This window comes from Peromyscus californicus, unplaced genomic scaffold (assembly GCF_007827085.1).
Source record: "Peromyscus californicus insignis strain IS unplaced genomic scaffold, ASM782708v3 Scaffold_13__1_contigs__length_99412109, whole genome shotgun sequence".
Lineage (NCBI taxonomy): Eukaryota > Metazoa > Chordata > Mammalia > Rodentia > Cricetidae > Peromyscus > Peromyscus californicus.
This window is the reverse complement of record NW_026294424.1, coordinates 72,459,488-72,531,576: the sequence shown is the minus strand read 5'-3', so window position 1 is coordinate 72,531,576 and position 72,089 is coordinate 72,459,488.

Below are 72,089 nucleotides of genomic sequence, written 5' to 3'. Positions count from 1 at the left end.
ATCAGTGAAGTGCAATGGAGAGCTCAGCCACAAAAACTGAAGTGCTCCTGCCATGTAGATACCTTGTCACCACTCACTACTACATATCTTTCTATGGTTGATATGCAATTCAGTTCTTGGCTTGGTTCAGGTTCTAAGGATAGCTGGCCATACTGTGAATTGCCACCTTTACCAGAGAATGTAAGGTCCCTGGTTGTGATAGGCTCCAGGGCCTGCACTATGGTACTAAACATTTTCACTGGTCACATCATGCTGCTCATATGCTTCCCAGCTGCACACGTATCTTTTTTCCCTAGTATACTTTCTTGCAGTGGAGAAATGTACACAGAATACCCTTGGGTGATGATTGCCCAGCACTAATAGAAATGGGGAGCCTTTTTCAGTGCTTATTTAAAGCTCTCTCAAATATAAGCAGTGTAAATACAGAATATTCCCTGATTATCTTTTTTTATATTGAATGAATACTAAGATGCCCCAAAGTGTGATTTGTGATTTTATTCCCCCTTTAAAGGCCAAATTTTATGGCTATCGTAACTTTCTACCATTTTTTTTGTTGTTATTAGTGAGTTTTTCTCACTGGTTCTAAATCTTTAGGCTCTCAAGAAAGGCTCTTGAATATAGGTCTCATGTATGATCTCTTATGTTTATATGCTGCCAAGTGTAAGGAATTAAAGACCTCTTTTTTATCCTCCCATTTGTCTCATTTTCCTGCCATATCAAAAGCTAAATTAGAAGTGAACATCTGTGTGCATGTGTTTTATTTATTCTAACCCCCCTCTTATATAGGCAAGTTCTCCCTGGATAGACTGCTTCAACTCAGTTACATGTCTCATTGCTAAGAGCTAAGGCCATGCAAATGCCTTGGCAGCCTGCTCAATATCCCACATACTCACATCTCTTCACAGCACCACTGATGTTCAGACAGAAAACAAAAGAACCAGAGAAGCACTGGGAAGTAATAATTTATCTTTCCTTGCAGTAAGCCTTGAGGAATGCTATTGAGGCTGATCCATATGAGTGCAACTCTTTCCTATGTGGCATGGCATGGTACGCCTACACCCAGTAGTGTTGCTACATGCTAGTAAAGTGCGGAACCAAAGCCAACACATGATTCCACAATGAGTGGAGTTCACCATACGAGCATAGAAATGCTGCCCAGTATTCATGGATGAGAAATCACATTACAGTAACTGAAAGTAGCAAATGTTATGGGACTATAAGTAGGCCATGGTGGGTTGGGATTTGTTTATCTACTAAATAAAGGTCTTTATTTTGTTTTGCTTTTTAATGAAACAAGCTAAGACAGTTGAGAAATGCATCCTGTGTTCTGTCACTTTCTGTTTATAGGTTGTCAACTTTCATTGCAGTATCACATATTTCTTAAGGGATCCATAGCTTGGCATATGTCAGTTCTATGCAAAGAATTTGAATTTTTAAGACAGTAAAGTTTTAAAAAAAATTTTTCTGAAAAATACAATTAATGCTTCTAAAAAAGAAAATCAAACCAAACAAAAGGAAAACCATTAAAAACCTGACAATTATGGACAATCCAGTAATTTTACATGAGTTCAATTATTGCACTGAGCTGCCATCAGAGTTATTTCTCAATATGTAAATGTCTTTTCAGATCCAACCAGGTATGAATCAGTATCTTTAAGCTTCCATTTCGCTATGAAGTTGGAGTTACATATTTCTGGGACATGCAAAAGTATAGCAATCTACCTTTTGAGTTAAATGTGTGCATCAGGACTTAGCTGCATTTCGTGGGGCCTCTATGTTAGTTCAATTCCTGTATGATATCACAAGTTCCTCTGGAAACAGGGAAAAAAGTCTCAAATACTAATCAACCATAGGGAAGAGGCTTTCAGGTTAGATACAGTTCAAATCAGCCAAGTGCTCTATCCTAAATGTGCAGTAGCTTCCACATAGATGACAATCAACACCTGAGAAGCAACACAAGGATCCTTGGATAATCTATATTGTTTTGAGAGTTAGTTGGACTATGCTGGTACACCATTCGAAGATTCTTTATAAAGGCCTCTCACATCCTCAGTTAGGTTTATTCCAAAAATTTTTTATTGACTCTAATGCTATTGTAAATAGGACTGTGTCCATGATCTCTTTATGAAGTGTGTTTGTTATTTGCAAATAGAAAGACTATTTACATTTTTAAGTTGATTTAGTGTTCTATTATTATGTTGAAGTTGTTGCTTGTGGAAAGAAACTTTCTAGTGGAATTTTTCACATCTTTACAGATGATATCTGCTTTTTTATATCAACCATCAGACAAATCTCATTGGCTCTGTTTTTGTTTTCTTAAAAATGATCTTGAGAGTGGAGGCAGACACTCAGGCCTTTCAAAATGGTAACATCTGACTGAAACAAGAGAGTAGGAACTGTGGTAGAGACAACGTGCTTCAATTTGTAGACTTCTTTCTCCAACAAAAGTAGTACTTGGCTCTGGCCTAGAGAAGAGGAAAGATTTCCTAGAGTGAGGAAAGCTTGAGTTTTTAGTTCAGAAAGTACAGGAATGTGATTTGATTGCCTGTGCTTGAAAAACTACAGTAATGTCTTACCTTTGTAAGACAAATTTTCTGTCAGAGCAATGTGTGTGTTTACATATCTGTCATGTTTTGGTAGTAGAAAAGAAGTGAAAATGTGTCATAAGTGGAATTTATAGAATTTATTTAAGTCTCAATAGTTATTGATAATAAATTGATTTAACACAAATTGATTAAATGTTTTCTAAAATTTAAGTAAAATGTAATAAAAGCAAACTTAAAAAAATGGAGATAACTCAGAATTTTGAGGAAATAGAATTATATTCTATACCCAGTATGTGCTTATTTAATGAATTACATTTACTTATAAAAGTCCCTTTATATTTCTAACTTTAATTTCAATGATTTACATATCAACACATACGTGTATCATTATATCAGTTTCTTTTCTTTTTTTTTCCAGAGCTGAGGACTGAACCCAGGGCCTTGTGCTTGCTAGGCAAGCACTCTACCACTGAGCTAAATCCCCAACCCCTCAGTTTCTTTTCTAATGTATTTCTAAACTCTTATGTGAACTCCAAATACCTCATTATTGTTATAGTTGTTATCTAACTATGTACTCTTCTCTGTGTCTACCTTCCTCCCTTGTCAAGTATATAAAACTCCATTTTCATGTTTATTTGCCATAATATTTTTGTTATAACAGAATTCATGAAAAATTCTGTAATTATTTTGAAACTGACCATTTATCACTCTCTCATTTCTTTTCTGTCATTCTGTTTTTCTTTTATTGAAAATAATTTTTTTCATTTAATGTATCCTGATTATGGTTTCCCTTCCCTTTATTCTTCCAGTTCCTCCCTCCCCTCCAATATGACTATATCTCATTTCTATATCAAACAAACAAGCAAGCTTTTGTGGGATAATAATAAAATAAAAAAATATAAAACAAAAACACATCAGAATAGGACAAAACAAATGCACTCAAGGAAAAGAGCCCAAGAAAAGGCACAAGAAACATAGATGGAGAAAACTGTTATTTTGCACATTCAGCAAGCCTATGAAATCACAAAATCTGAAGTCATAATACATACACCAAACACCTGCTGGGGAAATCAAAAGAAATAAAATAAAATAAAAAATATGGGAAAGTAAAAATTATAAAAAAAAGAAAAAAGCATAGATACAACATTATAAGGCAAAGAATATCCAAAGATGGTATTGAGTTTCTTTTCTCGTGGTCATATACTACTAGCCATGCAGCCTACTCTTTAGAGTTTGTTTTCCCGTGAGAGTCCCTTGAAGAAAACTAAATTTTCATTTCAAGAGGTAATCAGTTGGGTGTAGCTTCTTGATTAGGGATAGAGACATTTGTATACTTCTCCTGAAACCTCTAGGATATCATCTGGTGCAGACTAATGTAGCCCCTGCGTGTGCTGCTTCAGTCTGTGAACTCATATGTGCATTGGCCCTGCTGTGTTTAAATGTTGTGTTTCCTTGGTGCCCTCCATTTTCTCCTGTACTCTCTCTGCCTCCTCTTCTCCAGGGTTCCCTGGGCCCTGAAGCAAGAGATATGCTAAAGATATCCCATTTGGCACTGAATGTTGCAAGTTCTCTCACTCTCTGCGTATTGTTTGGCTATGGGTTTCTATACTTCTTCCCATCTGCCTCAGAGGAAAGCTTTTCTCACAATCGCTGAGCCAGGCTCTGATCTATGAGTATAGCAAAATGCCATTTGTTGCCGTTTTTTCCTTAGCAAAACAGTAGTATTTGTTTTTACTCAGTCCCTGGGCTATCTACTCTCAGATTCTTGGTCATCCAAGCAGGGTCAGATATTGGTTCTATCTCAGGGAATGGGACTTAAGTCAAATCACATATTGGTTGGTTACTCCCATGAGCTTTTGTGCCGCCATTGCCCTAGCATATCTTGCAGGTGGGACACCATTAAAGGCTGTGGGGTTGTATCTGACTTGATGTCCTTATTGGTAGTAGAGAGTAGCTTTTGGTACCAAGAATACTAGCCAGTAAAGATGAAGGCTCTAGGAAGGCACCAGCTCAGCTTCTCAATGGTCAGTAAGTTGTATAAAAGTCTTCAGCAATGAAGCTTTGCCATTAGTTGTGGAGAGCAATGGAAAGACTTGTTGACATCCTCGGTTGCTTGGGAGTTTCTACAGTACCTCTTTGGCCAACAAAGTTATATGTAACCCATTCCAGGTACTGGAAACTTTATTTAGTGATACGAGATATCCAGTTAGGGTTGTTTCTTTCTGGCTTTCCAGCTGTGGTCCTGCTGCCTCTGATCCTCAGGGCAGGGGTTGGGTAGATGCAGAGTCAATGACACAGACTCTAGAAGGTTTACAAGCAATCTCTTTTATTAAACAAAGGGCTGAGGTTTATATATGTGGATTTTTGGTGGTCTCTGCTCCTAGATACTGCGGCATTTCTTGGTTGGCTCTGGGGCTGCACGTCATCACCTTCCAATACGAAGAGTATGGGTCAGTTTTCTTTAACCAAAGTGCTCTCTGCACATGTCACAGCTCTTTGTTTGCTTAAGGCATGGTCCAGTGCTTTTGGCCTTACCCGCCTCAGCTGTGTCCCTCACTCCCATTATTTTGTGATTTCACTTATAGCACCTTTATATATTAATATGTTTTAAGAAGCTTCTACTGTATTACTTTTCCATACTACCCTTCAAATAGGCCTTCATTTTGGTTGTCTGTCCCTGTATTCTTTCCCTTGCCCCCCTCTACTTGATCCTCCCATTCTAGTTGCCTCCACATCTATCCATAACTATCTAGTTTATTTCCCTTTCCTAGGAAGATCTATCTGTCATCTCTAGTCCCTTACTCTGTGGTACTATAGATTGTAACTTATCACTGACTTAACAGCTAATGTGTACATATAACAGAATGCATGCCATATTTCTCTTTCTTTGTCTAATTTTCCTCACTCAGGATTTTTTTTGTTCCATCCATTTACCTGTAAATTTCATGATTTTAATTTTTAACGTCTGAATAATACACTATTGTGTAAATATGCTGCATTGTCTTTATCCATTCCTGTTGAGAGACATCTAGAGTGACTGAAATTTGTAGCTTTGATGAATAGAGCATCAATGAACATGATCGGGCAAGTGTCTCTATGTTCCAAGGACAGCATCATTTGAAAAAAAGTGGCAGTCTACAAGATGGGAAAAGATTTTTAACAGTTACACATCCAATAAAGGTCTGATCCAAAATATCTAATTAACTGAGAAACTGAACATTAGAAAAACAAATAACACCATTAAAACATGAGGTACACATAGGCCCCCAAAATCCACAATTTAATCTGTTCCCCCCATACTCTTTCCACACCCCCTCCCTTTTTCTCCCTTCCACATCCCTGCCTGGCTCCAGGTCCACATTCACAATCTATTATATTTCCTCTTCCCAGTGAGATCCATGCTTCCCCTTATAGACCTCCTCTTTACCTAACCACTCTGAGTCTCTGGATTGCCACTTAATTATCCTTTACTTTAGAGCAAATATACATTTATAAGTCAATGCATGTCCTACTTATTTTTTGACTCTGAGTTTCCTCACTCCTGATTTTTTTCTAGTTGCATCCATTTGTCTACAAATTTCATGATGCCCTTTATTTTAACCTCTGAGTAGTACTCCATGTGTAAATATACACATTTTCTTTATCCACTTTCCAATTGAGAGACATCTAGGTTGTTCCCATTTTTTTTTGTGTATTATGAATAAAGCCTCAATGAACATAGTTGAGCAAATGTCCTTGTAGTAGAATGGAGAATCTTTTGAGTATATGCCCAAGAGTGGTATAGCTGGGTCATGAGGTAGATCCATTCCTAAATTTCCCAGGAACTTCCATATTAATTTCCATAGTCATTGTACAAGTTTGTACTCCCATCAGCAATGGAGGAGTGATCCCTCCATTATTTGTCCATATTGTCATGAGCATGAGTAGTCACTTGAGTTAATGATTTCAGCCGTTCTGACAGGTATAAGATGGAATCTCAAATTAGTTTTGGTTTGAATTTCACTTATGGTTAAGGGTGTTGAACATTTCTTTAAAAGTTTTTCAGTCATTGGATATTCCTTTATTGAAAATTCTCTGGTTAGATTTGTACCCTCTTTTTAATTGCATTATTTGAATTTTTTAGTGTTTAGTTTCTTCAGTTTCATTATTTTAGATATTAGATCCTGGTTGAAGGTGGAGTTGGTAAAATATTTTCCCATTCCATAGACTGCTCTTTGTCCAATTGATGGTGTCCTTTGCCTTACAGAAGGCATTCAGTTTCATGAGGCCCCAATTATTAATTGTTTATCTTCATGCTTGTGCTGTCAATGTTCTGTTCAGAAAGATGTCTCCTGTGTGGGTGCATTCAAGGCTGTTTTCCACTTTCTCATCTGTCTGGTTCAGTGTGGTTGGTTTTATGTTGAGGTCTTTGATCCACTTGGATCATTCTGCATTCCTCTACATGCAGATATCCAGTAGGAAAAGAACCATTTGCTGAAAATGCTTTCTTTTTTTCCAGTGTGTATTTGTGGCATCTATATCAAAAATCAGGTGTCCATAAGTGTGTGACATCAGTGTGTAAATTTATGTCAGGAGTCTTCAACTCAATTCTATTGATCATCACGTCAGCTTTTAAGCCAGCTCAATGTGGTTTTTATTACTACACCCAGGTTGTACCACTCAGAATCAGGGATGGAGATACCTTCAGAAGTTCTTTTATTTTTCAGAATTACATTAGCCACCCTGGGCTGAACATTGTCCTTTCAAGGTCTGTAAAGAATTGTATGGGAATTTTAATGGGAATTGAGTTCAATCTGTACATTGCTTTTTGTAAGATGGCCATTTTTTAATATGTTAATCCTGAGTGGAAACTTCCTAGAATCTATGAGGTTGACCCTAGTGAGGACTGCTAGTAATGGAGTATACATAGTCTGAACTAACTATCTTTTGTAGCCAGGTAAGTTTCCAGTGGTGTGACTGGGTTATATTTGGTTGAGTTGTTGGCTGAGGAGGTCCTGTAGTGATCTCTAAACAACCCAGGCTGATGCTAGGACACAAGGTTACCCTCCAAAAACCGACAATGGGAATGAACTGCTGAGGACCTCTTCTCCATCCCTGATTTCTTTCTTAGTCCACTTTTGTTTGTTAAGCCTTGAATTCTATATTTTGGAAATGGAGTTTTCCTGTGCAAACCACCAACTCCCAAATAACTGACACAGAGGCTTAATATTACTTATAAAATTTCAGCTAATAGCTCAGGCTTATTACTAACTAGCTCTTATAACATTAACCCATTTTTATTAATCTATATATTGCCACATGGCTTATGGCTTTACCTGTTCTCCAGCATGTCTTCCTCCCTCTGTCACTCACGGGAACTCCTCTGACTCCACTCTTCTTCCTCCCAGCATTCTTAGTTTGGCTGTCCCATCTATACTTTGTGCCTGGCTACAAGCCAATCAGCTCTTTATTAACTAATGAGAATAATACATATTCATAGTGTACAGGATATTCCACAGCATTTTCCCTTTTTGTCTAATTAGAAAAGAAGTTTTTAACATATTAAAATTATATATAACTGCTGTGGGATGTTCTGTGTGGCAAATGTGTTATAACAGAAAAGTGGTGAAGTGAAAATTACAGTTAACATACCCAGTCTTGTTGTATTTGACAAAAATAGAGAAAATTGCTGGGCGGCGGTGGTGCATGCCTTTAATCCCAGCACTAGAGTGGCAGAGCCAGGTGGATTTCTGTGAGTTTGAGGCCAGCCTGGTCTACAGAGTGAGATCCAGGACAGGCACCAAAACTACATGGAGAATCACTGTCTCAAGAAAGAAAGAAAGAAAGAAAGAAAGAAAGAAAGAAAGAAAGAAAGAAAGAAAGAAAGAAGGAAAGAAAGACAAAATATTTTACTATTTATCTTATCTTTGTGACTCCAAAATATATCTTCTATCATAACTAAGGAAAACTATAATTATCTAGTCTTCAACTCCATCAGAGACCTGAGAAGGATATCATATTACTTGAGTAAACAGAAAATGCAGAGCAAACAACTTCCAAAACTAAGAAATGACAGAAACAGCTGGCTGGGGAAGCAGTCATCTCTGGCTCCTCTCTCTGTAATGTTGGGCACCCATCTTCAGCCTACAGGTCTAGAATATCTGACAGACTTTTCTGTGAAGGAAGATTTTTGTAGTATTGCCCCACCTTTTCTTGGCAAAGTTTGACAGCCCCCTTTCTTATATGCTGCTGGTCCAATTTGGACAGTAGCTGTCAGCAATTGAGGCAAGGTTAGTTTCCTTGCCCATATGGCTAGCTTTTGTCATAAAGAAAGCAAACTCCATCTGAGGTTTTTTTCAATGTCCATCATCCTCTCTAAAGTAGATTGGTATTGCCAGCACCGGATATGTCTTACTGTCATGGAAAGCCTTAAGTTATTAAACATATGAATGCCAAATTGTATAGGCCTTTAAAGTGTTTGCAGACCATCTATTTATCTAAATATATCTGTTTATTATTTTGAAAACTTATCTAACATGACTATAAGTTTCACTATTATTGATGACTATTAATCTGTATTTTTAATTATACATTACATTTTTAAATGAGTTGCAGAAACACAATAAGCCAAACAAGAGTAGCAACATGCATAAATTATAACAGAAATAACTTTAAATTTGTATCAATATAAAAAATTCATACCAATATAATATATTTAAGACTAGTAGTTACTATTTTTGGTTTAAAAGTAGATTCAATAATTTACCCTTTTATCTTGTCATTTCTATAACCTATATCTTTTTTCCTTTAGAAAGAGATCTTTGACTTTCACTCCTTTATTTAGCTTTTTTTCTGACTATGACCAATAACAATTTGTCAATTTGTAACCAATCATCTTTAATGATAATAAACATCCATAACCCATTTTTGGGGCAACTGGTAAAATTTGGACCCTGAGAAAATTTAGGATTATGATCAAGTCCTGACTGGAGTATTCTGTGAGGCTGTACCAATTCATCAAGAAGCCTTGAAGCTATTCTGGATACAGAATTCTGAAGAGACTGTAACAGAAGCATTTGGAGATGTTGTATCACCTGGACCATCTGTCTTCATTGATGTCTAGTCCCCTTGTTCTGAAAATACATAAACTTTTAAAGGTAACATAGACATCTGCATTAATACAAGTATAGACTGCATTGTACATCAATCAGTCAAGGGTGATTTTTTTTGTTTTGTTTTATGCTGGAGCAGGTAAAATATACATCACATGTCTTATAACTTTTTTTCTTTATGTTTGTAGCCAGGATTTTTAGGAGGTCTTCCTCAATCAAACCTGATCATCTTTAACTTTGAATGAATCCACAGTCTTTCATTTCCTGTGGAAATAAAAGCAAGACTTCTCCCCCAAAGTAACACACCTTTTGACTTAAATTTTGAAGTCAAAGTATTTTTAAACTAAGTTGGTTGAAACTAGCAGTTTTCAAAATCCAGTGTCTCTTAGCAGCCAAGAATTCAAAGACAACGTAATAGTATACAGGGTCCAGATTCTCTGTTTATTTCCTATCACTTAATGGCTTTTTAATATTACTTTACTCCCCTTTTAAGGACTTTATTATTTAAAACTGTATTTTTTTAATCTATGACTGTATATGTTTATTTTTTTTCTCTCTCCCAAGCCTATGTCTATATTTAAATACATTGTAAGCTACTTAGAGGTGTTTTTTTTAATCTGAACCTGCTTTATATCTTTTTAATCTATGACTGTATATGTTTTTTTTTTCTTTTCTCTCTTCCAAGCCTATGTCTATATTTAAATATGTTGTAAGCTACTTAGAGGCTTTTTTTAAAAAAATCTGAACCTGCTTTACTGCGTATCTCTTTCCTTTTCTGAACACATGAGCCAAATTTTAAACTGCTAAGTGGCATGTTTAGGAAAAAAGCCTTTGCTTTGGTGGCTGGCTGTGCTCTGCTAGGTTCTCTGAGCACCTAGCTTCATGGCAGAAGTTCCTAACATGAGAGTCATGTTTACTGGTCCAATTCTGGGAAGTTGTTGAGTCCACACTGCCATCAAGTAGCACAATGCTTGCTGCTCATAAACACCATTCCAATGTTTGGTAGCAGGGTCTCTTAAAAGAGCTCTGCAGTTTTTGCAGCTAGCACTGAGTCAGAAAGCCATCTCTTAAAGGTGCACACCTCTGCTCCCCTGCCAGCAAACAGAGAAAATACAGCTACTAAGAAGCCATGCTTGACTCTGTTCTTGTGTGTCTAGCACCCTTTTTTTTAAGATTTTTTGTCAAATTTTACGTGAAAATTTCATCAACATGCTGTATGTGGGCAGATTTTACTGTCCTGACCACCTGCTCCCAAATAACTGACATAGAGGCTTAATATTACTTATAAAAGCTTGGACAATAGGTCAGAGTTATTACTAAGTAGCTCTTACAACTTAAATTAAGCCATTTCTAGTAGTCTATGTATTGCCATGTGGCTCGTGGCTTTACCTGTCTCTAGCATGTTTTGTTCCTTCTCTCTCTCCTGTCAACTCCTCTCACTCCATTCTTCCTCCTGCCAGCATTCTTAGTTAGGCTGCCCTACCTATACTTTCTGCCTAGTTACTGGCCAATCAGATCTTTATTAACCAATGAGGGTAATACAGATTCGCAGTGTACAGCATGATATTCCACAGCAAATTTACGAAATTACTTGGAAAATAATTACAGAATAAATGCTACTCAAGAAATACATGGTCAAACACATGTATATACCTCTAGTTATATCACTTAAAAAAGATATTTGCTGATATCAAAAAATTCAAAAGGGTAATACCAAGGAGATAAAAAGAGACACCTTTAGTACCTGAAAAACCATGTTTATGGATTAAAGGAGCAGCTACTCAGAACTTTTTGTGAGCTCAGGGAAATTTTATAAGGCAGAGTGAAGCTGGAACAAGAACATGATCAATTTTCTGGATTGTCGTTTGCATTTTTTTTTTTTGACAATGGAATCCTGCATTCCGGGTGATTGTCTGAGGTACCAGCACAGCTGCAGGCATATGGGATGTCCACCATAGATACGTCATGGTGACTATTTGATGTTGACGTCAATCCATCTACATTTAGCAATAAAAAGGCATGTCTAATTCTAAGTGAAGCCAAGTCAATAAGTTATCAGGGAAAAAATGGAAAAAAAATCATTTTAAAGCTGGTGTTAAGATATTGGAAAGAAGAAAGGGGCCTAGAAAATTGACCCCTTTCAGTTTACACGTAATGTACCGTTTGGATTTGAAAGCATCTGTAGTGGGTAGTCATTTCAGCTTTGGTCTGGAAGTTCCAACTCCCACTGAAGCTTTGGTAACTATCACGCCTACAAGGTGGGGTGAAGGGAGGGCTCTGAAGACCCGAGATCAGAATGCGCCGAGCTCTCTTTTTGCTTGGAGCCTGGACACTAGAGGTGAACTGAGGAGAGTTCTCCAGAGAACACCGCTGGACTGCGCTGCGTCTTTCCCAGAACCCTCAACCTACCTATCCCTTTATTTGTAAGTTACGCCATTAAATAAATCTCTCTTTTAACTACGTGGAGTGGCCTTAATAATTTCACCAATAAGCATCTGAAAACATTAGTACCTCATAATAAATTGTGAAAAGTGAGGTGACATTTTAAAATTTCAGAATGGCCACTTTACCAACCATTTACAACACGAGCTTGATTTCTAATAATAGTAGTTAATATATATCATACTTTGCAATATCAATGAAAACCAATGAAACATGAAATTAAAGGGGCTGAACATTGATTGATTCATTTAATACCCAATTTAAGCAATTAATCTGAGGTTGTAATTAGATGTATTTCCTGAGGGGACATTTCTCTGAATGAGTTCCCATCTAGTCTTCTGCTTTACATGTCTGTGAAGAAAATAGAAACATTTCTTGCTTATTCACTGGCTCTTCTAGATACAGTGTTTGAATATACACTCTTATATGTGTGTTTCAACTATTTAACTACATGGTGAGCCACCCCTCATGTGTCCTCAACAGTGTAACAATAACTTAAAAACCTAGCTGTCAAGACAATGAAGTGCAATCTTCTTCCCAGAGTGTATTCTCAAAAGCTATCTGAATTTCAAGTATTAACAATTTCCATCTAGATTTTTTTGTGTGGTCTTGAATGAGAATGTGATAATATTATTTACACCAAGCGTGCTTCCTTAGTATTTCAGATGACATTAGATCCTTGAAGAACTCATGATCCTATAAGGCATGGGAAAATATATAGAACTTAACTGTGGGTCACAACGCCATATATGGTACCATAACTAAAAGGGAAGACCAAGAAAAATTTGGCACCAAACTTTATATTTTCCTACCACAATTTTTCTATATGTATAAAATGAGTATATTTTCACTGTATTATGTTATACTGTTTGATTTAACTGTTGCTATTTGAGTTGCTGACTTTAGTTTCACAAAAGAAATCATTAAGCTAATTTTGGTTTTGGTTGAAGATAGAATTCTCAGAGACTTCACAAATTGTTTTTATAATTTTTTATAATTTTTCTGTAGGTTTTTATTTATTTGAAGCATTATTCTCAGCATTAATAATTAAAATAAAATAAAAATTAAAATTAAATCAAAAAGTATTGACAATTTTGTACATTCTACATAATCAAATATTTAACTGATTAAATTATTTATAAAAATAAATCGAGCATACCTATTTCATTATTCTGTAAATTTACCTCATCTTTAACAAATTTGTAATTATAACCCTATCAAATAGATGTTAGAAGTCTAAAACATCTCGATGACTAATTATCACATGTCACTTTGTATTTCTGTCTGATATATAATTGGAAAAATATAAAACCTCCTTAAGTGAAAATGGGTCATGGTTTTAACCTCTAGTTATTACCATGCAGATGATGAATAGAAAATGATATAAAAAGTTTGAATTGTTCTTGGGATGGCAATAGGAGTTTGCCTGCTATGATACAATAAATACTTTAACAGAGAGCTGATATATATATATATATATATATATATATATATATATATATATATATATATATGTGTGTGTGTGTGTGTGTGTGTGTGTGTGTTATGTACGCTAGCTAGACATTTATATTATATGTGCATATAAAACAGTATTATTTATATATTATACGCTTGTAAAAATATGCATGAATGCGAACTTCAAGTTGAAATGTTAATATGTTAATCATAACTGTATTCTGTTTCCAAATCTCCTTTTCCTTGAGTTGTTTTCTTTCCTATTATGTCAGTAAATCTTTTTTTTTTTTTTTAATCAAATCACATTATTTCCAATATTCTCCAGAAACGAGCAAAACGTATCTTGCCTACTTGGGAAATTCCATACCAAAGGTACCATTAATTGAAGAGCAGAGATCTGCCTTCTCAATATTGCATCATATCACTTGTCATTCTTTCTCATGTTTGAGTGACAAACGCAAAAAACACAATCTGCATTGTGTATGAACAAAAGAAATTCGCAGTGCCTTATAAATAGTATTCCTTGCTTTCTCTAAGAAGAGGTGTGTATACATGTGTATAAGTGTGTATGTGTGTGAGGCTCAGTCAAAAACCTATAATTAAAACAACATACATGCATCAAGGATGATTAAGCAAACACTGAAGAGCTCTTAGTTGTAGGAGAAAGGGTAGTGCATATCAAATTAATACCTACTAAGCTGTCAATTTAAAGTCAGGCTTGCTCTGTGAAAGGTAAAGTCGCTCAGTTCAACCGAGAAAGCAAACATTATTTTAAGCATCAGGAATTGAAAGTACCGAACATTAATAACCAGCAATTTCTAGCTTTAATCCATGCAATTAAAAAGGTCAGAAGTGTTAATGTTGATAAAGGTCTTTTAAAAGAGAAGTACTAGATGAGACCCTAATTATTAATCATCATCAAGAAATGCTCTGGCAGCAATTACCACAGCATCATAAGGCAAGTTTCTGAAAAGGTTCACAATAATGAAAGTACATTTTTGAAACCTGAACAAACTTAAAGTACATTAGATTACATGCACAGAGAGAGAGGTGTATTCCCCATAACTAACATAATTGTGTAAAATATGTAAAACTTGCCATATAACCTGACCATATTTGGCTGTAGTTAAATTAATTGACATCTGCATAATTTCTAGAGATAAATGCAAAATATTCTACCAATTGATTGCAACAATGTATTTCATGCTTAAAAACTCATTAGTTATCTCATGTCTTTTTTACTAAAATTATTTTTAAAAGATTAAAGAAAAAGTAGTTAAAATTATCCATAGAAAAGCAGCAAATTTTAAGGTTAAGGAATGTCACTTTAAAAATCATTGTTTATGTCAATATAATAGCTATACACCAATACATACCCTTACATACACATACACAGCATTAAATCATCTTAACATCAATAATTCAATTATATTTATTGATTGAAAATTATGATTATTTGAGAAGAAAATAGTTTTATAGTTGGCAGAGGATAAAGAGGGAAGCATAGTATACTTCAGTATGACAAAAAATATTGAAACTAAATAGATCTGTAAATATACATTGTGAAGTTACTAAACTTTAACTAGTGTTCACTCTCAAAATATCAACAGCAAATTATGTGAATGTGTTCCATTAAAATTATTCAGAACACTGAAATTTTAACACTTAATATAGTTTTTTTAAGTTCTTACATCATCTTTTTTCATCTTTTTACATTGCAAATGTAGCATCCGTTTGAGCATATGGAAAACAGGTAGCTTGCGTTTACTCTATACACAGAGCTTCTGTCTTCTGAAGTAATTTCTTTGAGAAAACCCATAGTTTATTTCAGACTGATGTACTTCATTGCCAGAGTTAAAGGAAATCACAATAGTCCAAAATAAATAAATAAGTAAAAGAAGACATGACTCAAGGAAATTTTAGAATAATTAGAAAACAGGAAATATTTTGCCAAACTGAAAAGGTCAACCAAAATGCTCATGCCCACAAAAGAGCAGCTAAGCAAGAAAAGTGATTCCAGCATAGCAGTATAAGCACACCTTCAATCCAAGGATTCAGAAGGTAGAGGCAGGTAAATATCTCTGAGTATGAAGCCATGCCATTCTACATAGTGAGTAACAGCCTAGCCAAGGTACATAGGGAGAAAATGTCAAAAAAAAAAAAAACCTAAAAAAATAAGTAAAGAAAAGACAAAAAGAAGAGTGATTTTAATGGGAGATCTCTCTCTCTCTCTCTCTCTCTCAAACACACACACACACACACACACACACACACACACACACACACACACACACAACTGAGATATCTCTACCAAATTGCTCACCACAGAGAAGTTATGAATGATAGACATTTATTCACAGCTTTCAACTCATCTTAGGAATCTTTATTAACTCCTCTTACATATTTTGAATATGGCCGGGCGGTGGTGGCACACGCCTTTAATCCCAGCACTCGGGAGGCAGAGCCAGGCGGATCTCTGTGAGTTCGAGGCCAGCCTGGACTACCAAGTGAGTCCCAGGAAAGGCGCAAAGCTACACAGAGAAACCCTGTCTCAAAAAAACAAACAAACAAACAAAAAAACATATTTTGAATATGAGTTCTAAAATCTTTTGTATTTTAAAGCAAAAAAAGTGTACTGATAAGTATAATGCAAGTGTAACAATGCATACTTAATAGGTAAATGGTATTAGGTTTTATTATATATCACATAATTTGAATTGCATATTATTAAAAGTAAAGTGGACATTTCCCAATTAAATTTAAATAACACATGAAAGAATGTGAAGGAATATATTGTGACTATAAAGTGGAAAAATATGTTGTGCTTGCTTTACACTTAAGTAATGATGTTCAGAAATATTCCAAGTGTAAGAAAGTTCACAAAGAATAGAACTTCAAGGGCATTTTAAGTAACACATTGCTGCTGTTTAATAAAGCCTACTCTTCTATAATGAAGTCTGCCTTATAGTCTGCAGTGGAGCATTCGTAATTTGAGTAAAACCATTAACATCCCAGCTCAGGTTACAATGTGTGCACAATGACTCAAAAAGCTCATTCAGCTGCGTACTGATTGGGAATCTAATAGTTAGGAACAATCAAGTATATTTTAGTTTATTGCAAATGCTGTATGAATTTATTAACCTTTTAGTATAGTGCTATTTAGGCTTAGGATTCATAGTTCCAAAAATAATTCCCGGAGCTCTCATACAGGTTTTGTTATGGTTTCTAAATATATTTAGATCATTTCAAAGGAGTTGTTAAATTAGAAAAAGAAAAACAGTGATGCCTAAAAAAATCACTTTTAGGTTTATTCCTCACAGATAAGTTTTATATGTTAGAGCTCATTTCTTGTTTTATAAGATGAAAATTTATTTTGATTTAATTTATCTGTTAGTATTGCATGATATTTCACTCCTAAGGGAAAAACGTATCCCACAGTAAAATTTTTTTTACTTAAAAATAAGATTATTTCTAAATCATTACTAATAGTATTTTAAGAGACTGCTCACAGTGTATAAAGCATATACAACAGAAGTGTGGGGACTAGAGTTTACTTACTCACCACTCATATGAATGGTGGGCATGCATAGCAACCAGTTAAACTGCAGTTCAGAGAAGACAACAATAATGAATCTCGGTAGCAAACTGGATGGCTATATAGAAGAATACATGGGCTTTGGGTTCAAGTAGAATAACATGCCTCAATATGTAAGTGGAGATAAATTGGGGATAACACCTGACATCAAATCTCTGCCTTTTATGTCCACACATGAATTTGTGCTCACATACATACAAACATCCACATACACCAACACATCCTATACATGTATATGCATACACACTTACAAAGTGATCAGTAAGTAAACAAATACATGAACAACTAAAATTTTAAGTGTTTGATCTTGTAATGACACTTTTTAAGTTGCTCTTCTATAGCTTGTCAAATTTCAGGAAAGTATTCCCATATTTTGCAGTGCTAGGGATTGAAACTTCTCAATTATGAGGACATAAATTATAATAAACTTTGTCTTCAAAGACAATTGTGAAAATTATGACAGTGTTTCTTTTGGGTTTTCTGATAATGAATATAGACCGTACTGTATTCAGTTCTATATTCCATCATATTGCTTTGATATGTATTTCTCTTAAAATTAAAAAAAAGTACAACCATGGGCATCATTTGCCTTTTCCGTTTGTTTGAATGTGATAATTTATTATTTGGACAAAATTAAGACAAAAGAAGGGAAATAAGAATTCACTCAAATCCCAAGAAAAGCAACTGTTTCTCATACATATCTGGGATTGTGTCTGATTGCCATCTGCCTTATTCCTTGCAAAAAAATGAGACTTTTCTTCTAAATTTGTTGATAAGAAAACTTCCTAACAGACATATGATAATATTCCATGAAAAGAATACTCACATACAATGATTTTTAGCAGGATGCCTTTGAATAACACAATTCATGAAAAATAATCCAAGTACCTATGAATTTTTTAGATGCAGATCCCCAGGAAATGTCATGTTAACAACACAAACAATGCTTTGGTGTGCGGCATGGTGTCACAGAAATAACACTCTCTGTCAGAGGTAGCCCATGAACTTCACTTAAAGAGCTCATCTACTACCTTGTGTCAGTGAAAGCATGTCTCAGGTGGAAATGAGAGACCCAGGGAGTCACCATCAAAGCGCCACATCTTTTGATTTGCTGATGACAACTGATTTCATTATACTGTGACTTGCAAGGTCCTGACTTGGAAATCTGTTCTTTGTGTGGGCTCAATATTGAGCAAAAATATTTTCATAAATATGAGCTATCTCTTTCAGCAGAGGAGTTACCAAATAAATATGTGAGGATTAGAAAATATAAACAAATTTTCCAGAACTTTTAAACAGTTGTAAAAATTAATGTACAATGGACACAAAGTTATTGCTGAAGGCACAGAGGTGTTTAAGTTTATTTTCCTAGAAAATCTACTGAGAGCTGACATTTGAATCCTGGTTAGAAGAGTCTCAGGAAAATTCTCAGAAAGGATATTTTAAACAAAACCCAAAGCAAATGTCTGTTCAGTCACACTTTTGTTCAAGAACTTTCTTACACATAAAAAAAAAAAATTAATGCAGAGATCAAAGAACTTTTGTTTGGGACCTGTAACTACCAGTATTTGCTGACTTAGAAATCTGAAATAAAAAGTAGCCTAAATTTGCTTATATATAAATACATGTATATTATCATAAAACAATGATTTAATAATTATATTGTCGAATTAAGAGTAACAGATAGGTTCATAAAATACCATTTATCATTTATATTTATTCATATAAAATTCTTCAATCCCTATCTTAACAGAAATTATCTATATTCTTTATTAATTTTTTTAATAAATTAATTAATTTGTTATTTACTTTTGTGTTCAGGTGTGGGAATGTCAGAGTATAACATATAGAAATCTGTTCCTTTCTTCAGTAATGTGGGTCTGGGTTCCACTCCTGGAGGAATTTCTAAATCCTTGTACCTCCTTCAGAATACGATCTTTGTTATGTCATGGTCTATGTAGCATACTAGATGCAACCTCAATTCAATACAAATTCATTTCATCATATGAGTTTTGGTTAATCATGGTAGACATGGTTTAATAAATCTAAAAATAGATTCAACATGTTTCAGCATTCACATAATAATTCTATGAATTTAGTAAGGACAACCATGCTACGAAAGCTTCAATTGCTCTTTTTTTTTTTCCCCGAGAGAGGGTTTCTCTGTGTAGTGTAGATGTAATTCTGAACGGTCTTATTAAATAAAAAAAAACAGAGCCAAATAAAAGCGCAAGAGGTCAGAGCACTAGCGAATAGCCTTTAACGTACCAGCTGCTGTTGTCCTTCCCCTGAGAAAGAGACCTACTTCCTTTGTGTCTGTCTTTTTCTTGACTTTCTGTTCTGCCTTCTCATTGGTTTTAAACCCAACCACATGACCTCCATGTCACTGCCTGTCTATACAGACCTCCAGGTCTCTATGGTTTTTATTGAGATTAAAGGTGTGTGTCTCCATGCTGGTGGTATCCTTGGACACACAGAGATCTGCCTGTCATGTGATCGGATTAAGGGCGTGTGCTACCACTGCCAGACTTCTGCTAAATGGCTTGCTATTAGCTCTGACCCCCAGGCACTTTTATTTATTAACATACAAATAAAATCACATTTCAGCACAAATAAAATATCACCATAGTGTAGTTTTGGTGCCTGTCCTGGATCTCACTCTGTACACCAGGCTGGCCTCAGACTCACAGAGATCCCCCTGCCTCTGTGCCTCCTGAGTGCCGGGATTAAAGGCGTGCACCACCACTGTCCAGTTAATTGCTCTTTTTTTAAACAGAAAATTTGTGCCTGCACATTAAGGCATATCCAATATATTTATGAAAAAATGCAGTATGTATAGAATATTTTCTAGGATAATCAAACAAAGGTTTGATGTCAATCTTCTGAAAGTATCAAAATTGTAAAAAGTAAAACTAAAAGTTCTGGCATAAAGAATTATAAATTGATGACAACTTATGCTACAATTTTTAAAGAAATATGTTTATATTCAGTGACTTTCTTCCCAGCTGGAATAAGTAACAGAACCATCTGGAAAGGATTATTTCTTTCAGTGTATGATTGTCTTCATTACTTAATCCATTCAGTTTCCCCTTATTCCTGTCCTCGAAAAGTCATGACCTCTTCTTTCATTTACATAATGCACTTAAATCTGAATATTTAAATAAAGTCTACTGAATACATTTAATGCTGTTGCTATTTGGATTTGTTTAGGGCTCAGCACTTGGAATTGGACAAACTATCAGTGAGTTCTTCTCAGAGAAGACTAATTCTCTCTTACTCAACAACTACTTCTTGCCTGTAGTCCTTCATCTAGGGATAGGGCCTTGTGATATACAATCTCATCCTCCATGAAAAGTCAATTGTATAGGTCTTGTTTAGGTAACCATGCTATTATAACACTATTTCCCCATAGATATTTTGGTCCTTCTGTCGTGTGTGTGTGTGTGTGTGTGTGTGTGTGTGTGTGTGTGTGTGTGTGTGTTTTAAATATCTATTGCTGTGGGCTAGGTAGAGTCAAAAGCCCATTTAGTGGGTATAAATAGAACAAGGAAATGTGAGTGTTTGTTCCATGCTAGAGTGATGCTTGGCAAGGACAACAATGGACTGTTCCAGGTCTCCAGGGTCTCCAGGCTGGGATCTGAAGTTTTACCATTTTCGGGTAAATCTATGATCAAATGTCCTAGACACTGAGATGTTAATGTCTTGATTACTGTACCAAAGTGTACTTTGCAAAAGTGGACCTATGTATACTCTTAGTTGCCAGTAATCTTGTTTTTTTATGTACTTTACTTCTTTGATAAGGGTTGAGAAGAAAACTTATCTTTGGGTATAAAAATAAGTATTTAGAATGCAGTTAGAAATTTTACAGATTTAGGAAAGTTGCAGTAGTAGTTTTTCCTCCAGGGCCCAGGGTGTCACCAGTCATGGAAATGGAATAGGTAGGTTCACAGAATCAGGCACAAATTCTCTCCCATTTTGTGGGTCTTAAGTACAATTAGATGTGGTGGTTTGCCTCAAAATATAAGTGCCACTATTGCTCCCCAGGAATATCCTACTGTGCTGGTCATTGTTGTGGTTTGTAGACTTCATGGCAAAGTGGGACCATTGACAGATTTTCCACCTGGGCAGGTTGTCAAGCACTTTCAGATATTATGAAAGCTAATCCTCAGGGTGGAGACTTCCAGTTCAGTTCTAGCTCAATGCCTTCAAGTCCTGGGACTAAAGTATATGTTGTTTCCAGTATAGGGTCTTATCTTTTTATTTCATCGATGGCAATCAAAGACATTGACAATAACTGGCATTGTTTAGGGAGTCTCTTGGATTCCATTGACTAACAATTTGAAGGAAATTTTGCCATGAACTGCACATTATTTTGTTTTTGTTGCTATTGTTGTTGTTGAAAAATCTATGACTGCTGAAGTGGGATTATTGCTTTGCCAACTATGAGCAGTTGAGCAACAGTTCCCCCAGATGTATTGTTTTATATTTATAATCACTTTTTTTTGTTTTTCTGAATATTGTTAGTGATCATGTACATTTTATAACCAGTATTTTGATTATTTAGCTCATTTGGATGTATATGTTCCACTCTCTCTGAATTTATTGCAGAAACTTATTGTATTTTTATGTTAGAAAAACTTCTAGACTTCAGATGCCTATCAGTGAAAACCTTCAAGAATTATTGGTTCTACCATTACCTTGCAGTTAGTCAAAATGCTAATAGCTTCAAAATAATGAATAACTATATTACAGTCACCAGGACTCCAAGTACAGGCTAACCCTGGAAATTAGATGACATGGTTTGATATGAATTCCTAAACTTTTCTTATTATATCAGTAGACTCATCCATTTCTCAAACTTCATCAGATAATATTCTTTTTTTCCTATAGATACTGTATAATACAGAGGCCCACAAATGGTTATTGTGAAGAGAATAAGTGACTTTATGGTTCCCAACCATTAATGTAATCTTAATGTCACACTATCAGGAATCGAGTTGAAAGAGGTAGCAGAAAGACTTCAAAAAGCCAGAAGCCATGGATAACTGCTGCACCTTATTCTTATAAATGTGATGAGAATACTGCACCTGTGGAATCTTAATATTATGGTTGCCTAAATAATAACTGCATAATCATAACAGTAATTGACATTCCAACCTAGATAGTGGAAATATCACAAAGCCTCAACCCTGATGGAGAATTACAGGCAATTAAGGGCTGTTTAGAGGAAGTTTTCTCCAGGGATAAAGCTCCTGGTAAGTTATTCAATCTCAGATGGTCAACTGTAAACAAATAGATATAAAATAAGTGCTTAGTGGACTCAGAAGGCTATATTTAAGAATCCTTGCATGTGTGTATGTGTGTTATTTTGTGATGTGTGTGTTAATTGGTGAAGAAAATGCTATGAATTTAAAAAGGAATAGGGAGGCACAGGAGGAGTCAATAGGGAATAGAAAAGGTTGGATATTCTGTATATACAGTATTCTCATATGAAACTCTCAAAAAATGTAAAATTAAATTTAAACAATAATATATTGATCAACAATCTAAAAATGAGATATTTTTATATGTGTAGAAACATGCAAATTCATGCATAACTTCAAAGGAGTTATGTCTAAACATATTTTCCCAATTTTTTTCCCACATTAATACAAAATGGACAAAACATAAGCTAAGATATGGCTAGGAGACTTCCATGAGTTAAAAAGGAGTACAAACATGTTAGGGTATGATACTTGGTGATGAAGCTCCAGTGTCAATGCAAATGACTTGTGATTATACAGTACAGTATAAGCATAATGCATACACAGTCTGCAAAAGCTTAACTCTATTTGTAGTATTTATGAATTGAATCTATGATTGCTATTGTTTTGAAAAATGATCAGAAGGTGAAGAAGAAATAGTATTCTAAAAATAATAATTTATTGTTCAGTAGCAATAACTATATTAATATTTATATTAACAACCATATATTTACTATCATTAAATCATTATTCTAAGAATAATAAATTTTACTTCTATTAACAATTTAAAAAATAAGATCTTGAAAAGTTTGCAGATATTACTTTACTTTTAAATATACAAAATTGATCAAATTTGATGTATTAGATTCTAAAAGTTATGTTAACATATTTTTTAAGATGAATAAGCAAGTCATTATAGCCAGAACTAAACATTCAATTTATTTAGACAGATTCTAATAATATAGCTACTGTTGGCCTTGAACTTTATATTTAAACCAGATTGGCCTCAAACTCATAAAGATCTGTGCCTTTGTTTTATATTGCTGTAAAGAGACGCCTTGAACATGGCAACTCTTACAAAATCAAACATTTCTTTGGAGCTTACTTACAGTTTCAGATGTTTAATCCATTGTCACCATGTAGGGATTAATGACAGAATACAGGTAAACATGATGCTAGAGAAGTAGCTGAGAGTTCAGCATCCAAATCCGTGGGCAGCAAGAAGACAGGTCCCCTGGACCTGGCTTGGGGTTTTGAGTCTTCAAATCCCACCCCCAGTGACACATTTCCTCTAATTGGCCATGCCTACTCCAACAAGGCCATACCTCCTTATCATTCTCAAGCACTGCCATTCTTTGGTGACTAAGCATTCAAATATGTGATACTACGAGTCCATTCTTTTCCAAAATAACACAATCTGTATGCTGCTGCCTTCCAAATGTTGAAATTAAAGCTGTGCCGTATGACATTCAACCCTAAGCATACAAATGTAAAAACATGATAAATTACACCACACCTCTTTTGCACAGGCAACCCTGAAAAGTCTCACAAGTGTGAGTTTGACCTCCCAAAGTTTCATTTTAAATTAGAATTATACTGTCTATAGCCCTACTAATTAATTTCTAACATTCAGTACCTATATCTGCTTGATAAGAACTTAGTACAGTACCATAAATATTTAAAGTCATATTAATTCTAGTTTTATAAACAAATGGAATATATTAAGGAAGGAAAAAACTGGCATTTGCCAAGGCATGCCTTGAGCCACACATTTAATTTCCAGTTCAAAATATTTCGTATCACATTTCAGCTCCAAGCACAATCCTAGGGTAACTGATTTTAGAACTTGTTTTGAATTCCCAAGAGCCATTTTTATCTTTAGAACTTGAAGCCTATGAGGTAAAGAAAAAAATCTACTAGGCTTCTTTGAACATGAAGTTTTTCAATTTAATATGGATAAATATAATACAGAAAATTTAATATAGAAAAGTGCTCTCAAGTAGTTAATATAAACTCCTCGAATTTGTATCATTGAACTTGAAGCTTAGTTATTAAAAGATTCATTAAAGAGATATCTAATAAAACAAGTCATGTTTCAACTGGTTATACACTTAACACAAACAAGTATAACTGGTATATTTTAGCTTTTTTCTCCATTTTGAAACAATCCCTCCTAGAAAGACTGAGGCTCACAAGGGTGAAGAAGTACCTGAAACTAACAAGATTTGTGAGGCTCTGTCCCAAGAGGAAGCAATCAACTTTAGGGGCTTGGGAGTCCCATCAGAGGAGCTGCCCCTAAACCATGCAGAGATCATCCATGTTGCACATTTCTTGGGTCCTCCCCTATCACACATGCCAGTCTAGACGGTTCAGCCTCTGAGCTACACCTGCCCTTGTAGGAATCATCTCACCCACATTAAAGTAAGTAAACTAACAAACTCTTTGATAACCCAAGATGGAGCTCAGTCAAATCATTTCTTTGATCTGTTGTCTGTGGGCTATCTGGCTGAGTAAACATTTGTTCACATTTTTCAGGAAAACTCTAGCACATGAAGTGCTTTCAAGTATGTTTCTTTTCATGAAGTCACTAGATGAATCCCTCTCTGTAAACCAAGACCCTAAACTTAGTTTCAGGCAGCTATCTACTTGGGTAAAACATGGGAAGTATATCTCAAATACTGTTTTTCTCATTACTCTTTTCAAATATTCTGTTATTCTTAATAGTGAAGCTATACTTTATTTAATTACTCATTATTTGAGATATACTTTACCTGTTACATCACAATGAAGGTTAGCATTCTGTATTGTGTAAATAAGCAATCATAGGAAGTTAGATAACATCAACAAAAAGGCAGACTTTTTACATCAAAAGGTTAGTTTTAGTAATGTCTCTCTCTCTCTCTCTCTCTCTCTCTCTCACTCACTCTGTGTGTGTGTGTGTGTGTGTGTGTGTGTGAGAGAGAGAGAGAGAGAGAGAGAGAGAGAGAGAGAGAGATCGAGAGGAGAGAGAGAGAGAGAGGGAGAGACAGAGACAGAGACAGAGACAGAAACAGAGACTGGGGAATGATATGTGCATTTAAGTAGAGATGCCCATGGAAGTCAGGGATATCGAATCATCTGGAGCTGGAATAACATGCAACCTGCATGGATGCTGGAAACTGAACTCTGGTTCTCAGTAAGAGCAGTACTTGCTCTTAACTGAGAGATCATCTTCCCAGCTCTGCCAAAACAGAGCTTTACTGTGTAATGAAGAATAAGTACAGATCCTGAACTTATTCACTATGTCATTCATGGCCCACTTACAAGAGGAACATTTGGAGTGTGTCGTTGTCTCTTGTGTCCTGATGCTGGGGTACACAAACTGAAATGAGGATGTAATTTCTCCAGCTTGAGTAAAAGCTGGAGTTCTTTGCCTAAAGTCCTATTTAGGGCAAGGGCTTCATGTAATTTTATGTCCTTATTCCTTCTATCAGAGCTGCTGGGTATCAGCTCTGACATTCCATATTTAAATAGTCTTTCAGTTAGTTTGTACCTTTGCAACTTCAAATTAACACAAAACTTACATTTTTGAGCTGCTTGATTGAATGTACTCATTATGTACTTACAAATCCACTGAAAGTCATGGTACCAGCCAGATTATACTGCTACAATGCATCTCAGTTGGATATTTGTACTTTAGTATGTCATGACATGTTTTAGTTTCTTTTTTTTTTTTTTTTTTTTTTTGGTTTTTCGAGACAGGGTTTCTCTGTGTAGCTTTGCGCCTTTCCTGGAACTCACTTGGTAGTCCAGGCTGGCCTCGAACTCACAGAGATCCGCCTGCCTCTGCCTCCCGAGTGCTGGGATTAAAGGCGTGCGCCACCACCGCCCGGCATGTTTTAGTTTCAATAGCCTGATCCCAGTCCCAGAAATGTTAAATTGTCTGCGTCCAGCCATTGCTTAAGATGATAAACTCATACGAATCATACTTGTCAATGTAATCAAAACAGACATACTATGTCTTATGAAATATTTTAAATGCTTTACACCTGTTTTTCCTTCCTAGAAATGAGTTCTTCTTGTCATCACTGGAGACTTGGAGAATTAAAGCAGAAGACCCAGGAGTATAGAACGAGTGCTTGCAGCTTCCTGCAGAGTACAGGTGTGTAGCCACTGCAACCTATGCTATAGCATTTTCTAATTTCCTGAAAGCTAAAGAATTCTTTCCACTTGAACAAAAGCAGTGTCTATTGCTGATTAGGAAGTGTCATTTAGCCATGACCCCTGAGTCCTAAGTAACCCCTTTTATTCAGGCTGCATCAAGATGTGCAAGGCTGGAAATCTATAAATCTAATCTTTCTTTACTGTTCATTGCTGTGTCTAACAGATTAAAAGCTTTAAGTGAGCAAGGACTATATACTGAGTTCCAATTTTCACACATTATTTCACATCACTTGTGATAAATAAGGCAAGTGCTTGAAACAATCTTACGTCATTCATAATAAATATCTCAGTAAATATGTCAGTATTCATCATTGACTATATATATATTATATATATATATATATATATATATATCCTGATGCTACAAGTATTCTACTTAATTATTCAGTTGATATAAAATAAAATATATCTATATGGTAAATAACTACTTATTTTTTAAAACTTTACTGCTGGTTCCTTCCCCAAAATAACTCATTCGGCACAAAGAATTATGTTGAGCTGAAGCTATTGCGTATACCATCCCTTTTCAGGTGAATGCCAAATATATTACACATATTAATTTCAATAAGGCCTTACAATAACCACAGCATACAGACAACTTCAATTTATTCAATTTATAAAAAGTAGAAATGCAGAGACTTAAGAAATTGTGCATGCTCACTGCTAGGAACTCCAGCATTAACTATGTATTTATCTTCTAAAAATATTATAATTAAAAAGTAATATAAACTTTGACACCACATATCCCCTAACTGTGCGCCCATCATCACAATTTATCTATAGAACTTTCTTTGAACTCAAAGACTGAAGCTCTCATCACTATTAAGTAATATTCCTTGTTCACCCCTCCCCTCAGCCTTTGACAATCACCATTCCACTTTTTGTCTATGAATTTGACTATGTACCTTTCATAAATAAAAACACACAACACCATTGCTTTTGAATAATTTAATGTCAATTTAATAATTTAATTCCAAATTCAACTGTGTTACAACATTCTTCTGAATTCCTTGTATTTTAAAACTGAAGAATGTTCTGGGTAAATGTTTACCATGTTGTCTTTATCCATTTATTTGCCAATGGACAGTGGGATACCGTCAAATTTTAACAGTTTTGAAGTACACTTCTACAAACATGAGCATTCAGATTTCAGCCTTCAAATCTTTGAAGTATATAAATAGAATCAAAATTCTTGAACCATATATTTCTACCTTTTATTTTGTAGGGAATGATAGATTATTTTTCCTCTTTGGATTATTGTGAGACATTTCTAATTGTTTCACAAATTGACAAAGATGTATGTGTGTATGTTTGTGTATGTGTGTGTGTGTGTGTGTGTGTGTGTGTGTGTGTGTGTGTGTGTATGTAGTCATCCTATTGTATTTCAGGTAATTTTCTCCATATGGATTCTATTTTCATTTCTCTTGAAAGAAGTGATACTGAGCATATTTTATACATTTATTGGCTGATAACACATTTCACTTGTAGAATGTTTTCTAATACCTTCCAGAATTTTTAGATCATGTTTAGTTTACTTTCTGCTCATGAATCACAATACTCCATTACATATTCTGATATTAACCCTTCTTTAGATATGCAAAAAAATTATCACATTACATGGGTTTCATTTTATTACTCTCAGTGTACTTTGGTATAAAAGCTTCAACGTTTATGTTATCTGATTCGTCTTTTTTTTTCTTTTTGTTGCCTGTAAAGTTTTGTTACTTCCAGAAGTTTTAGAACAATACTTTCTATTTTCTTAGTTCTATGGTTATTTAATTTTCTATATAGTATAAAATATAAAATTCAACTCATTCATTTTCGTGCCTGATTTTAGTTTTTCTACCATTACATTTTACAAATTTGTCTGTGTCAATCTAATGGTTTGAGTTTCTTTCCTCAAATATTTTGACCATGACATGCAAAAGTTTATTTCTTTACTCTCTTTGCTCTTCTGTTAGTTGAAACATTTGTTTTCTGTGATTACATCACATTGTTTAATTATTGAATATTTGTATTTGGTTTGTAGTAGATAAATATGAAGCCCCCTGTTTTCCTCCTTTAAGACAGTTTATGTTATTGGATGTGCTTTAAGAACCAAAATGCAATATTTAATCAGGTAATATATTTGTCAACAAAAAAAGACAAATAAATTGTCTAGAATAGTGTGGCACCTTCAGTGAAAATTCATATTATACCTAAACAGAAATCGGTAGTTTACTAACATGCCTCTTCAATTTAATTATGAAATAAATTGTAGTTCTCAGCATTCAGGATATCTTAAAAAGAAATGATGGGTGAATGTCATTCTGTATGCTATGAAAATGTATTGCTCTGATTGGTTGATAAATAAAGCTGTTTGGCCAATGGGGAGGCAGAATAAGGTTAGGCAGAACCTTCTAAAGAAAGACAGAGGAAGGAAGAAGACAGAACAGGATAGACAATGATAGCCACTACCAGAAGAAGCAAGATGTAAAATACCAGTAAGCCACAAGGCACGGGGCAATGTATAGATTTATAGAAATGGGTTAATTTAAGATATAAGAACTAGATAACAAGAAGCCTGCCATGGCCATAGTTTAAAAATAATATTAGCCTGTGTATATTTATTTGGGTCTGAGCAGCTGCGGGACCCATAGGTGAGAGAGATTTATCCTGACCACAGGCCAGGCGGGACACAGGAAAACTTTCAGCTACAATTAATTTTTGATATTACTATGTATTTAATTTTGTGGACTAGAAAAATGTTGCAGTAGTTAAGAGAACTGGTAGCTTCTCCCAGAGGACTTGGATTTGAATCCTAACATCAGCATGACAGCTCAAAGCCAAAGTATCCAACGCCCTTTCAACCCTTCAAGGGTAAAAGACATGCACATAATGCACAGACATACATGCATGTAAAACCCATACATATATAATATTAAACATATTTCAAAAAACAAAGAAATATAATTATTCTCTTAGTCTTCCTTTCCATATTATTCATTATTAGTGTATATAAGCCAGCTGATTGCTTTGTGGTTATTTAATGTCTTTTAAATTTTGATGTATTATTATATGTTCTAATTGCTTTTGGAAAACAAAAAAAATGTTTTTATAATGAATTATTTTGCTCTTTATCTTTACTTCTATATGTTGAGTGTTAACTGAAAATTAATGTTATATGTAAATAATATATATTTTTAAAAACTGAACTAGGCCCTCTGCATAAGCGAGACAAATGTATACCCTGATATGCTTTAGGGGTCCCCTGGCAGTAGGATCAGAATCCATCCCTGGTGCATGAATGGACTATTTGGATCCCCACTACCTATGATGGGACACCTCACATAGCCTTGAGGCAGGGGGAGGGGCTTGAACTTGACTCTACTGGATATGTCTCCCAATGGGAGGCTTTGTCTTCTTGTGGAAAGGAGTGAGGGATGGTTTGGGAGGGAGAGGTGAGGGGGGTCAGGAGGAGGGAAGAGGGGATCTTTGATTGGTGCATAAAATGAATGGAAAAATTTTCATAATAAAAAATTAGGAGAAAAAACTAACAAACAAAAAACAATTCAAATATTCTTAAGCCTTTTATGCCATTTTTTAGTTGGCTGGATAACATAATTGCTTGACTGTTTGAGTTTCATGAGTTAAATGAAGCATTAATTAACTCCATATTGATCATGATCGCTCATTGGGAAAGCTCACTTTCTTTTTTTATATATTTTTTTATTTTTTATTTTATTTTACTTTTCTTCATTAAGATATTTTCTACTCACTCCTCATGCTATCCACTGACCCCCCTCTTCCCTCCTCCCACCCCTCAGTCCTCTTTCCCAAGCCACCCCACATCCTCACATCCACCAAATCGAGGTCTCCCATGGGGAGTCAGAAGAACCCAGCTCACTGAGCCTATGTAGGTCCAAGCCCCTTCCCACTGCACCAAGACTGCGCAAGGCGTCACACCACAGGCACCAGATTAACCAGAAGCCTGCTCATAGACCAGGGACAAATCCCGATCCCCCTGCCTGGGTGTCACCCAAACAGTTCGAGCCAAACAACCGTCTTCCGTGTCCAGAGGGCCTATTCCAGTCCCATGGGGGCTCCACAGCCACCAGTTCACAGTTCATGGGTTTCCACTAGTGTGGCCGGTCACCTCTGCACATCCTCCATCATGATCTCGATGTCCCTTGCCTGCAGTATTTCTCCTCTCTCTCATCAATTGGATTCCTGGAGCTCAGCCTGGTGCCTGGCCATGGATCTCTGTATCTGCCTCCATCTGAGACTGGACAAAGGCTCTATGATGACAGCTAGGTTATTTGCTAGGCTGGTAACCAGAGTAGACTGGTCCAGGCACCCTCTGGACCACTGCCAGCAGACCAAGGTGGGGGTCAATCTTGTGGATTCCTGAGAGCCTCCCCAGCACCCTGCCTCTTCCTATTCCCATGATGTCCTCATCTGTCATGGTATCTTTCTCCCTGCCCTCCCACTCTGTCCCTGTTCCAGCTTGACCCTCCCATTTCCCCATGTTCTCATCCCCAACCTCCTCGCCCTCTGCCACCCCCCAACACCCAGTCCACTCATGTAGATCTCATCCACTTCTCCTTCACGAGGTCATCCATGTGTCCCTCCTAGGGTCTTTTCCTGTTAGCTAGCCTCTCAGGAGTTGTGGGTTGCAGTCTGGCCATCCCTTCCCTCCCATTTAGTATCCACTTATGAGTGAGTACATACTATGTTTGTCCTTCTGAGTCTGGGTTACCTCACTTAAGATGACATTTTCTGGATCCATCCATTTGCCTGCAAATTTCATGATATCATTGTTTTTTACTGCTGAATATACTCCATTGTGTATATGTGCCACATTTTCTTGATCCATTCTTCAGTTGAGGGACATCTAGTTTGTTTCCAGGTTCTTGCTATTATGAATAATACTGATATGAACATAGTTGAGTATGTGTCCTTGTGGTAAGATTGAGCATTCCTTGGGTATATGCCCAAGAGTGGTATCACTGGATCTTGAGGAAGAATTATTCCCAAATTTCTGAGAAATCGCCAAACTGATTTCCAGAGTGGCTGCACAAGTTTGCATTCCCACCAACAGTGGAAGAGTGTTCCCCTTGTTCCACATCCTCTCCAACATAAGCTGTCTTCAGTGTTTTGATCTTAGCCATTCTGACAGGTGTAAGATGGTATCTCAGAGTTGTTTTGATTTGCATTTCCCTGATGACTAAGGATGTTGAAGCTCACTTTCTTAAATAACAATTGAGATATTTAAAAGTAAACATGAATAAACACTAGTCATAGCAAGATACTTTCAATGTCTTATAGTTATAATGAAAATAAACTTTAATATTTATAGTATCAAATAGTAAAATTTTTATGAAATTAATTCCTATTATTTTTCTTGATAAGATTTGTATATAGATAGATAGATATGTGTGTATGCATATATATATATATATGTATAGATAATATATGTCACAGAAAGAATTAAGTGATGGCACTATTATGCAGAAGCCTGGAAAGTTTCACTAGTAATTCATGGTTTTTGTAGACCTGAGAAACTTATATGCATATGGAGGATCAGTCCACCTTGATTAATTCTCTGTAATGGGTAGCTGTTCCAGCTTTGACCTGGAGGTACTACCTCCATTGAGGCTTCTGGTAACTGTCAAGCCTATGAGGAAGGGCCAAGACAGGCACCCCTAAGACCTGAGATCCTGATGTGCTGGCTCTCTTGGTTCCTGGATCCTGGACACTGGAGGTAGACTGAGTAGAGTTCTCCAGAGAACACTGCTGGGCTGTACCTCACCTCTCCTGGACCTATAACCTATCCCTTTACTTGTAAATTACCCTACAAAATAAACCTCCTTTTTAACTATGTGGAGTTGCCTTAATATTTACACCAATAAGTCTCTGAATAATATGTACATTAAACACCACTAATTCATGTTTTAGATAAATATATATTCCTAATAAGCCTTCAATTTAAATCTGTTTTAAAGATATTCTTCAATTTCTGTGTTCAGATAACTGGGCAGTGAAAGTTAACATGTTTACTAATGTACATTTTTCTTCAAAGAATTATAAATTAATTTTCTGAATTAAATAATAGACTACCTACTACTATATATTTTTTTTCAGATGTGGCTTCTGTGATGGTTAGGTTTAATTTTCAACTTGATGTAACCTAGAATCACTAGGTGAGAGAATCTCAATGAGAAGTTGTCTCTATTGGCTCATCCAGTATACATGTCTGTGCTAATTTGTATTAAGTTAATTGAGATAGAAACATTCATCCTCATTTGCTCCATAAGTGATACTAAACTTTATAATAGTTAATGCCTCAAAAAGAATGTAAGCAATAGAGTGAGCCAATTTGTATTCTTTCACTCTTTGCTCTTGACTAAATGTGATGTGACTCTCTGTCTGAAACCCATCTTTCTATAACCTCCCTGTCATAATGGACTACAATCTGCAAATGTGTGCAAAAATATACTGTCATCCTTTTGAATGTTTTTGGTCAAGATATTTATCACAGAAATAAAAATGAATCCAAAACAGATTTCCTTCTATGTTTTCCCTATTTAATCATCTTTTGTCTAAGTGTTATTTACAATGTTCTTGAGGGTACTGGTGACATTTGATTCCTCTTCGTACACCCAGAATAGATTAAGTTTCAAGAACTTTATAAATCAAATAACAAAAATTCAAGCATTCCATCAAACCAATTGCACATGGGAAGTGAGAAATATTGGAAATGAAATTTCTTCCAATATTTTCACTATTATGTCAATAAAAGAAATCAGGTTGCAGATACATTAGAAGGAATTTAGTAGTCACTTATTTGGCCAAGTTTTCTGATAGGGGAAATTTAGGACAAAATATACATTAACAGATAAAGCTCAGAATTCTAAGTCATGAAAGATTCATCATATCAGCTTTTAACCAGGGACCTGATGAGACATACCAGGTGCCTAATATCTGAAGAAAAGCTCAATGCATGCTTTTATTCATCATAACTCATTTCATATAGTGTTTCAGTCAAAGCACTGTAGAAATTTTGCCTTAAAAGTTATGCTATGTCACAATCTTCATGAAGAATTCAGTTAATAAAATTTTGAAGAATTTCAGTTTTGATCATTTTAAATTTAAAATGTAATTAATCAGACATTCTGATGAAACTACAGTAAGGAATAGCAAGTATAACTGTCATATCACCTGGTGATCAGTTTTGATATCATAAGCCTGAAATACCTTTTAGCCTGTGCGGGGTCCTTTTGTTCCACTCATTCATAACCACTCCCCCACTCTCCTTCTGCACATGTAGAAGACTGAGCCTGCTGAGCATCTTGAATTTGACTTTTCTAACACTAGCTATTGAAGAAACAGGAGAAATACCATGTTATTTCAGACTGAAACATTCAATTCTCAGTGTTTCTAAAATACAGGGTGTTCTCTCTCCTGCTAGCATTACTGTGGGAGCACAAGCGGAGATGTAGTTTCATTGCCTAGGTCCTTTAGGAAAACAGAATAAAAAAAAATGAATAAATACATGCTTAACTCTGCTAGCTCACACAAAATAACCTTTTTATTGTCAAATACACTGAATTCAGGGATTATTTAATTACACTTTGTGATATAGTTTACATTGATTATTGCATAGCTTAGTGCATGCACGCATGTTTTTAACATACAAATAAACTTAAAATATGTGTCATTAGATTAAGTATGCATCCTGTTACTGATGGAAACAGATGCAGATCCACAGTCAAACATTAGGCAGAGCTCAGGGAATCCTGCAGAAGAATGGGAAAAAGGATTGTAGGAGCCAGAGGGGTCGAGGACATCACAAGAAAACCCACAGAGTCAACTAACCTAAGCTCATAGGGGCTCACAGAGACTGATCCAACAGCCAGAAAGCCAGCATGGGACTGACCTATAGGCACTCTGCATATATGTTACAGGTGTGTAGCTTGGGGAACTCCTAACAACGGAAGCAGCGGCTGTCTCCGACCCTTGTAAAGGCTTTTGGTACCCTACTTCTTATACTGGAACTCTTTGCCCAGCCTTAATACATGGGGAGGTGCTTAGTATTATTGAAACTTGATATGCCATGTTTTGTTGATATCCATGGGTGACCTGCCCTTACCTGAACTAAAACAGAGGATGTGTGGATTAAAAGGTGGGAACAAAGTGTGTGTGTGAGGGCACTGAGAGGAGAGGAGGGAGTGGAAACTGCACCTGGGATGTAAAATAAATAGATAAATTAAAAAAAATAATAAATAATGTGTGACATAAAAAATTCAAAATTAGAAAAATGGAGTTGAACACTTTAATACAGTGATTCTCAAACTTCCTAATGCTGAGACCCTTTAATGTAGTTTCTCACATTGTTGTGACCCTCAGCCACAAAATTACTTCACTGCTACTTCATAAATGTAATTTTGCTACTGTTATGAATAATAATATAAATATCTGAAAAGGTCATCTGATATGTGACTCTCAAAGGGGTCAGGTCCCACAGGTGGAGAACAACTGCTTTAATAAAATTTCAATCCCACCTAAATGTCACGTTTCTCACTGATTTGTGGCCACTCCAAAGCTTTAGCAAAGAACCTAATATGGCTAATACATGTACACAAATCCAAATATTGAAACATAATACATGATGAAGTAATGTACTAGTGATGGAATGTCTCTGTTTACTTCAGCTTCCTGTCCTGTCTGTGTCCTTTGTTTCTCTCCTGCTAGATGGAATAAGACTTACTCTGACCTGCCCCAGGCGTTGACGGGCAGTGGGGAGGGCTTCTTTCCCCTGCCCATACTGCCACAAGTCAGATGAGAAATGCAGGAAATTTCAGGGCTGGTTCACCGACGCCAGTGCTAACAGGGTTGGCTCTGTTGTGCTTCCCTGCCTAGGGGCAGGGTCTGCATCTGAGTGTTGCGGCTAGTAGGGGTCAGAGATAACTCTCCCCTCTTGGGCCAGCTCTCCCACCTGTTCCAGGCACTGATAGGCAAGGAGGAGGACATCTTTCCCCCACCCATGCCACCGCAAGACATCTGAGAAATTGGGGCCACTCTCCATGCTCACAACTTCAGGGCTGGCTCACTGGGCCAGGTGGCAGGAGAACTGCCTTGTGGCATCATAGACAGAGGAGAGTTATCCCCCCTGCCCATCAATGCCTGAGGCGGGTGTGAGAGCTGACCCTGTGGTCAGAAGTGTGGCAGAGCCATCCCTGACCACCACCAGCTGCAAAACCAAGGAGAGCACGTGCTGCACCTCACCAGGTTGGCATAATTGAGCCAACTCTGTGGAGCGCAGGAGTGGAAGAGCCAGCCCTGAAACAGTGACCAGAGGAGGGTTGTTCCCATTGCCCATGAGCCTTGTGGTGACATGCGTGAGGGAGAATTGCTTTTCCCTCACCCTCCACTCATCTACATTTGAGGCAGGAGGGAGAGCTACCCCTGTGGTCATAAGATTGGAAGACCCATCCCTGACCCCCACTACCCGCAACGCTCAAGAGAGCAGGCCCTACACCTCACCAGGGCCACAGAATAGAGCTAACACTGTCAGTGCAGGCATAGGTGAGCCAGCTCCGAAATTGTGACCATGGGAGAGCTGCTCCCATTTCTCTTCTGGTGGGAACCATACAGCTGCCCAGGCCCAGACCCAAAGTTATGACTTGGCCTGCTCCAACATCCACCCCGTCTATGACCTGCTGGAGTACAAGAAGGGACCTGATTCGCAGACCCAAAGCTGCAAGATCTCCACAATACAGGGTGGCAGCAGGAAGTTCAAGAAGAATCCTAGTGGGGACCCAGAACTGAATGTGCAGTGGAGACTAGGAGTCTGCAACCAGACCAATGACTCTTTACAAGGAACACTTGCAAGTAGAGATGTATGGACAAAGGGGAATAAGGCGTGACTTGACAGGTCACACTGCAGCTTCCACGATGAGGGTGGATGCGAAGGGGTAAGGAATGAATGGACTCAAGATACATAAACTGAACAAACACATAAAATAAATTAAAAAATAAAAAATAACTGCTCTGACCATTGTTAACATTTTGTTAAGTGAAAATGTTGTAGAATATTATTTTAAGGTGTGCTACTTTTGTTAATGTTGTATTTGTATGACTCTGTGAAGCTGTGATACTTTCCCTGTCTAAAAGACCTAATGGTCTAATAAAGAGCTGAATGGCCAATAGCAAGACAGGAGGAAGGATGGGCAGGGCTGACAAGCAGAGAGAATAAATAGAAGGAGAAATCTGGGAGGAAAAGAAGAAGGAACAATAGAACAAGGAGAGGAGGATGTTAGGGGCCAGCCACCAGGCCACACAGCCAGCCACAGAGTAAGAGTGGAAGTAAGATATACAGGAGTAAGGAAAGGAAAAGGCCCAGGGGCAAAAGGTAGATGAGAAAATTTAAAGTTAAGAAAAGGTGGCAAGAGACAAGTCAAGCTTAGGCCAGGCATTTATAGTTAAGAATAAACCTCCATGTGTGATTTATTTGGTCTGGTTGGCAGCCCCCCCAAAAGATTGAAGAGCAAAAACAACCAACAATAGGAAAATTAAGTAGGACATACATTCTGTTTGAGTTAAATGGCTTATGAGATTGTAACTCACAAATGGCAACTAATCACTAATATCCATGTTAGAGCAGAGCAGCCCTTTATGAAACTCCTAAAACTATTTATGACAATGATTCAAGTACTATTATACTTAACTAGAGATAGGACTGAAAGGACATGGTGTCAGAAAGATATTGATGGAGGAGCAAAGTTGCTGCGTATGTTACAAAGTAGCATATAGCATTAAAAAAATAACCAATCAAATTGTCAAGTGTAAGTGGTGGCAGAGTTCTTGACGTTCAAAAAAAAAAAAAAAATGGGACATCCATATCACCACCTCTAGGCTTTGAGAATTTCACACTGTCTCTCCCTGAATGTCCTTTAACAAGTAAATGTTGCTTTGGGAGGCTGCCTCATTTTGTTCAGGTAAGTAGCCAATGAAAAGTTGCTAATTCTAACTAAGCTCCATGATGACCCAGAAGAAGAAGAGTTGAAAATAGGAGAAAGACTTATTGGGAAGAGAAAAGATTTCGGTAAGAAGGGAGTGGAGTGAATGAGAGAAGGAGAGATAAAAAGTAGTAAAATAAATGAGATAGATGCATGAAACTGCCCAAAATGTAGATCTATGTTTTTAATTTGTATTTTTAAAAAAGCACCTTAAAAAGGAAATAAATATGTCAGATATTGTTTTTAATTATCACAACTGAAACTATAAACATGATTTTGTTTACGTAGAACAATCAAAACAAGGGCCATATTCAGCCTAAAATATAATAAGTCCTGATTTGCCACATTCTTTAATCATAGTTATGTATCAAATGTTATGTTTCATACGTCCAACTTTTTGATAATTTAAAAAGCATGTACTGTGCTGAGAAAAGTGAGAATTCTTTTTCTGATCTTTAAGGGATGATATCACAAAATTAAAATTAAAAAGGAAGAAATGAGATTTTTATAGTCAAATCAGGAAATATTTTCTTAAAAATCTATGGAGTGTCAAGTGTTCAATATTTATTTGAAAGTATATTGTTCTTTATAATTTTAATTTTAAATAAATATTAGATTTTTTATAAAATTTTGATATTATAATTTGTTATTTTAAAATATGACTTCTGTTGGTATATTACTCTGCTCTGAAACTTGACATATAGAGGCATTCAAATTTAAAAGTAGTAAAATTTTTCAAAAAGTTTTTGGTAGTTTGGAGCTCACAGCCCTGAGACAGGGTTGAAATAATTGCTAATAACACATGATAATTAGTATGGCTGCATTTGTCAATCCATTCATATAGGTATATTAGCTCAGAAAGCAAGTAGCAGTAATGGATGGAAAAAAATTATTATTTGTAAACATAATGCCCATAGGAATGGACAAAGAAACTACTATTCAATTCCAGATTCTAAAACATAAAATTAGAAAGTAAATTTATACTGCTAATAATCATTCAACATTAGATAAAATACCTGGGATGTCCAATTTTTAAATATAAATTCTTTTATAGAGTTTATACTTTTGATGGTTTCAATCCATTGCTTTAGGCCTTTGATAATTGTGGGAACACTTGAAATAGAGAAAGTATGATTACTGCTTGATCAAGAAGCCATAGAGAAAATGAGAAAAGATACAGGATTCAGACTCTCTTCAAGTTCACTTTTCCAGTTCCCTAAACTCTTCTCACTAAGCCACACCCCTTAAAAACTCTATCACTATGATAGTGCCAGGCTCAGTACTGAGTCTCTAAGATGAACCTTTCCTGGACACTTCAGCACCTAGCCATGGCATCAAGTTATTTATATGGAAATATTCAAAACAATCTTGGCAACATTGAAAAATAGAAATTATCAATATATACATGAATAGGAACAGAAGCAAATATTTTCACTTAGTGATAAAATAAAATATGAACTGACAATTAAAATAAATGCAAGTCAACATATTTATACAGATTTATGATGAAATTCTATGTCCATAAATACATAATAATAAATAGTAATGTGCACTCATAATAAAACATACCATTCCCTACTTATATATAAGAGATAGCAGAGAAATTATGTAGACAAAAAGATACAGAAAAACATTGTGGTGATGAATTTCTTTTTAAAACATTTATCTATCTATCTATCTATCTATCATCTATCTATCTATCCATCTATCTATCTATTTATTTGATACGTATGGGTCCATTGCTTGCATGTATGCACACAATGTGCACACAATACCCAAAGAAGCAAGAGGAGGGTATCAGGTTGGGTGCTAAGAAAGAAACATATTCCTTTGAACTGGAAGCAGTGGGTTTAACCATTGAGCCATCTATCTCTGGCAGTGATGAATTTCTCTTATCTTCATCATGATGATGCTTTTAGCACATATGTTTATCAAAACCCAACAAATTGTATTTTAGAAAGAAGCAGTTTATTCATTGTACACTATACTTCTGCCAAGGTATATTGCTTTGGGAAACAGAGGCAGATTAAGACTTATTTTGCTTCAACAATCTAACAAAAAAAATAACGACTTACTCATTGTTTTGAGTCCCTATGGAAATAAGGTTATTGACAAGAATATTATTTCAATGGAGAAAGAAAGCTACATAGTATAAGAAGATATAGTTTATCCCCAAAACTGATTAAGATGCAACTGTCTATAGTTATATCAATCATTAGGTTGACAATAAAAAAAATAGAGCAAGAGAAATCCAGAGTCAGTGTAGCTAAATTGTAAACAAATTAAAACCAAACAAAAACAAAAACAAAAACAAAATATTGTGGTAAATATTCTAGGAAAGACTTAGGATATGGCCAATGCATGTACATTGCCATATCCATGTTAGGTTAAGAATAGTAATACTTTCAGAGAAATATGAAAATTTAGTCTACATGGTATAATTTCCCTAGACTTGAATGAAACCTCGGTTGTGAGCTGCTGTCTGAGAGAGATTCTGAATTTACCGTCTCCCTCTGTCCTCTCCAACTACACTCTCATGTAACCCTGTCCTTCACTGTCCCCTGTCTCAAGTCAACAATCATTTTGTACTTTTTTAAAAGCCAGAAAGAAAGTAATCATATAAGAATAAAAATATAGTGAGTCAATGCTTGGCAACAATGAAGAACTTGCTGAAGGGTAGCTACTCTACATTTCTTTGACCTACTGGTGGGAAACAACTTCTTAGGAAAGGACCCCATCATATTTTTTATGGAATAGATGTAATGGTGCCCAGCTGTTCTTGTTGCCTTAATTCCTTGACTAGATGGTTCTGCCTTTCCTGCTTACAAGTGCATTAGGAAAAACCATAGTAGCAGTAAGGAAATGTTGAGTCATGTGTTAAATATATTAAATATTTAGTGGTTTGTAATTTAGATTAAAAACATGGAGATACATTAAAATTAAAAGCATAGTACTATTCCCTTCTCCTTCTATACGTCTTTGTATAAACAGTTTCACAAATACCAACATACCAGTTTTACTCCTTCAATTTTGGAAGGTCAGCTTTTGTTCAAAAGCAGTAAACTCTCATTATTTATAAATAGATAAATATAATCTAAAGGTCTCCAGTCACATCCACCTCTATGTCTATAACATCTATATCTATATGTACATTCATAAAAGAACACTCAACAATACAACCAGAATTTACAACACATGGTTAGAAGTAAGATCAAGTATTTGATATCTATATTACTTCTGTATATTTGAGACAGGGTGCAGTGTATGCCAGCTGATCTAAAACATGCTGTGTAGTAGAAAACGATACTGAACTCCCAATTAAACTGACTCCACCTAACAAAAGCTAGAATTATAGGCATGTGCCATCACACCAGCTCAGTTTCTCATGTAGACCATATTTAGAGCTTTAAAAACATTACTTAACCTAATAGGATGAACTAGGTATTCTCCTTTATGAAATGAGAACATGTATATTAAGAGCCAAATGTATTTATTGTAAGGATTAGGTAAATCAATGCATTTTATAAATTCAACTTCATGCATGCACACATTAAGTATTCTAAATATGGAGTTATTTTGAGTGTATGAGATCTTAGAATTTCTAGATTTCATTTTTAAGGTCGCAGAAACAATAGATTATTTTAACCTATGGCTGTATAAAATAATGAGCCTAAAAGTTTGAGAAGAACAGAGTTATAGGAGTTATTAAAATTTTCAATTTCTCCATACCTTTTTAAATAGTATGAATGGCAATTTATTGCCCATAAACAATGAAATGCCTAAACAAGCTAGAAAGCTAATTAAGGTTTTATGTAGAAAATATCATCTTGGCCTAAGCTAATAGTTCTGTAGGTAAAAGGAAAAAAATAGAAGTCAGAATGTATCTAATGAATTTTAATCAAATAGTAATGTGATCTATTCAGGCTACAGTAGTGTGGTGTTTCATAAACAAAATGTGTCAACAGAGGCTTAAGTACACATACTTCCTATGCTTTCATCAAATGGAAATAAAGTTACAAATTATTGGTGAAGAATATAAATATAGACTCTTATAATTAAGTAAATGTGAAAGTTCTATATGAAAATATTAATATTTTACCAAAACATGTAAATAGTAACATTAAAGAATACATTTATACACACAGACAAGGGGATGATGAGAGCAGGATACACATACCAGAGCATTGTCAGTGTTTGCTGAGTAGATTTCAGAGTTAGAATATTTCCTAGTTTAAAGGAAGTCTTTCTATTGTGGGGGTATCTTTGTGGATTTCTGTGGGCCTCTCTAGCACTTTGCTTCTTCCTATTCTCATGTGGTCTTCATTTACCATGGTCTCCTATTCCTTGTTCTCCCTCTCTGTTCTTGATCTAGCTGGGATCTCCCGCTCCCTCAAGTTGTCTTTCCCTCGACCCTCGCCCTTCATTACCCCCACTCATGTCCAGATTGTTCATATAGATCTCATCCATTTCTCCGTCATTGGGTGATCCCAATGATCGAGAGACAGCCCAAACTGACCTACTCTGGTGATGGGATGGCCAAACACCCTAATTGTTGTGCTAGAAACCCCATCCAATGACTGAGGGACCTGGATGCAGAGATCCACGGCTAGGCCCCGGGTGGAGCTCTGGGAGTCCAATTAGCGAGAAAGAGGACGGTTTATATGAGCAAGAATTGTTGAGATCAAGGTTGGATAAAGCACAGGGACAAATAGCCAAATGAATGGAAACACATGAACTATGAACCAATGGCTGAGGGGCCCCCAACGGGATCAGGCCCTCTGAATGAGTGAGATAGTCGATTGGTTTGATCTGTTTGGGAGGCATCCAGGCAGTGGGACCGGGTCCTGTGCTCAGTGCATGAGTTGGCTGTTTGAAACCTGGGGCTTATACAGGGTTGCTTGGCTTGACCTGGGAGGAGGGGACTGGACCTGCCTGGACTGAGTCTATCAGGTTGATCCCAGTCCTCAGGGAGGCTTTGCCCTGGAGGAGGTGGGAACAGGGGGTAGGCTAGGGGGAAGAGGAGGGGGCGAGAGCGGGGAGAACAAAGGAATCTGTGGCTGATATGTAGAACTGAATTGTATTGTAAAATAAAATAAAATTTAAATAAATAAATAAATAAATAAAGGATGTCTTTCCCACTGCTTCCTAGCAAGATTTTTGAGAATTGTGTTCTAAGAGAAGGGTGAGTTCTACAGTAACTTGAGAAGAGCTGACCAGCTCATATTTGCAACATGAGGCTTGAACTCTAACAGCACATTCTGAAGTTCATTCCAGAGGGCAATCTATAGCCATTGCACGTGTCTATACCAGGAAATTTTGTGCTCCTTTTTCTGGTCTGAAAGGAACAGAAGTATATGTTACAAAGCCTTACATACTCACTCTATAAATTGGAGCAATGGAATGCAATTATTAATGAAATATTTAAATTTTACAAATGATAAATTATATGGGCATATATCTTAAAATATGTGTGTGTGTGTGTGTGTGTGTGAGTGTGTGTGTGTGTGTGTGTGTGTGTGTGTGTGTGTGTGTGTGTGTGAATTAAAGACAGGGTTAGAGGTGAGGTGCTTATCTAGAGAAATATAAAATAACAGAAAAGGAGCAGGTATCTAAAATCCAGTTGTTGCCTGAGATCCAGGTGGTGAATTTATGAAGCTGAAAGTAGACTCTGTGTCCTGTAAGAAGATTCTTATATGACAGAATAAGACTGTCAATCAGACAGACTGTAGTCCAATGCTATGTTTACACTTTGTTCATGAAATGAGTATAATGACTGGTTGACCACAATTCCATAGCCACAAAGACTTGATGATTTTTCACTGTATGTGTCTGCCCTCACATCTTTTGTATGTACCTCTGGCTTTCTCTTTAATAGAAAAATAATTCTTTTTTTGATTCTGTGCCTCCAATTTCTACCCATCATTTCCTGAACCTACTCCTGTTAGGCTGATATCTTCCCCTCCTGAGAGGTTTCTGTCAAAGTTCACAATGACCTCCACTTTTCTCAGTCCCCCCATTGACATCCCCTTGACATTTTCTTTAACATTTCAGCAGCATTTGGCAAAAATGTAACTGTTTCCACTTATAAAATAATGTATCTATTTAACTCTTATCCCAATACACACTTCTACACTTGCTATTTTCTTGCCTGTCACTGCCTCTGTGTCCTCAAGGGCCCCTCATTCCTTTGACTCACCAGTAATTTTGGAAGACTTCCAATTTTATCAGTTGGATGTCCTTAGTTTCTCATCCTCCTGACTCTCTTGATGATATCATCCATTCTCCTGTCTCCCCATATCAAATATTACCATCATGAACTACTGTACTGGAATTCAGAAATAGTATGAATCTCTTTTGACATTTTGACACGAATGTGTAACCAGTACTGGGGTTTATCATGTCCAGAAGTGAATTCCTTGTCTTCCCGTTAAGATTTGCTGTGTTCATATATCTCCATCTCAGGTCATGATCATTCTGTTTTGTCAAGCCTAATAACTCGGTGTCCTCCTGGACTTCTCTTTGTTTATACTCTTCAATCAGTGTGTCAGCGTTTCCTGCTGCCTTCAGAGTCTAAATGTTTTGTACCAACTCCATATCTCCTACCCTGTTTCAAGACACAATTATCATCCATCCAGATCACTGCAGCAGTCTGCAAGTCTCCCTAATCTGTTTGCTATCTGTTGTCAAGGCAGTATTCCATTGTTCATGGTGAAGATTCTATGCCATTTCTTTTCACAGAATTCCCTAATGGTTTCTCGGTTTACTCAGAGTAAAATGGAAAGTCTTTACAGTTATTTATGTCACAACCCAATCTAATTCCTCATGCACTTAGACTTTAATAATCTACATATACCCCTATACCCCTAGAGCAAAAGTTGATTATCGTTGCTTTATTTTTGTACTCCTTGAATTTACAGCATGCATGCCCCTTCAGCATCCACACATTTAGTTTGAAATTGCATGGAGTTTTTTTCTTCATCATCAGCACCATTTCAAGTCATTCAACGTTCTTTCATATCTTTGCTTAAATATATTACAGAGCTTTAGATAATTTTGCATTGCTCTGATTAAAATACCTGACAAAAATGAATGAGGAAAGTTTCTTTTTAGCTGCAATTTTAGAGGGATTTCAGTTTTCATGGTAAGGAATATATGGGCACAAAAGGAAGAGATAATAGCTTGTTTGCAGTGTGGAAAACAGGAAGAGGAGAGTATGGGTATAGCAGTGGGATTTGATATAAACTTCAAATGCTTCCTCCAACCAACTTTCTCTGGTAAATCCAACCACCTAAAGGCTACCCAGCCTTCAAAAGAGTGCCAAAAGAGAGGACAATGTACTCAAAACAGTCTGTAATGAGTATTCCAGACAAATTGTAGCATCTTCCTAGAAAAGACACTCAGTGAGTGAGCACCCTCTGTGAATTCTCTCTCTTTCTCTGTCTCTGTATCAGCTTTGTCTCTATCCTTGTCTCTCTCTCACACACACCCATAATCTATAATTATATCCACATCATGGGACCACTTAAAATGTACTATATATTCTTTTGTATTTACACTACCAATGTGCTCTTGAACAGAGCAATAAGTATTATGCATCGTTTTTGTTTAATTTGAGTTCATTATCAAAGCTAAAGCAGGCCTTATTTTTTATGCAACCTACCCATATCTCTGGTTTTACTATTTCAGTGTACACAAAAATACTTTCCTATGCCACTTTTTCTTAAAGTGTTTTCTGGCTTCCAAACTAACCCTGTCCAAGTGAAAATGTTGAATAGTTAATGCTTCCTCCAAGCATCCCTCATTGGATAGCTCTTCTGTATTGCATTAAATGTCCTGGCAACTTTGTTCCTTGGGTGAAATAACTCCAAGATACATCCTTTACATTGACTCTCAGAGTTCCCCTGTGATATGAAGCCATATTTATACAGACTCATGTGTATAATAACTCAATATACTAGGAGTGCTTCTTTCATTGTGTCTCTTTTTTTTCCTAAAATACTGTTATCTTGGTACCAATTTTTAAGTAGGTATTTATTCTCCCTCTTCTTATATTAGTATTTTATATTAAGTGTGCAGAAACTCCAAATTTTTGGTGTGTCATGGAAATTTAAATATTTATTCACATGATCAAAGGTACAATAAAGTATGAAGCTTAATAGCTACAATGATTATTGATGACCTCATTATTTCACTTCAGACTATACATAATTAAATAGGATGAACATCTATTTTACAAATGAGCACACATCATACACCATACCAACGCACTGTTAGGAGTGGCAAAAAGGTCTTAGATTCTAAAATAAATAAATAAATAAATAAACATCATAACTTAGGAAACTTTAGCCGGAGTTTCTTCGTTCCCACCTGGCCCTGGGGTCTTGCAGCCGCTTATAAAATGATCACTCAAAGGCTTGATATTAATTACAAACTGTATGGCTTATGACTCAAGCTTCTTGCTAGCTAGCTCTTATAACTTAACTCAACTCATTTATATGAATCTGTTTCACCACCTGTTCCATGGCTTTACCTGTGTGCCATGTTTTTCCTTAGACCAAGGGCTGGCATCTCCCCCTCTGCCCTTCTTCCCTCACCATCTCTTTTGGATTTTCCCCACCTGGCTCCACCCTGCCCTGCCATAGGCCAGTGCAGCTTTATTTATTCTCCAACGGGAGTCACTCATATTCACAGCATACAGAAAGACGTCCCACAGCAAAACACAAAGCAGTTTTTCCCCATAATGTCATCTCTTCTACCTTCTTTGAAATGCTGATTGTTTTGTCATGTGAAAGGGCCAAGATTTGTTACATGGAGCATCTCCTTCAGGTTTAACATGGGTATGTTGTAACTAATCCTTTATAACTGCAATAAGACCTTTCATATAAAATTTGCCCAGTTATCTGAAAAAAATGCATCTATGATACTTTCTCTTTCAATATTAACATGTCTACACATGTGCTTGCCATATTTTTGGATGAAAATAAACTGACAAGCTCTTACATGTAAAACTATAAATAAAAAGTAAATATAACCCATACTATGGAAGATTTTAGTCTTTATTTTACTTGGAACTATACCAAGTGGTTTTAATCTTCATAAATAGAATAGCATGTGTGTGTACGCACTGTAGAGTAACATTTTTAGGTTCTCTCAATATTAGTAGAATGTTAGTGGAATCTAGGCTTAATTTTAGATGAAATACAGAGGTGCACTCTACATGTGCCCTTTACAGATGTGTAAATGCATATCAGAGTTGAAAGAGGTTTGCCTCCTCCATTTCTTCTTTTTAAAAAGTGCTACGGTTGAAACTTTCTCCACAGAAAACAGATCAGTCTTGCACTGATGAGTAGGACAATGAAGAATTAAATATCACACCAAATTTAATTTAGTGAAACACAAATTATAGCACAGGTGTGTTGCAGTATCAGTGCATTTCATTTGGAAATAATAGCTTTAATTATTTGTAATTCCTAAGACTTTAGAGGAGACAGAGAAACCCCAAAACTGTCCCACTGTAGTGGACTAGAATGCATATCATTCTAGAATGCAGTTATATAGTCGACATACACGTTTCACATATAGCATGATGATACAATTTGGCCTTGGGATGCCAACTGCTCTGGGAGATACAGGTAAAGCTACCTTGCTTCAGATGCTATTTGCATGGTTCTTAAAGCTCATTCTTTCAAGAAAAGCTGAACTAAAACTAAGGATGTATGAAAACTACATGTTGAAACTCACTAGTTATTGTTCTGACTTCAAAATATGTTTGAAAAAGATCAAACAGAGGTATCATGCATGGATGGGCAAAACTATTCCCAGAAAACATAAAGCATTAGATGAAAACCGTAGTGCAAGACATGGTATTCCTCCTCTATTTGTTAGGGTTTTTATCACTCACATAAACACAGTATCAACAACAGCTTTTGGAGGAGAGAATTTATTTCAGATTAGAAATTTCAGGTCACTAAGGGAAGTCAGAGCAGGAACTGAAAGTTTAAAGCTGGAGGTAGCAACTGCAAAAGAGACCAAAGAAGGAAGGTGCTTACTGACTTGCTCCCTCCTCACTTTCTCTGTTTTCTTATTCATCCCAAGACCACATTCCCTGAGGTAGCATCACCCACAATGGGCTGAGCCCTCTGCCATCACTCATCAATCAAAAGAAAAAAAAAAAAGGTGTCCCACAGGCTTCCCCACAGGCCAGTCTTATGGAAGCATTTTCTCAACTATGTTACCCTCCTCTCAGAAAACTCTAGCTCGTGTCAAGTTGGCAAAAAGGTAGCCAGGACACCTTCTTCTGAGATATTGGTCAGAAGGTCCCAGAGGTGTCCAAAACAATAGAAGAAATAGGACTTGCCCTTGACTACTTACCATATTCTGGGGTTTTCTGCAAATACCAGGGCCAGCAAAGTGTTCATACAAGGGCTTGCCCCTCTATGGACAGAAACAGAGGAGGAGTGCATTGAGGATGGGAGTGGAGGGCAGGTGGGGGAAGGGAACAGGAGGACAGGAGGGAGAGAAAACTGTGGTTCGGATGTAAAATAAATAAGTAAATTAAAATTTAAAAAGACTTGATCACATTGAAACTTTTATAAAGTACAAGTGCCATCTTCCATAAAGACAGGTTCTACAGATTAACTAAGGAGTCAGACTCAAGGTAAACAATGCTATCGTAAGGGTCTAGGGGAGGATAGTACTTATATTTACTAAGATAAACAGACTTTAAGTGTCTGGGGAAGTCCATGTGACCTAATCATAGAGTCACCAGGCTAATAATTACCTCCACTCCCAGACTTCTGGGTACAAAATATGCTCTACATATCTCATTTGTTCCTTTGAAGAGACTACTCTGTGTGCTTAACGTGCTTAACGTTCTTGGTTTCTCTAGTGCTTATCTGTTAGCACAGTACCTACATGGCTCCTCAATTATATCTGAATGTTATGACCATATTGCCAAAGAAAATACACACTTTGGTTGGACAATGTAAAATAATCAATATCAAACTAATGGCTATCTATTTTTCCTTATACAAGCAGGTGCAAGGCAGGCAATGTGATAATAAATGCAGCAAATATCTTACTAAGAGCTAAACTCTATAAGCTATAACACTGACCTTCCAGGCAATGTGTGTTCACTAGTTCAACTGTAATGTAACTAAAGCTTTCTTTCTGACTGGATTGGGGGCCTATATGCTGTGTCCTATAATACTGGCCAGATGTCTATAGCTGGAGGTCAGAATTCCTGGGGTAGAAATGCTAATGTTATTTTGATAAACTCTAAATATGTTTATCCCCATGGGCTTGGATCGTACTTGGGAAAGTTGTGGATGAATGATTCAGAGGACTGGAATCAGAGGATCATGTAGGAAGGAGGAGGAGAAGGTATATGAAGGAGGGAATAATGAAACAGGTAATTAACATTAAGGACTTTATGAATGAAAAAGTCGTATATAACCCTAATATAGTAGAAACCTTGTGAAATATACACATATGAAGGTGATCTAAATTATACAGCTAAATAACGGAGGAGACAGAGTCAAAACAGGACACCTTTTGTCACCAAATGAAGCCTCCAGTATCGGAATTTGGTTACACCTAATTGAGTTGATGCCCCAAGGGGTCCATAGGATCCCCTGAACAACTGAGACTATTACAAAGGCTATAGGTTCTTTTCACAAACTGACAAGCAAGACCCTATCGCTGAAGACAGCACCTACACAGCTCATTGAACACAGAGAAGCAAAGCTGATGGTGCCTATATAGAGCCTTCACTACTACAGGCTGGTGTCTTTGGTAAGGAAAGTACTCTCCTGATACATCAATTGAGGAAAAATAAACACCAATCCACGTACAAAATCTTTGATATGCAACCCTATCCTGCCTAAAAGATGTGATAGTCAATGCTGTTGACATCTTGGGTCACCAAAAAAGTAAGGTTAGATAACCAAGAGAACTAGATTAAAACCGAATACTACTATTATACAAAAACAGCATAGTAATAAAATGATTCTTAGTGACATTCTGCTATACTCATAGATCAGTGTCTTGTTCGGCTATCTCAGAGAAGCTTCCTCCTGTAGCAGATGAGCAAATACACAGAAACCCACAGGCAGACAATTTTCAGAGATTAAAAGGCTTTGGAACATACAGTCATAAATGGGATGTCTTCATCTAATTCCTCCTTTCAATGAGGGGAAAAGAATGTAAGATCCAGAGATGATGGAGGACACTGAAAAAACAAGGTCCTCCGAATCAACAGGATCGATGTACGTATGAATTCACAGAGACTGAGGCAGCATGCACAGGGCCTGCATGGGTCTGCACTTGGTAGGGTCCTACAGCTGAAAGGGGAAGTAGACACGTGGCCCCATCCCTAACCCAGAAGCCATCATCAATTGCTATCCACTTCAACTAAAAATGAACTTTTCTCCAAGTGAGCCTCACTGGAGAAACACACTTTTAGACAGGCCCCATGCCCAGAGCAGATGGCCAACAGAAAATGAACTTAAAGGAATCTTGGGAGGAGATTAAAGGAATCCTTGCCTCATAATGTCATGTCAGAGCTTTTATGTTTTTAGTTAAATCTTGATACTTATTTTTATTTAATATGAATGTTCCTCCCTTTTCACTTACAGTTCCTTTGCATATATATTGTAGTTTACAGTTTTGTGTTATTATGGGATTCCTGAGTGGGCAAACAATTGGGTCTCTGCCGCTCCACCTGTTTCTTCTGCTTTTTCTTGGTCTCTTTTCCATCTGTTTATTTGCTCTGTCTGATTCTGCTGTTTTATCTTTTTTATATTATTTTATGTTATATTTTATATTCATTATATTTTTCATATATTATAAATAATAATATTACAATTTATGTCTCTACTGCAGTTTCCCTTCCTCCTCTCTTCCCAGTCCATCTCCCCCAGATCCTCTCTGCCCCCCAAGCCCCCACTCCTCCTCTGTTTCTCTACAGGAAAGGGCAGGCCTCCCCAAAATTCCTTTTTCTAATGAGAGACAGAGAGAAGGTAGATCTGGGATCTGAATAGCAGGGGATGTGGGGAGGAACTGGGAGGACAGAGGAAGAGGAAACTGTAATAAGGATATATTACATGGGGAAAAATCTATTTTCAATATATGAAAAAAATATAGAAGTTATACATCTATGAATAAGATGATATGCTCGGGCTAACATTTTAGAATGTGTACCACTAATCACCTGAAATATAATCACAAGAAATATAAAATTGCAAGAAACCACTGTCATTACCTAAACAACAGATATGATGAAATATTTTGCAAGTCCTTCTTACCAGTGTATTTACCAGTATTTTTACTGATATGCACCAGTATATATCAGTTTGGAATAACCAAATAGCCTGACATCTTACCTTTAGCGTCTAACTTTGGAAAAACCTGAAATGGAGAGAAAAGCTTTCATATGGAGTTAAAAATTATTTTATAGATAACATTTGCTGTGGGATGGTCTGTATGTCAAATATGTTGCTGATTGGTCAATAAATAAATCACTGATTGGCCCGTGGCCAGGCAGGAAGTATAGGCGGGACAAGGAGGAGAATAGAGCTGGGAAGTGGAAGGCTGAGTCAGAGAGACACTGCCAGCCGCCATCAGGATGAGGAAGATGTAAAGTACCGGTAAGTCACAAGCCACGTGGCAAGGTATAGATTAATAGAAATGGATTAATTTAAGCTGTAAGAACAGTTAGCAAGAAGCCTGCCACGGCCATACAGTTTGTAACCAATATAAGTCTCTGTGTTTACTTGATCGGGTTTGATCGGCTTGGGACTGGCGGGTGAGAGAGATTTGTCCTGACTGTGGGCCAGGCAGGAAAACTCCAGCTACAAACATTACTTGTGGTAACATCACCAATACCTTGGGTATGCAGTAGGAAGCAAAATATTTTGTAGCTCTTAGTTATGTATGTATAGATAAATTTGATATAGCACTATTCAAATTTTTTATTTCAAAATATGAAAACAGCTTCATTTGCAGAAATCTTTTTTAATTGGGTAACATTCAGAAATATATATGTAGAAAATATATATCTCATTTCATGGTCAGCCTTGAGGTAGTAAGTAAGGATACATAAAGTGGATTTGTTTTAGATTATAATAAAATTATATTGTTTCCCCCTCTTTTTCCTCCCCACAAACTCTTCCAAAACCTCTCCTTTTTCTCATTCAAATTCATAATCTCTTTTTCTTTGTCATTAGAGGTGTATATATATATATATATATATATATATATATATATATATTCCTTAATATATAAATACAACCTGCTCAGTCTGTGTAATGTTAATGGTACTCGGTTAAATATTTTCAAGGCTCACCATTTGCTACTAGAGAATCAGTGAGTATGTTTTTCTCTTGATAACACGTTTCACCACTTTATGCCTGTCAACATTCTTTATTTGTTGGTAGTTCACTAGGGGGGTTTTAAGATTTGTGGTGTTTTTTAAAGAAAATGTTCCCCAAAGAGGGTGACACTCTTAGGAGCTATGACTTTGTTCGAGTAGGTGTGTCCTTGTTGGAGGAAGTGTGTCACTGTGGGTGTGCACTTAGAGGTATTCTTTACTCAAGCTATTCTAAGTGTGTGAAACAGTTCACTTCCTGTTGCCTGCAGATCAAGACGTAGAACCCTCAGCTCCTTCTCCAGCAGCATGTCTGCCTGTGTGTCACAATGCTTCCCACCAGGATGATAAACTGTAACTGTAAGCTAGCCTGAATTAAATGTTTTCCTTCATAAGAGTTGACATTGTATCGGCATGGATGACAGTAGTGTGCAGGATGATGTGCACTGTGGGAGCCTGGCTCAAGAGGTTTCAGAGAAGAATGTTTGTATGTGGTCTAGAGAATGGTCTCTCAGTAACTGTGATACTTTGATGAAGAATGTGGTTGCTTATTCCCCTTGTTTGCCTTCATGTCACCAATCTTTCCACTATGGTGATAATGGACTGAACCTGTGAAACTGTAAGCTACCCTCAATTAAATGTTTTCGTTCATAATAGTTGCCATGGTCATGGTGTATCCTCACAGCAATAGAAACCCTAGCAAAAACAGGACTCACGGTCCTCTCTCAATCTACTCTAACGTGTCTACTGTTGTTTTGTGCAGCTCATACTTAGGCAATCATGTGGCTGAGAATTTATGGGTATAGCTACTGACATTGCTAGGAGAGGTAGTCTCACACCAAACTCCCTGATCCAAAGGTTCCTCAATAGTTTTCTGCCACCTCTTAGGCAGTTTCTTCTAAGCCTTATGTATAGGAGTTGTTTTGCAAATGTATCCATTGGGATGGGGCTTCACAATTCTGCATTTTTATTGCTTTGGTTTCCTGAAATGGTCTCCATCTGTTGAAAAAAGGAGTTTCTTTGATGAGGTATGAGGGCTACATTTATCTGTAGACATAAAGACAAATATTTAGAAGGCATTTTGCTGGCCAAATAATGAAAACAACCATATCTACAATCACTTACCAAACACACACATACAGACATAAATTCAATATTTAAATTTGTTAGAAAAATCATAAAACAAAAATAGCATCAGTGTTTGTAATGCAATTCCTATATTTGAATGTCTTACAATCCATTTAGAATCAAGTACATACCATATAAAACTATTACTTTGCATCTTAGAATCCTGCTGAACCCATCAACTTAGTAGTTTAAATGTGGGTTAAATATGTTTGAAATACATGTGACAAAATCCCCGTGGTATGTTTGTAAAGTGTGAGCAAGACATGTCTTGCTTATTTCATAATCTAGTGATTTCCTCGAAGCTAGTTAATAAACAACTTGTACAGATCTTGAGTGTGCATTCACACGTATGAACTCTGTAATTTCATAAGAGCACTGGTCACAAAGTCCTATCCCTAGCCAAGAATTTATTCACAAATGATAGTTGCTAAGAGGGAAAAATCAACTTCCTCCAATGGTGTGACAGAGTATGTCAGCCACATTGCGGGACAGATCCCATATTCAGGAGTAGTTGGCCGACTCAAATCAGCCTCTATCTTCTTTAATGACATTTTTTTTTAGTTTTAGAATATGTTGTCATTATTTGCTTTTTATTTGTTTTTAAGAGAGAGGAAAAAATGTTCATGGTAGAGTAGGAAAGTGGGGAGCATCTGGCAGGAGTTGACTGGCAGAAAATATAAAAGTATGCTGTCTAATAAACTTAATAATAAAGATATACAAACAACTGATATTTGGCTAAAATCTTTGAAAATTAATGAACCTTTCTGGAATTAAAACACAGTGTTTCTTTACAGTTATGGAAAATGGGAAAGAGTTCATTGCTGTGGGATGGTCTGTATGTCAAATGTGTTGCTGATTGGTCAATGAATAAATCACTGATTTGTCAGTGGCCAGGCAGGAAGTATAGGCGGGACTAACAGAGAGGAGAATTGAGAGAACAGGAAGCTGGGTGAGGGAGACACTGCCAGCCGCCATCAGGACAAGGAAGATGTAAAGTACTGGTAAGCCACGAGCCATGTGGCAAGGTATAGATTAATAGAAATGGATTAATTTAAGCTATAAAAACAATTAGCAAGACGCCTGCCACGGCCATACAGTTTGTAAGCAATATAAGTCTCTGTGTTTACTTGGTTGGGTCTGAAGGCTGTGGGACTGGCGGGTGAGAGAGATTTGTCCTGACTGTGGGCCAGGCAGGAAAACTCAAGCAACAGTTCATCATGATGGCTTTCTTTGCCAATAAGTAGTTGTTGGGACCCTTGTGGCCTACTTTTCAGATCAGCATATGAATGTCAGTCCAGTGGTCTCTGTGAGGCAAGACCCGTGGAGACAGTCTCTAACTTGGCAAAGACCAGTGGCCCTTGGGACACAGCAGAATACTTCTTAGACTGCACGGTCTGTGTGCTCTCTTCTCTCTCAAAATGTTGATGATTCTCTTGACAGTTTTGTTGTCACTTGTCACGTGACAGATGTAATTATTCCCAGAAACCCCATCTTCTGTTTCTGCTATGATGTCTGCCTCTTTTCCACCTTGATGGATTCATCATTCTGTACTAAGCCCATGTAAACTCATCCTTCTGGAGTTAGATTTAGTCACAGGGTTTCATCATAGATATAGGAATTTGATTATAATACTCTCCAGCCAAGTATTCTCTTAAGCAATAATCTTTAAACTTTGCAGTTTCTTCAAGAGGGGGCTCTTTCTAAACCATCACATCCAAATTATCATTATTTCTCAAAGATGATTTAAAGAGTTCTATCCAAAGTATGATGAAGTTTTGTTTCTGAAGACTTAATATAGAAAAATAAATGAAATGGGTTTTGTTCATCATTATAAAACTTAAAATAATTCTGGTATCTCTCTGTTGTTTATTAAAGATTGCATTTTAACATAAATAATATAAAATTGAGGATATTCAATGTGCACTTCATTATCATATACTTGTTATAGAACATTTGATAAGTTTAACAAAAGATATATATTTATGGTTTACATTTATAAAATTCAATAGTTCTCTCTGACTCAGAGTATGCTATATTTTCTCTAACACACATCATCAGTTATATTTCAGAACAATCTTGATGTAAGAAATGAGGACAATAACTATGATTATAATTAGGGAGTGCATGTTAAATGTGCTTTAATGAGGTACTATTGTGAGATCCATCTAGTGAACAAGCAGAAATCAAGACTCGCATGCTGAATAAGAAAGGCTAAACACAACTCACAGTTAATGAGTAGATATAGAGCTCAGAATTGTTTGGTCTAGGAAGACATCTAAAGTACAATTTGATACCTAGAGAAAGTGTAATTAAATGATAATTGCACTTAGGCACAATGAGTGTGGAATAAACAGCTTGTGAGTCAATAAAGCATGAAGCAGCTTGCTAAGGTACTTATTGATTGATGATTCATTTAACTCCAAGTTTATTCCATTTCTAATTTAACCCAAACTATCATATCATACTTCATTGGGAAAGCTGGGTGGTGTGACTGGAAGAAATTGTCTGAATTAACAACATCCATAGTTTTATTATTTCCTTGCATTTCCATGAGTTTTTCTATGTTGTTATTACATTTATAGGCTCTTGCCTAATAATATAGTGAGTTTATACCTTAATAAATTGAATTTTTATTAATCAAGAAATATACAGTAAATAAAAGTTTTAAATTTCAATGCATGTGTAATATTAAGATTTATAACATATAACAAATCCTAACAAAGACATTCTTACTATTTTCATAAGGAAAATAGAACATGTTATACAGATCAGGCATTCTTATTGTAAGAAAAAATGTGTTTTTAAAGTCCCATGTCTAATTTTTTAACATTCATATGACTAACTCTATTTTCACCAATAAATTCTAAGTATGAATGGATATAATAAGCTGCAGGTAATGTGATTTTCATGCAAACAAGAAGCTGGAGTTCAGAAATCTAGCAGCAACATAAGTAAAACATATGAAAGGTTTGGCATCCTCTTGAAATCCCATTTCAGGAGACAGACAGCATATCTCTTGACAATCTGGCTAGCAAGACTAAATGAATAGGATAGCTCTAGGTTCAACTGAAAGACCCTACATCAATATAGAACATAGAAATGACTGGGGAGTAAACTAAAGTTTAAATTCTCCTCCCCTACATACACCTATACATATATGTTATATCTACCACACATACACACACATGCAACCATGCACACCATTGGACCCTGAAAGTCAGGACTTAACAATAACAGTTAGTTGGTTGAACCCTGAGTCCTCTAACATAAACTCAGGCCAGAAGTACATGCAGAAAGTCAATTACTGCAGAGGGTTATGTCTACCAAAATTGCTTCAAGTCTGACCTTAATTCAGCAATAAACACCTGGGAATTTGTCCTTGTACATTTGTCTTCAAGGGCAGCCAGTCTGTTTTGAATTTGTTCTGAAGTAAAACATTAGCTCTCTCTTTGTAAATGAGAATACCGTTAGTTTCCTGGGTCAGGTATGAAATATATTCTATTATTATTGCTGTTCATCAGAATTATACAGCTTAAGCAGAAATCATCTTCCTGATCACCCCCAGCTATATGTGTGCCCAAAAGATGGAATATTTACATGAGACAAACACACAAACAATGGGAAAACACCCATAGCAGTTGTTAGGGAAGAAATGTAGTGGCCCATGAGAGAAATTACAGACAGGAGCAACAAGTCATTTACTGTCAATGACACCAAGGCCTTGCCAGATGGGGCTCCCCATCAGCGTTATTGTTCTGTCGGGATGACCTGTTGAATCCTAGTTGTCACCTGCTGTATACAGCCTCTGCTAAAGCCATTGCTACCAGCAGCTCTTAACACACCCCACACATAATAATAAATGAGTGAATAAAAAAATTGCAAGATTCAACTTACATTGGCTTGAAACCATCCTCAAATGAAACAACAGGATTTCCTTTCCACAACTTGAACAAGCATCAGTGCTAACACTTCATTTAGATACTTGCAAGCTCCTCCACTTGAGGTTATGTATCATATAAAAAAATGTAGCCACTGAATAAACAGTTTGTTCTTTTCCAAACAGCAAAAGCTATCATTCACAAAAGAAAGTTATACTCATTCTAGAAATATGAGAAATTTAGTTTATCAAGTAATAGCACAATTTATTGTTAAATTTATATCAGTTGAGCAACTTTCAAATACATGGAGAACAATGAAACAAACGCTCATTGCTTACACGAAAATACTTGCAAGTAGAATATTTGTCTTTTGTGTAAATTTAATATCCACCACTCATAATGTTATAACTATTTATCACAAAGTTAAAAAACTATTGATTTGAAAAAACAATGGTAAGGTACTAATGGAATCACATGATACTTCTTCTAAACATATGAGAAAAAATATATTCTCTTTCCTGGATATTTCACATCAGGGATTTATTTATTCAGTGGCTTTGTATTGGAACAAAGACACTTTAACTTCATAACTTGTTATGTTTAAAATTTTGCTTTGGTGTTCATCAGTTAAGAGCACACATTACTCTAGGAAAGGAACTAGTTCAGTTTCCACCACTGATGATTGACATCTCACAGCCATCTGTAATTCTTACTCCAGTGGATACAACACCCTCTTCTGTCCTCAAGGCATATTTCCCTCACCTGCAGAAATTTTAGCCAGACACACACAAACACAAAATAAAAAATAAGAATAGAATATTTATGAAAACAAAGCTGTTAGGCTGGAGGTAGGGCTCCATTGTTAAAAGGATTGGCTGCTGTATTAGATGACACAAGTCCCATACCCAGCATGCACAAGTGGTTCACAACCATCTGTAACTCCAGTTCCAGGGGATCCAATCTCTTTTCTGGCTACTATGGGCACTTCACACAGGTTGTACCAAGACATTCATACCTTCAAAGCACGTGAGGACATGAAATAAATATATTTTTTAATGCTTTAAGTTGCTTTCCTGTGAATATCACTACTTTGGAATCCTAAAAATAATTCTTAACTATTCTGATCACTGAACTACAAGTTTACCCACTTTTTCTCTACCAATAATATCAACCAAATTCATTAAAATATGCTTTGATTTAAATGCAGGTTTCAGGATCCATACTTGGCAACTTATCTAAGATCATCATTTTCCTTGCCTTTCCAAAAATCTTTTTTTTTTTTCCTGCTGCCTTTAAGGAATAAAAGCTATTCATTTCAAAGCTCTAAAATTCTCAGCAGAAGTACATTCTGAATTCTCCCTCTCCCACTCCTACCAACAGAATAATTGTTGGACTTGCATAAGTGGATTTTATCGTCCAATATTTCTCAGAGCTGGAAATCTGAGTCAAAGAGAAGGTCTTAAATGCAGTTCCCTGTATGATATCCATGAATAAAATGTTGGGCTTTGTTGAAACCAATTTTTAAAATTGTTTTTTTTGTGTGTGTGTGCCTTGAGCATATGTTAGCACAATATATTACAAAATATATTATATTTTGGCAGTAAATAAGAGTTTGATTTATGAACATGTGTGCCTTACTGTTTTTATGAGCAAATTAGTTTCCTACAATGAAATGTTACATGAAGGATGATTTGTGTATATAGCCAAAGTAGCACCCAGGGTCAGACTACCCCTGAAGAAATGGATATATTTGGCTAAATATAAAGTCAATGCTTTCAATCAAGATAGACTGTGCTGAAGAATTCTTGAGTGGCTTATGTTTATCAAGTTATCCATATTTCGGAGGTACCCACCACTTCTAGTGCATTCACATAATGGATTCTTGCCTCCTTCCAGGTAACTTGATCTTCTTTTGTCCTGCATATATTTAAATTCAAAATTTTAGTAATTCAATTTTTATATTCCCTCTTTCCAGTGTGTATGCGGGAAAATACATTCACAAACACAAACGGCCTTTATTTTTGAAGTTTTAGATAAGTCAACATAATCCATGTAACACAAAAAAAATTAAATAATTTTATTTTAAAAAGAATTTAAAATAAAATTAAGCAAGGAAGAATACAGTCAAGCCCTAATATTGGAAACCCAAGGCTCATATCCACTTTGGTAGTTACTTTCCATTACTAAAATAAATAAAAATGGATTGTTAAGTTTTAACAAAGACAATTTGGTGTTGTTCAGTTCATTGTCAGTTGGCCCCTTTGCCTTTGGGACTGCAGTGAGTCAAATAATTGTGGGGAGCTTGTAGCTACCCAAACAGCTTACCTCATGGCAGGGATGGATGTGAAGAACAAGGCTGAAGGCCCCAATAGCCATTTTCTGTTATTGTTTTGTTTATTTGTTGTTGTTATTGTTGTTGTGTTTTTTTTCAAAGACAGGGTTACTTTGTGTAGTCCTGACTGTACTGGATCTAGCACTGTAGATGAAGCTGGCCTTGAACTCACAGAGTTCCACCAGCCTCTGCCTTCTGAATTAAAGGCATGCATGGCCACTGTCTGGTCTCAATATCTGCTTGCAGAATTTGTACTCAATGACTGGAAGAGTTCCCTCTCTGTGATCACCATTTAAAACACCTTCTGATCCTTAATAATGACAAGCTGAATCTACAACTCTAGATACACAGACTTGAGGGGAGTGCATTTAAGATTCAAACTACAACAGCCTTTCCTTATCTCGTAGAGTAAATAAACAGAAATCAATAGAAAAATATTCATCTGGCTCTGTGATTTTGCTAGAGTGCCAGATCATTTCCTTATAGTCCTCCTGTTCTAAACACAATTGAAAGACCCTGATTTTGAGGAAGAATCAGATAAATGTCAAATTGGCTATACTCTTGCAAAAGGTAACCATGGAGATGTAGCACGGCATTGGCTGTTGACACAACTGCCTTGAAAGTAAAACACCCTGCCCTGGAATACAGTCCCCAGTACAGAGAAACAACAACCAAAGAAGAAAGAAAGAAATATAGAAATAAAGAAAGAGAGAGGGGGAAGGGAGGGAGGGAGGGAGGGAGGGAGGGAGGGAGGGAGGGAGGGAGGAAGAAAAAGATAGGAAGCAAGCAAGCAAACAAGAGCGAGAGCGAAGGAGGGAGGGTAGATTGGGTTGAAAGAACGTACCAAAACAAACCATTCTTTCATGAAGATAAGATTGCTGCACTTAAGTTTCAGAGTCATGTTCAAAATCAACCAGCTAATATTTGTCCATAATCCAATAGGACATGTCACCAGAGTTTAGATGTGTCATCTCTCACGGTACTCAGTATATCAAACAGTAAGTGAAATTTATAAACAGTTATTAATTTCATTTACTAGAAATGTGTTAAATGGTAGGATATACCACTGAATAATTTAAGAATTATATTGGACATGGAAACACATCTTTAATCCCAGCACTTTGAAAGTGGAAACAGGGTATTTAAAGTCATTTTCAGCTCCATAGGGAGTTTGAGTCTAGACTAGGTTCAGGAGGCTCTATCTCAAAAAATAAATAGCAAAACCCAAACAAACAAACAAAAGAATGAAATTCAGAATACATTATTCTTACTTAATAAATTATAGAATTATTACAATATTTAAACCATTATATCTATAAAGTATTATGTAATAAGATGTGATATGTTATACTACAAAACAGAACTCATGAAAAACAAATACAACTGATTCTAATGCTGAAATCTAGAAGCTAAATTTCCTCAAGTATAGTAATTCACAATGAAATGAATTCTAACTAAAGCTTAACTTACACACACACACACACAGAAATGAATTCTAACTAAAGCTTAACTCTCTCTCTCTCTCTCTCTCTCTCTCTCTCTCTCTCTCTCTCTCTCTCTCTCTCTCTCACACACACACACACACACACACACACACACACAATAGAGCACATCCTTCATACAGAAACACAGGAGATTGCAATCTGTGATGCAAGGACTTCAACATATTCAGAAGATCTACATCAATGCATATGTAGCAATCTAAGCATATCTTTTAGAAAAATGCACATTTTTTACCTATGTATGTGATTTGTCATTTTAGAAATACTCAGTGCCTTTTAAAACTTCATACTGTACATGGAGTTATGAGGTTTTATGTAGTAAGTACACTACACCTGTACAATATTTTTCTTCAAGGGCATAACCATGTTGGCAGATTCCTAGAAGGAGGAGATACTGCAAAAATGGAAATGAGTGGTGTGATGAACCAAACATGTAAAAGACTGAATTCATTATATTTCTGGTGGTTTCTATTCATACTAGAAAGGTTGATCATTGAATTGAGCAGCTTTCCTCTCCCGTCCTGTTTATAACTGATCACTAAGAAAGATGACACCCCCTTCTGTGATCAGGGTTGTGTGTCAGAGTAAAGAGACTATTATTGTTCTTTGATGGGAATGTGGCAATTTTGATATTAAATGAGCTCCCATTTGACAGTGTGACATTTTGGAAATATTTTCTGAGACATAATTGCACTATTTTTGTTTTGGAAAGTGGTGAAAAAATTAATCTTATGTCCAAAATTTAAGTTCCAAAGAATAATCATTTCATATTTACTCCAGAGCAGTATCCATTTAATATTTTATATATGATGTACAAATATTTTACCGAAAATAATGTTAGTTTTTTTGAGTCTGAACTCAGATGATAGATTCCCAAAGGATCTTGTGATGATTTATAATTTTAAGACATTATAGCGTTTATTATTTAATTTTCTTAGAGTTTTACGTTTAAGTTTGTCTTGTAATTTGGAATATAAAGAGAAGAATTTTACTTGTGTAAGCAATTGTAAATATAGCAAAAATTGTTAATAAAGCATTTCTGTTTTAGGAACAATTTGTGTCATGATCAACATATATATTTAATGTCACAATTTGTTCTAGTTAGAGTTTCTTTGCTGTAAAAAAGAGCATAACCTGAAAGAACTTAGAGAGGAAAGGGTTTACTTCAATTTGTAACTCTTAGTTCACACTCAGTCAGGGAGAGAAGTCATGAATAGAACTTCTAGAACCAGAAGGCAGGAATCTGGAGGGAGGAACTGAAGTAGAAACCAGGGTAGAGTGTGCAACCTGCTTACAGGCACAATTCAGAACAGTCTTCCCATGGTTGGTACCACCACAGTGGGCTGGGCCTTCCCATCCTTAATCAGTCATTAACCAAGAAAATGTTCCTTCATCTTGCTAATAGGCCCACCCTTTTATTTTTTATTTATTTATTTATTTATTTATTTATTTATTTATTTATTTATTTATTTATTTATTTTTGGTTTTTCGAGACAGGGTTTCTCTGTGTAGCTTTGCGCCTTTCCTGGAACTCACTCTGTAGCCCAAGCTGGCCTTGAACTCACAGAGATCCGCCTGGCTCTGCCTCCTGAGTGCTGGGATTAAAGGCGTGCGCCACCACTGCCCAGCTTAATAGGCCCACCTTAATGTCAGATTTTTCTCAACTGATATTCCCCTTCCCAGATAACTTGTGTCAAGTTGCCAAAAGTCTAAGCAATACACCATGATATATCACTTGTAGTTTGAGCAATGCATTCAGTGTATGGTTGGGCGTTACTTAAATTTCTTTGAATAAAAATTTAATTTTGTAGAAAATTAAGTTAATAGAGTTGACATAATTTTCCCTGTCCAGGCAATTCTATTATATACTGTTAAACATAAAAACTATTATATATTGCTATGAATGTTTCTATAGGATTATAAAGGTTCTATATTAAATTACTTCTTTGTTTAAGCCTGTTAGTTAAGATTCATATTTGAAGTGTGGGATAGAGGTTGCAATGTTTATATTTCAGGCTGGTTGTAAAGTAAGTGAATATTTTGATTTGTGGGTAAAGAATTCAGAAGATAATTTTCTATTGAAAGCATATTTGCACCTTGATATATATATATACATATATATATGTATATATATGAAAAATAGAATATATGTAAAGAAATGTACATTTCAACTTAGTACCTCAAGCTTAAAATTTTTAGTAAGAAAATTAATCTAGACTCCTCATTTTCTACCAATTTTATATTAGTATTGATGATATTCTCTAGAATATATTAGATTTTTAACTTGCTTCTTCTGTGTGAGGAGCTAATAATCACCTGTGAGTTGTAATCACCACACTATGAATTATTAATCTACATTTAAAAAAGGGTAATTACATAAATTCTAGTAATAGTTACTTCAATGATTGTCTTAATTTAATACATAAAACTGTCAGGGTTTCTTCAATATGGTTATGAATGTTAATTGTTTTTTTCCTTCTTAGCATTTCAGTTGTAGTGTTGATCAAGAATGGATCCATTCTGAATGAATCTTTATGCATTTAAAACTTTTGGAAACCATTTCTATTTTATACTTTCTTTAAAAATACACCAACTTATTGATTCTGTCATATTTTTCCTACTAATTATGCATTATAATACTAGCCTCAAAGTATTGGATTAAAAAGTAGGTGTAAATGTGATGACAATCAGTTTTATGAGTAGAAAAATACTGCTCTCTAACTAAGGAGTTGCAAGGGTTAAACATGTAAGAAAGAAAATTGATGATTTGTCATTTAATTAGTGACCCCCCCATCATTTTTCTTCTGTAACTTAACAAGAATAGATGACTTAATTTGACATCTCATTAGTTTACAATAGACTGCAAGATCTGCTTACAAAAATAAATTATGTTATTAATTTGATAATTGTGAAATTAGGAAGCAAATCATTTGCATTTTAGATACATTGTTAACATTGAGAACCTTTGCAGTACTGGATTATGAAATAGATCATTGTACAACAAGGAATTAAATATAAACATCTTTCTAGAAGCAGTTTATTTTCTGAATATTGTAAGAAAGGTTTTAAAAATATTGTAATTTTTGTGATTATTTTTATCTTTTCATTCTATTTTTCAGTTCTTTGGTTCATATCTAGTAGATATTACTGGCTAACACCCTTTAAATGTACCAAATATTCTACTAAAAGACATACGTAAAAACTTTTATGTACATACATCCACTGTGATTTACATATATGCTTATAATTTTAACTTCTCTAAAATTAACAAGGTCTAAAATTTGTACCGTGAATTTTCCTTTTAGATTTGAATTCAATTTTATGTTTATCTAATCTTCTCAGCTGAAGCTCCTCCTGGCTGTATATCCCCTACCTACATCTGGTGTGGAAAAGTAAAGCACAGTCATCACATTGTCCCTAGCGATTCTAGGTGTCAACAACTCAAAACCTTCCCAAAAGTAATATAAAAGTTAATGACAGTATTATAAATTTTTTGTCAGTTTCATCATTGAATTGTAATTACATCTACTGATTGTATGTGTATTCTAATCGTGCCTATATGAAGAATAGTAAGTTGTATTGTCACTAATGATAATGCCACTCTTTTGTATTCTCCATAAATTATGGATGATTCTAATACTTAGATTAGCTCAATAAATTTCAGGAACATGGACATTTTAGTAAGTGAACCGATAGAGACTAATCAAAGAATTCCCCTGACCTTTGTTTTGTCCATGAAATTAAAGACAATATCCAAGATTAAGATATCATGTGTTTTTTTTCAACTCTCTGATTTATGGTAACACTATCTGTGTCAAAATTTCTGGTACTCACTCTCAATGATCAGCTTGTTTTTAATTTAAACAAATGATGAAGCTTTAAAACTTTAAAAGAAGAAAACCTTAAAGTAACACTGTACATGAATTTATGGGCCTTATACTCAAAGAATGTTCATACTCATTTCTTCCTTATATGTAAATTACTATTACCACCAACAATAGATAAGCTTCTATCCAACATGCCAAATACTTCTTAAACAGATAAGAGAGTCTGAGTGCAATGCATCTGAATCTACTGATATTTTAACTACTATCTGTGGCCCCATGGTCTTGTAGTCAGTGGCTCACTGCTCTTGATACAGCCTGGCAGGATATCCACTCCTGTCAACATTGTCACCAAATGTTGCCATCAAATGTGGTTTTAACTAAGTATCTATCATTCTATTTATGAAAAAAAAAAAAAACTCCAGAGTATTTGCTTGGGTAAAATCCTCCTAGCTCAGAGAGGCTGATAAGCAACCAGCTGACCTTACTTTTTGGCCAGAGACCTAACAACCAAGTTATTTGATAAAATATTGTCTCACCTAATCAAGAGGTCTCTCCTGTTTGTATCTAATCTTTATCAGTCTTGATGGTATCCAGAGTTTTCTTCTCCTGTGGAATAAAAGCAAAACCTCTTCCTCAATGCAGCACATATCCTGGTTTCCATTCTGAGGTCAAGACATCTTTAAAATGTACAGGCTTAGCTGGAGGTGGTAGCTCATACCTTTAATCCCAACACTTGGGAGGCAGAGGCAAGTGGATTTCTGTAAATTCAAGGCCAGCCTGGTCTACGGAGCAAGTTACAAGGACAGATTCCAAAGCTTCACAGCAAAATCCTGTGTCTAAAAAATATATACAGGCTGATTTAATTCAGCAGTTTTTCTTTTTTCTGCTATTCAATGTCTCTCTGCAGCTGTCATTCCTTTCTCACTAGCATTTTTAAAAATTAAAGTTAGTAAAGCATTTTGTAGTCTGTCTTGGGGGGTCTTTATTACTCCTTCCTGTTTATTAAGCATGTTCTTAAAGTGCTATTAGGTCTATAACTGCTTTTTCTATAGGATTGTGTGGTATACCTTCCATATTCTTTATGTTGTAATATGCAAAATACAGTTTTATTTTCCTAGAGATATATGGTAGAGCATTTTTGGTCTTGATCTATATGGGAATTCACATAATGGTCATAAGTTCTAATAAATGTATAATAACAGAATCAGCCTTTTCAGAACTAAAAGCAGTTGCCTATTGAAATCCTGAATTGCTATCTATAGTATGGTGCACATACATTAATTTTCCAAGCTCTGCAAAATGAAACACATCCATTTGCCAAATTGCATTTCTTTGAATATGAATACCTTTTGTGTTACTTCCTGCAGGTAATGGAGTTTGGTTATACAAAGAAAAAATTGTAAATTTCCTTGGCTTGTTGGATGTGATGGAAAAACATCTTTCTTCAAACCTTTGCTATTAACATGGTGTTTCTTATGAAACCTGGAGGTTCATAGAATTTTCTACCAATAACGAATCATTTCATCATTACCTTGTGACAGAGGGCCTGGTAAAACCATATGGAATGTGACATGTGTTTTATACGATGGATGATTTCTATTTCTGATTACATGTTGTAGATGAATAAACAATTAAAGTTAATTCTGAAATATCTGGAATAAATTCAATGATTTTAATATGTAAAACAAATCTTTCTGCATTCTGAGAGTCAGTAACTATATTAAAAGGTTCTGGAAAATCTAATAATACCATGAGAATAACACATAATTCTGATATTTAAACTGAATCATAAAAGCTTTGAGCCAATTTATTTAGTTTTCCTGACTTATAACCTGCCTTTTTTGATTTATTTGTATCAGTATAGAGTGCAGGGGCTCCAGAAATTGGTTTTCCTTTTAATATATGACGGAAAATCTATTTAATTTTTTTCTAAAAATCAAAGTCTCTTGCTTTTGGAATATTTGTTGTTAATCTCTCCAAAAAATTTACTGCAAGCTCTTTGACAATGCTTATTTTCTGCACATAATGAAGCATTTTTAGCATTAGTAAAAGGTACCAAAATTTCTGCTGAGTTTATTCCTGTTAATTGATGAAGTCTCAATGTTCATTTTATAAGCAATTCAGAGATCTTTTCTACATAGGACTTTAATCTTTTACTCGTTTATGTGGCAAAAATGTCCAATCTAAGTTATTGCCAACTCTCTGCATAAGAATTCCTGCAGGAGAATGAACAGAAGGTAGATTAACTATGGTATAATCAGGCTCTAGATCCAACTGATCCACATTTGTATCCTGTAATCTTTTCTACCAAAGCCAATGCTCTCTCAGTGTTAGCTGATAATTGTTTTAGACTCTTTAAGTCCTTACCACCTTGTGAGGTTTGAACTAAATGGCTTAGCTCTTGAGCAGTTAATCCACTTGTGGCCCATAGCCAATTAATTTCTCACAGCAATTTTTGAAAATCATTAAGATTTTATAATTGATCTCTACTGATTTTTTTGGGGGGAGTTGAATTTTTTGTAAACCTATCTTATATGCTAAATAATTAATAGAATCTCCCCTGCAATTTTTCAGGAACAATTTATAATCCCCAACATGTCCAAATTCTCTTTACTTCATCAAATATTTTTTCCTAAAGTATCTGAATTTGAATCAGCTAGTAAGATATCATCAGTTTGTAAGATATCACCTATGTAATAGTAAATTATAGATTAAGGAAACTATTTACAAATTGTTTCCAATAGCTGTTGTACAAAATATTGATGCAAGGTGGGGCTGTTTAACTATTCCTTGTGCAAGAACTTTCCACTGATACCTTTTAACAGGCTGGGGATGCTTAAAAGTAGGCACTATGAAGGCAAATTTTTCTCTATCCTGTTCTTGTAAAGGCATATTTAAAAGCAGTCTTTTAAATCTATCACAATAATAGTCCATCCTTTAAGTAATAAAGAAGGCAAGGGAATTCCAGGATGTAAGAAAGCTGTTGGCTGAGTCATCTTATTTATAACATTTAGATTGGCTACCATTCTCCATCTTTCAGGTTTCTTTTTAATAATAGGGACTGGTCAATTCTTTAATATGTTGGGCAGTTAGCTGCTTCTGTACCAGCTTTTCTAGTGTCTATAATTTTTCTGATGTCAAAGGCCATGGTTCTACCCATTCAGGTTTTCAGTTAACCATTTTAAAAGTAAAGTTATTAGTACCTTTGAAAGACAAAAGTTGTTGTGCCCTGCTTATGTACAACCTGGATGGTCTATAACTCTCCTTGATAATACCTTTTAATATTTTTCTTAAAAATATTCTTTATTTTATAGCTTGTTTCTGAGATTAGAGGAATGCTAACCTGTGTTTTCCATTACTGAATCAAATCGTGTCACCATAAATTCATTGCTATGTCAGTCATGTATAATTTAATTTTCCTATCTGCTTTCTGTTCCTATATACTTGACCCATTTTGTACCAGATCTGTATCTGAGATAAAGATCCAATCCAAAGAAGGTGAATATCTACCTCCTAAAGAGGACAATATGGATGCCAAGATTTTGATAAAATTATTGTTACATCTGTGTCTGTGTCCAAAATATTAACCATTTCAATGCCATTTATTTGTATTTTCAGTTCTGTCACTGGTCATTTATAGTAGTTTGCCATAATTCTTGTTTTTTGGATTCTCCAGATTTTTTTTTATTTGTTCTGTCCTTGATCACATCCAGAGCAGTGTGGTTTATCTCAAAAGGTATTAAATATTTTATTTGCTCTGTGGGTAAGTTTCTTCAATGCTGCCATTGAATTATTCAAAGAATTTGATATTGGGTCCTGGAAGAGGCTCCTTAAGGTGTTTACCAATGACAAAGGCGTACCTTGCCTGTTCCTTGTTGATCTGCATTAATTATTCCAATGTCAGTATTTGTCATACCATCTGCATATTCCAGAAAGTTGGAGCCTTCTGTTTGGATTATATCTAGAAAAGAACATTGTTTTGGGGAATGCCTTGCCTACAATCCCTCTTCAGGTGACCTTGTTTACCACAATTAAAACATCTGACATTTTAATTTTTCTTAAAATTTTGAGATATTGCTTCTGTCAAAGCAGTATCATAAGCATGAGAACCAGTATCAGTTGTTATTGTGGAATATTATTTTAAGATGTGTTACATTTTTTATGCTGTGAAATATTTGTTTAATGAGGCAAAGATGTATTGCATTCTTTTATGTTGCATATTTAACTCTGTGAGGTTGTGTTACTTTGCCTGTCTAAAACACTTGATTGGTCTAATAAAGAGCTAAACAGCAAATTGCAAGGCAGGAGAAAGGATAAGCAGGGCTGGCAGGCAGAGTACATTCAATAATTTACCTTTTATCTTATCATATTTATATCCTCTCTTTTTTCCTTTTCTTTTTTTTTCAAACAAGAACCCTGAATCTAATCTCCTTTGTTTAGCTTTTTTCTTGACCATTACCAATAACAACTTTTAATAAAATACCAAAACAATGACAAATATCTATAATTCATTGAACAACCAAAAACCACCCATCCCATATATGGTGGTATTGTGTTCCCCAAAATATTGTGTACACTTTAAACTTATCTGGGGTCAGCGAACAGGACAGCCACAATATTAAACATAGAGGATAGGCAGTGGTAGCACATGCCTTTAATCCTAGCATTCCAGAGGCAGAAATCCCTCTGGATCTCTGTGAGTTCAAGGCCACATTGGAAACAGCCAGACATGGTGACTCACGCCTTTAATCCCAGAAAGTGAGCGTTTAATCCCAGGGAGTGATGGCAGAAAGCAGAAAGGTATATAAGGTGTGAGGACCAGAAACTAGAAGCATTTGGCTGGTAAAGCATTTGGCTGGTTAAGCTTTCAGGCTTTTGAGCAGCACAGTTCAGCTGAGATTCATTTTGGATGAAGACACAGAAGCTTCCAGTCTGAGGAAACAGGATCAGCTGAGGAACTGGCGAGGTGAGGTAGCTGTGGCTTGTTCTGCTTCTCTGATCTCCCAGCATTCACCCCAATAACTGGCCTCAGGTTTGATTTTATTAATAAGAACTTTTAATATTCCTGCTACATCCCACCTCTTGGGAATGTGGGTGACATGTTCTTAAAACTACTTCCCGCTGTCTGGGGGCAAAGGCATCTTTAGTGGATCCTGAAAAGCAAAATTTGGGGTTTATTGTCAAGTCCTGGAAAAGGCAGTTGTATCATTTGTTGTCCAATCTGCAGAATGGGAAAATTCAGGGCTTGTCCTGGTTATAGTAGTCTGTGAGGCTAGATCATCTCAGCTAGCCATCTCAAAATTATGCTGAGCATTTTGTAGTCCAAACCTGATATTTAGGTGGTGTTTTTGAGCTTAGCGCTGTTTTCATAGTCCATGTGGAATCATCATTGTGGGATCCCCTCATCTTTTGGAGACTTTAGAGATTGCATTATGTCAGATTACTCCTTTTCTTGGCAATTTTCTGGGGATTTCTCTCATCTTCTTTGGATGCTTATTTGTCCAAAGGTCTTTAACAACCATTCCTCAAGATGGTTGTTTTATTATCTTGAAATGACAAAAACAAAACTGTTCCCCCATCCTAATCTTGGGGAGTTTCCAAATCTATTGTTTATCAATTTTGATTTATGGTTTCTCCCAAATATTTTGTTATCTCTTCTGTAGCTGTTCTAGTATGTGTTATAATAGTATGTGTGCTTTTTTTTTTTTTTTAATAAGCATTAGCTTCTTTAATTGCTCTGGGAAGGAGTTTCCTCCATAAATAACAGGAAAGGACTGATTGGAATTTGACATAGGGGCCTGCAAGTGACCCCTCAGGGCTTTCCCAATGTCAAAGGTAAGAGATTACCTTATCTGTCCCTTGTTGACCTATATTTATTAGTCCAATGTCTCCCTTTGCCACACCTTCTGCATAATCCAGAAGGAAGCTGCATTCTTTAAGAATTATTCCTTCAAAAAACATTATTTCTAGGAATGCCCTGTTTACAGTCCTTTTTATGTGACCTTGTTTACTGCAATTGAAACATTAGACATTACTATTTTTCTTTAAACCTCACGAAATCACCTCTCCTACCCAAGCATCATCGTGGTCATAAGATTGAATATTGATTGTATCTCAGATCCATTCCTCCAAGGGTACTAATCTTGCCTTTAATAGCCTATTTACCCTTTTGGATTTTGCATTTTCAAAAGCCAGAGATACAATTATAATTTGTCTAGCTTCTGAATTTGTTATAATTCTATTTACTACTGAAGTCAGTCTTTGTAAAAAATCAGAGGAGGTTTCTTTTGGGCCCTGTATAACTTTAGTAAATGATTCAATTTTCTTTCCTACTTCTTCAATTGTGTCTCAAGAATTCAAGGCTGCCATTTGGCATAAAGCTAGGGTATGGTCACCATATGAAGACTGTTTTTGTATATCAGCATAATTGCCCTTTCCAAGAAGTTGATGTTTGGAGACTTCAAAACCTCTAGGTAAATCATAGGCTTATTTTATTACATTTATATTACAGTTTTTCATTTTCAAGCATTTTTCTTTTTCAAATTTAATTTCTTATTATAGGAATATTGGAATCCAAGAACCTAAAAATATTCATTGACTTTGTATCTTTGGGCATTTATAACCAATTTTGAGATAAGCCTGTTGAATGATAATATGTTACCTAAGAATAAAATGTCCTTTGGCTCACTAACTACTTACATAACTTCTTTATCTAAGAAGAGTTGTAAACTTCCTTTGAAAAAAATCTTCTGTTTTGACATATGAAAATGGACCACATGATAAAATTAAATGTTATATAATTACATGTTTATTGGTACACTAATGAAATGCATGTGATATGGTTACTAAAGGGCAGGAGGAGATAAAATGATATTAAAAGATAGTAATGTAAAATCCAGAATATAAAAAGAACAATCTAGAACCAGTCTAAAATACTGTCATGAAAGACTCATTAATCTGTACTTAGAAAATGCTAAATTATGACTCTATAGTCCTTAATGTGAGTTGAGATCTTTCACATCAAAAAAATCTAGATGTTTAGGTATACTCGATCTAAGAAATCTGATAGAGATAATGGCTTAAAGTCATTATGACATGAGTATTTTTTTCCAAGGACAATTTGTATGGTTTCCTACAGTGATTTCTCCAGTAGTATTGTTTCTAAATCATTAACTCTAAATTTATTGGAGAAAATATGTAATCATTTTATTTGAATTATTGACAAAACATGTGGCTAGTTTTAATATATTGGATCTAAAAGATCAAAATAGATAAATACAATCATATAATTATACATATATATATATATCTTTCACATGCTTTATTTGTAGTATTTAATATACATTTTACATATAACATATATAAAAATAAAAACCATGTTCTTGAGCCTTGCAATTTAGCACACAGTTAAATTTAATACAGTAAGTGCTATTTTTGTAGCAACTGAAACTCAATCCAAAATACTAGAAACTCAATATTTTC